The following is a 72,089-nucleotide window of genomic DNA, read 5'->3' as shown; positions in this document are numbered from 1 at the left end:
AGTTACGGCGGTGAGAAATGCGCTCGATGAAATGGGGAACCGGACATTTCGGTGCGGAGATATCGGCACGCGATCATTTCGGTATGTGGTCGCTTCGGCACCGGGCTTTTCAGTACCAGGATTTTTGATGCACGGCTATTTTGGTATGCCGCTGAGCTTGTCCCACTGACGTTGCCTCTGTGAAGTCCCCAAAATGAAATTAAAATTATGTTCGTATATTTTGTAGACTTCATAAAATCCCCAAAACAATTCATTTATTGTTCGTCTTATATATCGAAATATAAAGATGATATCTGTAATTTAAAAAAAAAAAAAATATGTTTAAAACGTCACACATGCTACAATATCAAAGACCGAACTCGTTGACCATTGACAACCTGCCACGCGTTTGATTTTAGAAGGTCGTACCTCTGGAGCGGGAACAAATGTGGGACCCACGAGCGTCCTTAGTCACCGTTTTTCCGTATTGTACAAGTTGCTGTATTTTTCTTATTTGTGTCCCTAGTCCCGCAAAGATGATGTCCTTCGCATGGGAGAAAAGCGCCTGATTGAATTTCAGTATTATAATTATTATTAGGTGAAGTCGGTGTAGTATGTGTAATTACTCTAAATTGCAGTTTGTTTTTCTTTTTTACAGAACGAACGTGAAAGTTTGAGACATTTCTGATTGGACTTCTCGGTCCCAAGAAACAAAAATTCGATCCTCATATCAAAATTAGTGATAGAATACAACGTTCCTTCCATTAAGCCTTTGTGCAGCTAATCTCCTCAATTGGTGAGCTTTTGTCCGATGATTGTGCGTTGACGCTTATCGCGACGATTAGTTTCGCATGCTTCGACCACCAAAGCGATTGCTGTCGCAGTGAACCATGTAATAAGCAACAAGTGGGTAATATTAATAATTATTACAATATTTTTTAAGGTTGGCCTCCGTCGTTTCTGCCTTTCCTGGTCGCGTGGCATGCAGCAATCGCACCGATACGCGCCCAGGGCCCGTTTGCTCGAAGCTGGTTAACTAACCGCGGTTAACCGGATTTCCCTACGAGGGGGAATTTTAGGTCATGTGACCGGCAGAGCGAGGACGGCGGGGAAACATGGCGGTGCCCCGGTGAGTGAGCGCCGCACGCTTTGGAACTAATACGTCGTTGTAGCTGTAATATCGGGCGCGTTTGTCAACAATGAATGATGCAGGAGGCTTTCGATTTGCCTTACCTCACTTAAAATGCAAAGCTTGGGCAATCACCTTGCCGCATTTTTCAGATAGTCTTTCGATTCTGGCAATTCCTAAGCCTAAGTGAACGCGATAGTTGTCGGCATGGCAACGTCTTTGAAAAGTGGATTGCATTGACTCAATCGGCCGGGTACTGATAGCACACAAAAGCAGACAGCGTCCTTTTGCTAAATTTACCAAGCACCGTGGTGCATGCTACGATACTCCGTTTCACCTTATGTTGTACCGCAGAGAAGGCTAGAAGCGCGAGCTCATAGCATCAGGAGCTGCTCTCAACGCAAGCGAGCTTGTACCGCCGAGATGTGCCGTAGAGCAAGGAGCTCGCGCTTTTAGCCTTTCCTGCGGTACATCATGAGGTGAAATAGAGTAGAGTGTAGTTACACTCGCTGCGCGTGCTGGTGTCTGCAGTAGTAAGTATTCTGAAGCAAAAAGCCTACAACAAATTTTGCCGTGCACGCGCGTTCGTCAAATATTTATTATGATTATTTACTTCGAATATTCTATGAGTGGAAGGCCAGCGCGCGGATCGTTGAATTACACTTCCAGTGCTCTCTTCGATGGTAGGGTAATTTACTAATAGGTCAATTTTCACTGGAGCCGAATTAGAGGTCTTTCAATTTATGACGGTGTTATAAACAGTTCTTTGATGCTGGCCAACCATACTGCCGGCGTAACGGCCGCCTTTCACTGCTCACTTGTTTCTCATCGTTTCTAGGACTGAACTTCGTCGTCCACTTTCGAACTTGGAAGGAAATTTTAACGAGGCTTGTCTTAACTTCAGACAGCCAAATATTTCGAAATTTTCAAAAGAAGGGTTAAATTAGTTTTACCTTACCGATTACCTGTACCACGAGCAATAAAAATTGTTTCTTGAGCTCAAATGTATGCCGCGCTGTGTCGCGAAAACACGGTAGCGCGCATTTTTGGGTCCCCCCATTTAGGGAACCTCTTCACGGAAGCCACTTATATTCGCCACAGCCAGGAGGTGACACTAGCTACCACCCCAATAATAAAATAGGGAGCTATCGCTCATCCAGCCCTCGTCAAACTTGGCTAGGTACTTTTAGGTACCTAGTAGGGAAGGGCGGTTAACTTTTAACCGCGGTTAAAGTTAACCAGCTTCGAGCAAACGGGCCCAGCTAGCATACCAAGGCTGCGATCGAATTTCAACTGGTTCTAACTCTGTCACAGAGCCGCTGCGACAGTGCGACCGTTATATATTTATATGCGTACATTACAAGTGCACATATGACCACGGCATCAGGAGGTCAGCCCCTCGCTCGGTCTTCCCAAATTCCATAAAGCTAAAGTTACGAGTGAACATACGAAGAACCCGACTTTTATCATTTTGAATAACCCTGGTATGATTCACTATCGGACCCTTGCCAATTCTAAGAGCTGCATTTGTCATCCTCTCTATTTTGAAAAGAAGGTCTCACTGTTGACCCCCACTGTCACCGGCAATCTACACACCCAACCCTAATCAACTCTTTTCGACAGTTCGACAAACGGGGACTTTCGCCCCATTCTTCATTCTGCGAATCGGGACGAATAGACCCTTTCCGAAATTCAGTCTGGCCACTTTGATCGCTATCATCATCTGTGGAAAGGCATCCCTATTGGAAAAACTTACAAGAAACAAACCTGCTGCTTGTACAGTTCGGGTATGACACCACTATAATTTCTTGTTATTATGCATGCAGCTAGTTTGGTTTGGCGTTCTGCATAACTGGAGATACCGGCACCGCTATGGCTCCGGGTCTGTCTATACTGGCAGCCAGTTTGCTTGCCGATATGATTCGGTGCGCTGGTATGATTTTGCGTCCGATGACGTAGGCGACCGCCATCTTTCCAACAAAAAACGCTTATACCACACGACCACCGTTATAACCAAACCATACATGCAGAAAGACGACCGCCATCTTCCACCAAAATGTCCATCTTTTACCACCGCTATCTTTACATACACCATATATGTCGAAAAAGAACATAAGTCGCGTTTACATGAATGTGACTTAGTCGCATTGAATCCAGTTGCCGCATTCAAAATGCGGTCATGTAAACGGCATAATGCGCAAAGCGCATCGCATTAAAGTCGCTAGACAGAGGTGGATCGAGATGTCGAGTGCACATTCATTCAGCCCACGTAAACGGAGATCGCATCGCATTTTGGAACGGGGAGGATTATCGCAAGGCGCTCGCTGCGGGAGCGAGTGAACAGCTGAGAACATGGCGGCGGCCAATCTCGTCGGTGGCGCGGAGAGCGGTCCCGCAATTTTTTTCTCGAGAACAAACTCAAGCTTTTATTGTGATCATAACTAAGCGGATTATAGGGGAGCTGCTCGGTGTGGGCGGCCCCGTCCAAACCTTTGCGAAGTACGACTTGTGCGTGCGAAGGGGTCACAAAGACATCGGTGCAAGCACGAACGACACCGAGAGCCCCGAGCACTGTTGAGCACTGCATGGTAGCGCAGAACGAGCAGCTCCTACCTCGGTGCCGTTCCTGGCTGCGCAAGAGCCTCTCGGACTCGGGGTCCGGTCGCGATCGGCGAGTTCTGGCGCGGCGAAACGCGGAGGCTTCCTCAAAGCGTGCGCACACACGTCGCCTCTCGTTCAGAGTGAACCGGCGGCCCGGCCTGGAGTCCTAAACGCCTTGGTTTCGATGCTTCTTCCGTCTCGCAACTTCTTCCACAGCACCGAAGTCAGCGGTCACCATCTTTACGGTCACTCAATGCGTCGAAAGGCCTCCACGTGCGATGCACCGGAAAACGTGGTGCGGCTGGTGCCGGAACGGAACTGCGTAACTTCGAGCATTGAGTCAGCGTGCACGGCAACAAACCGATCGTGACACCAAGCCGCGGAGGCATCGTCGGTCGACAGCGACAAACGGCCTGTTGCTCGTATCGTGGGCCGTGACTCGTACTCGGCCAACTCGGCGTCTTTTCGTGGCCCCTCGCGTCGTCGCAACCAGCCGCAAACCCGGCGTCGGAGAAAAGCGAAACCGAAACGTAAAGCTCCCGCCCAGTGGCTTCCGCTGTCGCGCCTTTTCTAACTTCCCGGCTTCCACGCTTCCGGTGCTTCCGGTCGTCGCGGAGATGGCGACGCAGTGGTTTTGGCGGTTTTGGCGTCGCTGGCTCGTTCTGCGTTTTGGGGGACAGATGTTTTACGGTCCGTTTACTGCGTCTCTGGCTCTCAACTCGACGGCGCCTCTCATAGTTCAACCAGGCGTGGTCAACCTGGGTCAGGCCGGCTCGACTCGTCCGATCGCCGGACCGCAGGCGACTTCCCAGTTCGGCCGTGAGGCCTAGGATCCGAAGACGTCTGTCTCCGTGAAGCAGTAAGCGAATCTCGTCCCGTTTTCGTTCTAATTTTAAATTACGTTAGGTGCGCTACAGTGTACGCATGCGTGCCAAGTGTTCGTAACAATTTTGAACTAGAATAATTGTGCTTCATTCCGGTTTGTCATTTACGGAAAATATAAATCGAGCAATGAACGAGGAGCCATGCTTGAAAACGATGTATGTACAATGTTAACTTCTACCTCGGCGGCTTTAAAGAAAGTCAAGACTGGTTACGGTTGGATGCGAGGCTGGTCCCAATGCAATGTTAAGCACTTAGAGCGCCTTTCTGAACGGCATGTAAGCAATGTAGCTATCAACGAGACGAGCGACGGCGAGAAGCTACGAGTGCCGGCGCCGAGCGACGAAGATTTCTCACTCCCGCTGCTTGCGCCGCTCGGTTCTTGGGCTTCTAGAAAACGTCGCTCATCGCCTTGGTCGCTCGCACCAATCGCTTTCATAATGTGTGTATCGTCGCGCGGCCGTGTTTATTCAAATATAAGTCGAGCTTTTTTTTTTCCTTTTTTTTTTCGGAAATTGTGACTAAAGAATTCCGACACCTGCATTCGCGACCAAATTTTGCAACCCTACCGGAAGCATGAAGCTATCGAGTCACCGAGCCGGCGTTGCCGTAGAGCCGCGCCGCTTCTTGTTTCAAAAAGCTTTTGGTAACCGAAATGGCTCGCCGCCCGCGGTGGCCCGTGCCGCTCCTCGGGCGTCGGATTTCGACATCACGCCTCTAGCGTTCCCCTTGCTGGGCAACGGGGAAGGAGAGGAACGCGATGCGCCACGCACTTTACCCTCTATCCTTGCAAACGCGCACAAAAAAAAAAGAAGAAAAAAAGAAAAAAAGTTACTTTTGTTAGTTGCTTGAGGCGGCTCGGCTCGCGTGTTGCTCATGGCAACACGGCGGCTTTGCTTGCGTCTTTGTAGTTTGTCTTCCGTCGCTTCGCACCTTCTTTCGTTTCCTGTCGTCATTTTACAACGGTGTTAGTGAAGTATTGCTGCGAATATGCGAGGATGTCTACCCAGCTGAAGAAGCTTCGGACGACGATGACATGTCCAGAAGTTGTGACGGTGATGAAGTTTTTAGCATCGCCCCGTGATTTAGCTGAGAGTGATGTAAATAAAGGTTTGTTTCTTTCTTTTGCCCAAAATTTTCCCTGTTCTTAAAAATAATTAAAAAAAAAGTCGACCTATATTTGAATTTTTTTTTTATTATTCTCTATGGACCCAGTAAATAGGGTTCGACCTATTTTCGAGTAAATACGGTAACTTTAATTTTTATTTTGGTTTACGTCGGACGCAACTCGAATGCTTGACAGTTACGTTGGGCGTAACTCTTAATTTTTATTTCGGGTTCCGTCGGACGTAACGTTAGACACTCCTTTACACTTAAGGAAAATAGGGGCTGCTGGTTCATCATATAAACCAACCATTTGTGTTTAATTAAAATGGATCACTGACCTCAAAAAAAAAAAGATACTGCTATCCTAGAGTTTATGCTATAGGAATGTAGCGCTTCAGATAAATTTGTTAATTTTTACTTTTAGTCCCTGCCCCCTCCAGATACCACATCTGGCCTAAAGCAGTGTTCCGGATCTCCTTTCAAGACCTCAGGCGGGTCGTCATTCAATCCATGAGTCGGCGGCGTCTCATGGGCGTGTTGCTGTTGCTTACTGGATGGTGCTACCGAGGGAAAAGTGGTCATGCTTGGGAAAGGCAAGTATGGCCGCCGTAAGTATCCATATTGTCTTTACCTTTGCTCGAATCCACTTTTAAGAAATGCACAGTTCGCATGTGTGCATCTCTCAATGTTTCCACAGTCGGCTGTGTTTTTTTTTTTTTAGTGCTCCAACTCTGCTAGCGCTAGTTTCTCTAGATCATGCAAATGGGATGCAACACTAAACCACATATGCTCTCGCAACAAACAGTGCTGTGCAGAAGCACAGTGGAATTTACTCTAGCTTTATAATGCAGCACAAAATAGTTGACTCCAAGTATAGCCACTTTTGTGACTCCGTTTAACCAAAAGCTCTGCCGAAACAAACTTGCCGCCTTATAGGTAGTGCAAAAGAACCTCGCGTGCCTAACCTGGAGAAGGGCATTTTTTCTATAGGTCAATTTTTTCTTAAACCAATACCTTCAGCCTCCTTGAAATGTTAGCATCATGTGACACACGGAAGAACAGTAAACTCTTTAATGTTGGCGAACCTTTAATTTTCGCGGCCTTTAATTTTGCAGAATTCAGTGGCTGCGATTATGTGCTCTGTGACCGATTCGAGAAGGAATAGGGGCCACGAAGATAAGGGGGTTTTACTGTACATCGGAGGAAAGAGGAAGTCACTTTTGTTTGTATGCAAGAGTAAAACCAACAACAACAATTATGGTGTCGACACTTTGTGAGCCTATCTGTGTCTATTGAATGATATCAATTTTGTTTTAGTTCGTTAAACATTGTTGCCTGTACACTGTGGGATGTCGTCTTCAACACGAGCAGTGGTTTTCCCTGAAGCAGGCAGCATGGACGCGTGCCGCAGCGCAACATAGTTCATTTGGAGGTGGTACCGCAGGTTGAAGGATGGTTGGCACAATATGGGGGAATCACAATTCAATGTTCTACCTCGGGCGTAGACAAGATTTGCTCATTCTAAATCATTTTGTCTAAAAATCGGGGATTTGCGATGAATGTACCCGCATGGTTGCAAGGGCCAGACAAGCCTTGTGAGCGCTTCGTTTTCTAGCGTCTCAGTCCTGAACCCACTCACGCACCACATGTGTAGATGTTCCAATACATGGGACCACTTATTTGGAAAATGGTGAATGGCAACTGTTATCTTTATCAGACTTCTGTATTATGGTCAAAGTTGGACTGCATATTTGCAATACTTTTTCTCACTTAAAAATATGTCATACTAAAATATGTAGAATAGCCGATGACAAAAAGAGAATGGCTGGGCGTTCTCCAGCACGTGCTCGTGCTTTTCACCCCACTTTGGACAGATGTGCTCGCTCCAGGCTCATGAGGCGCTGAAACGTCATCGAAGGTAGCAGACGGGCTGGTGGTGGAACAACGGAGACTTCTCCCTGCCTTCCTCATGCTGTCACTGAGCGTGTACCTCTATACTCTAACTTAGGTTAACCTGCACAGAGCTGAGGAGAATAGGCTTGGCGAGTGCCCTTACTGCATATGCATTTGTACAGCTGAGGCACTTTCTGAATCAAGAACATTGTGTATCTTACCTTCAAAAACATCATTTTGGGGGTGCAAAAGGAATTGTAAGGCAGATCTTTGTTTGTATTGTCCTATTACGCATCGCAGGCACGTAGCCAGGGGGAGGCTTATGAGGCCCGGCCCCCCCCCCCCGATATCTTCCATTTTGCATGGGTCCTCCTCTCCCCCCCTCCCCCTCATACAGCATTTTGTTATGAGTGGGCCCCCCCTGAAACAAAATCCTGGCTACGTGCCTGACGCATCGACTCCAACTTAATGCGGAGTCGACCCACCTTGTTGATAAATTTAATGCCTGCCAGGTAATTTGTTTTGCATTCAGTTAATATATCAGTATTCAGTTAGGTATCCCAAGTCATTAGTCGTTGAGATGCAGTCTCTCTGTAAGTCAGTCATGTTTAACATTCATAAAACTGCTTGTCAAATAATGGCACTGTCGAGGACATGTACTCGGCTCGAGCAATCGCTGTCCACAACCTGGTTGTGTGGATACGGGCAGCAAACATCCCGGTTGAAACGTCCTTCCTCGCAATGTAGCTCAAGACTAGGTCAGGGCCCCACTCACAAACGTCTATACTTTGCATCTCTTTAAGCTGGACCACTTTTGACACTACAAGCCATTGCAGCAAAAACAATGTGACACATGATTATAAGCTCGACGTACCATGGCGTCCAACTTGAAATTCACATGGCTTGCAGCTTCTGCCGTGGTTAACTTTAAAGTGAGATAGTTTGGAATAATGCTCTCGGTTTTTAGTGTTGCCCGGCACGGTTAACAATTTGGTGATATAGTGCTGCATTGAAAAATCTGCATTCGTGACTGTATCACCTTATGAATGCATACTAGCTATTAAACTCTCCATTCTGCAGAGAAATGAAATGCACTTTGCTTCCAATTGCAGCTACTTCTGGAACTTCATGGTATGAAGCACCTTATGGCTGCAAGCTCTGACCGATCTTGTTCTCTGGTCTGCTCAGGCCCATTGCAGGGAGTCACTCCGAGAGCCTCACCAGAGGTTCCTGCCCGTGGTCGTTCTAAATTTTTTTTCTTGTAGGTATGCATCCTTTCTGTCTTTCCCTAATGTACTCGGGCGTTTTCTTTTCATTGTCGCAGATTTGCCTCAAAATTGGTTCAGCACAGAAATGGATGCTGTACAACTGTATCCCGCATATTTTGTTCAAGATAACTTTTCTTTACGAAAGTTAGATTTTTTTTATAAAGGTTAGTCTTTTTTGTTTTTATTTACAAATTTATTTGAGTTTTCATGGGCAACACTAAGACGTTATGCCAAGGGCAAGGACAAGTTCACTGCTCTAACTTGTTCTCAACTGATTGCAAGAAATTTTGTTAATGTCGTGAAACCTCTTTCCAGCACTTGCTTTGCAGCATGGAAACCAATTATACATGGGGCATACTCTTTTTTAGACTGCTTGCTCATTCTGCAGGTCTGCCTTCTATAGATGTCGTCCTACTGGAGAGCAGGCGAATTCGATTGTTGGTTTTGCCATTGCTTTTTTTTAGCCGTTGTCTTAATAGTTCTTGTAAATTTAAAATTTTTCCTAAAAAGCAAGTCGGCAAGAATATCTAGTTTGACTAGTTAGCTGAAAATAATGATCTAGTACCCTTTAGTCAGTAAAATAGATAGTGTATGCCGCTGTTAGTTTCAAGTAGGGATGCACGCTTTTTAGGCATTTTGCGCAGAGTGCTACCCATTTTTATTGGTTAGCCTCTTGGTGCGCCAACTAAACTCTTTCTATCCAGACACCTGCCCTTTGCTTTTGTTTGGCAGGCTCTGGCAATAAAATAATATAGTGTTATTCCTCGGTGGCTTAAAAACCTAAAGAAAGAAGTTTCTCCATGTTTAAACGCAAAGTTTTATAAAGGCAAAAATAAATTAAGCCAGTAGCAGACGACACATAGCCTCAACAGTGCTCCGCGCCAACAGCGTTGCGTCAAAATAGCGGTCGTCTCCTTTTTGTTGCCTTCTCTCTCCCTCCTTCGGCACTCTCCTCCCTTTCCTCCTTTCCGCCACCTTTGTCACCACACCCACTGGCTAAACTCTCCCACTATACGGCTCTGCATTGCAATAGTAGTTTTTTTTATAGTCTTTAGAGTTAAATGTGAATATTTGACAGAAATCTCCCAGGTTGGGGTGAAAGAGGGTTAAATGAATGCATTTGATCATTCGCCTTAATTCAGTACCCATCATTTCAAGGCCTGTGTGGCCTTGTCCTGGGGTGTGTCTATGGCTGTGGCTGTGAAGGAGCAGTTTTTTAATAGGTACAAGTACAAAGTATAAAAGCAAAAGGATCTATGTGCTGATCACGAAAGAATATGCTAGCCATTCTAATGTAGCTCTGCCAAGTACTTGATTGTGATTTGTTTTTATTTCCAGCTACTTGGTTGCCTCAAGATCTGGGAATCCTAGTGGCCACAAGCTTGGACTCAACCTTCTTCTGTGGTCCGGCCAGGACCATGGGGGAGGTAATCCCAGCAACAAGAGCATCACAGTATCTCCCTGCTTGTGACTTTCGATTAGCATCACGACAAGGGAGTCCTCATGCCACCAAGTGTTAGGTATGCTATTCGAAATAAGCATTCTTACCTATTCTTGAAGTGAAACAGCAAAAGCACTGCTAAGCCTAAAATGCAAAAAACATTCAAATCTCGGGTTGGATGGAGTTCCAATTACAAAAAGGCATCTGCAGACATGATTCACATGTGAACTTAAAGCCCACGGATGTAGGTTCGACGGAGTCACAGAAATAACTTCCCGCAGATGGCTTCGCTAGTGCTATACCCAAACAAATTCTTAAAATAATCATTGTGTTACGTTGGTGTCATCAATCTTATGTACCTACCCCACCCAGCAGTTGGGAGATTTGAAATATAAAAAAATGGGAACTTGCACATTGTCAGCTCTGCAAAGATAATATATTGATCCGAGCATAGCACGTTCAACTTAAGAAAGCAATTCAGTGCAGGCCTAGTTTTAAGGTTCACATATTTGTTACTGCCCTTCATAATGAAATAAAAACTGCTGAAGTTGTGGCCCACTACAGGCTTTCTATTAGTGTTAAAAAGTGTTATGGCAGTTTAAACAGCTCGCTCCAAATATTTTCTTGAAATGCATAGGTTTATGGAAATTATTATGTGGATGTTTGCAGACAGTCATGGTGAGACCAATCTTTAGTGCCAAGTGTTCCACTTATTCAGAGTTGGTTGAGTCTGTAAATATTGTAGGTCGCAAATTAAATTTTTATGGTATGCAATGGGCACAATCATCCGTAATGACTAGCTCTACCTAGGGGAACTTTATACGTTTACTGCGGCAAGATGGTTTCGCAAAACTAAGTATTTAGTTTATTCAGCTCCTGCACTAACCTTCTCTCTAGAAACTTTTTATATTCTTAACGATGCTGAGTTAGGATTCTGGGAGTAGTTTTTCTAGAACTACGCTAGACATTTCCACTTCATAATTTTTCTCGCCAAGCATTCGAGAGAGCCAAACCCTGTAATATACGGATGGAACTCGCAGAATGATGCGACTGGCAGTTTGAAACATTCGGCACTATAACAGTAATAATGCCATGTCACTTGCCTATGTAATGCTCATTTTCGCAGATCAAACTGCTTTTTCCGTCTGCACTCATTTTTAGTGGACTCATTCAGCGAACTCGCACCCGAGACTGCAGCGCTGGGTTCTGCGAAGTAATTTGAATGAATATAGATGCAACAGGTTTCTTTGAGTGCGCGTCTAACACGTATTCTTCACATTGAATCTGCTACTGTATTTATGACCGTGTCCTTAAATGTATCCACATTCCAGCTTATTTTTATTTTGACGTTTGAGTTTTCTTCAGTACTTTTCTCAACATCTGTGCTTGTTGAGCCGTACTCAAGACCATACATCTTGTCTTTCCCTATTACATTAATATATAAAACTGTTAATGCCGAGTGAGAACTCAAAGTACCGAATCTGTCATGCGAGTTAAATAAGAACCAATAGAAAGCTCTACAAAGGAAGTTTTGTTAAAGGAGGCTGTATAAGCATTAAAATAGCACATGCCATGCTAAAAAAAAAAATACAAATTCTTGTTAGGTAGGCAAGGATGACACTGCTGTGCTGTTTCTGATGTGTCGCAAAAAAAAATCAGTGCCATACAGTGTTCCTTATGGAAGTACAAACTGTCGAATTCAAAGCCCAGAAGTTTTATTCAAGAATGTTTCTCAATACAAATGTATTTAGAGATCTGAGCCACTGACTCATACATGACTATGTGGCGAACATTCATTTTCATGTGCATTATAGTTTACAAGGTCTAGTCTGCATTGATTTATTGCATTCATGCTGAAACTGGGAGGGGTTCTTTGGGTATGAATAAAGATATAAACATTTCTTGAAATCAAAACATTTGAGAACGGACAAAAGGAAGGATCTAAGAACCTGATCTTAGATTCTCTTTTCTTTTTCTTATCTCTAATTTTCACTTTATTTCACCTGATGCATTTAGTTTCTTTAGCGCAGCTCTTAGCACCCCTTTCCGCGCTTTGCGGCGTCGCTGTCGGCGTAACCGCCCAACTAAACTTGGCAGGAAATTGAATTAATGTTGCGGTCATGTGACGTTAATATTTCCGCTAGGTCTAGCTGAGAAACTGAATTTTTTATGGATTACATGACACGGTCGTGCGACGTCATTTTCCCCGCTACTTTTAGCAGGAAAACTGCATTTGTGTTGAGGTCATGTGACATCAATTTCCGCGCTAAATTTAGTGGAAAACTGCAAATTTTCCCGCTAAAATCGGAAATTTCCCGCTAAATGGGAGGGAGCAGAAGAGTAGGAGGGTTAGGGGGTGGGGGGTCATACCCTCCCATCCTCCTGTTCAAGATCTGTGCTCTAATTTCACATTACAGAGAATTGTAAACGTCTCATATTTCATCTCATGTTTATTCAACTTTTATATTGCAGGTGCGCTTGCAGCACAAATCTGGGTTGTGCTGATCCTCTACGCACAAGTTAGGAACTCCTGAGTGGCAAGAGTGGGAGTTTGGCCTGACAGCTCAAGGGACACCATTGTTCAGTATTGAATTTTTAATTATCTTCTTTTGAGCAAAGTTAAGCTTTGCTGCATGCAGGTCTTCTAAAAATAAATACCTGCAACCAATTTTACCACGTCACGACATTTTGCCTCTGCCCTTAGTGCTCCTGGTGAGCCTCGGATAAGAGCATTCTGGTGTGCAAACATCATGCTTGTTTGAAACCACTCACTGATGTAGAGACTCGCTGACATCCAGCATTCCAATGAAACGCTGGATGTCCACAAGTCTCTCTTGAACAATGCAAGCGGGAAAGGAACCATACAATCGTATCGTATTCGGGGACATTCTAGAGAGTGTTTATTTGTATGTTTTTCAGATATTTTTAAAAAAGCCGTAAAAGCTACATTTACGCGGTCTGTGCACGTGAGTTGCGTGTCTAAGGGGGAACAGGACCTTGGGCGCAGAGATGAGCTCTGATAAGGAACTGAAACCTAGAAACTCGTCCAAATAAAGCGTTTTTACAGAACGCGTAAAAGGCTACCCCTGCATTATATCCGTCTAAAAAGAGTTGATTTTGTGGTTTTCAATGACTCAGCAAGTTTCTAATTGAAACCATATTTTCATTTTCACTAGTTAAAAAGTTAATTAACAAATTGTATTTAATTATCTGACTGATCGTTACGATTAGGTCCCTGCACTACGTACGCCTGGCCGTATAACTCGCCTGGACAAACCGCATTGATTTAGCTTTCACGACCTTTCTAAACATATATGTAAAGCTTAAAACTAAATCGCCCTGTACAACAGTGAAAAGGCGAAACCAGCATGTTGGAGCCATATGGCTCCACCGTGCTGGTATCGCCTTTTGGCTGGTATAGGTTGTCCCATATTATGTTATGCATGTATGGTTCCACATTTTCCGCCATATTCCACTACGGTGATATAGGGTGTCCCATAATACGACACGCTTGTATGGTTCCGCCTACCTGTATCGTTCTGCTCTAATCCACTATACTGGATCCGCCGATTCGCTTGTATAGGATGTCCCATATTACGGTTACGCTTGTATGAACCTTTTCCGTCATCTTTCCATCATCGAACTTTTCCAACAGGTATCTGTGCCATACCAATGGGGCCTTCTAGTGACTCATAAAGGAAGACGTTGAAGATGCTTCTAATCGGATGATGCGAAGCCTGTACGTTCGGGGGATCAGTACGACGCGACGTAGGAACGAAACACAAGAGCTACGTAAGCGTTTATTTCTAATAACTCAGATTCAGTCAATCTGCGTGCTGCACGCAATTGGGTTTAAGACATTTTGGCGTATAGAATTTTCCCAAGGAATCTGAGTGGGTTGGAGCTTTGTTCTGAATGCAGGTTCTTGGTCACCGTCAAACTGAAAATGATCGAGGAAGAACTCGCACTGAAGAATTCCTCACGTGCCGTTGACTTGCAAAAGTGACGGTGCCAATACAAGTTCATTTCCGCCATTGATATGGCAAAACCTAAACTGCTTTACTAACCAATAGATGGCACTGAATTTCGGAAAGGGTCTATTGTCCTCTTTCCAATTGTCCAGAGACCAATATAATTTCGACGAAGTTACCGGATTCGTGGTGCAATACGCTTACCCTACAAGAATAGAAAGCCACGTGGAACAATCTATTGTTATATTCACACATGATGCAGGCTATTAGTACATCCGGGTGTGAACCTTCTGCTGCACGCCGAGATGGATGCGTTCGCTTCCTTTATCAGCAGTCAAGCTCCCACCGACCAAGACGTCATGAACTACCTCGACAAAATGGCGAGCTTTGGAGTGCTTCCAGAAGCCAGTTAAACTACATGGGCTTCTGAAAACCACTATGCATGTCACATGCAAAAAAAAACAAATTAGCGTACTGTGTGATACTAGTATTATCGCACTACTCACTGACATACAAACGTATTGGTAGGGAATGGATGCGCATGTAAACTACAGACAACTGCAGCGTATAGTGAGTAGTTGTCTGTTCCAAAGATAAATGAAAAATAAAAGTTTCTCAAATTCACACAATTGTTCCGCATTCACTCAGGAATAGTCGGGTCACACCAGCCACCACCCCCATGCATTTACAGGCGCGTTAGATGTAGATTTTATTTTTAAAAAAAGATATCTATATTTTTTTTATTAGTGGGAAATTACGCTTGTGGAAACTCTTGATGCCTCGCAGCCACAGCTCCCAAAGCTCCTTTTAAAAAATTAAATATTGACTTTCCGCAAAGTCAGTGGCGCTGGCGGGCGGCCATGTTTTTGCGGTGAGGATCTCCGTATGTAACTCATCTATAGATCGAAACAGGCAGGGATGAGGACTGAACTAGAAATTCCTGGGTTCTGAAGCGCGGCTTTTATAGACGTCCCCCAATTGCGATCCATGAGAACACCCGTACATTGCATCCCTATTCTATTTCAAACTGGCTGACCTATGTCATCGGAATATTCCAAACATTTGAACGGTTAATATCAAAGGAGCGTTTGGCGTCGTACAATCGACACCTTTAACCGATTGGTATATATCTGCGCATAGGCACTCATCTAACTAACCATCAAGCCTTCCTATCGATAAAATTATAATATTTGTGTCTGCTCTATTTCTTTGTCGGTTCGTTGACGTCGGCTTTTGTGGCACGACATTTTAGTATGATGTAACTATAATGCCGGCAGGGACGCGGACTAAATATACACACAAGTCTGTACATTTAAGAGGGCAAATTATTCTAGCACGTGACAGGCGAGACGGAATGTCCAACGTGCCTGAATGTCCAACGAGACGAAAGATCCAACCGAGACGGAATGTCCAACGAGCCTAAATGTCCATCGAGACGAAAGATCCAACCGAGACGGAATGTCCAACGAGCCTGAATCTCCAAAGAGACAGAAGATCCAACCGAGACGGAATGTCCAACGAGCCTGAATGTCCAACGTGCCTGAATATCCATTATTGGATCTTTCGTCTCGTTGGACATTCAGGCTCGTTGGACATTCCGTCTCGTAATCCAAGGCCAGCATGCCGCTTGTTCAACCACTTTCTCCTTTTTCTTTGAAGTCCTCTTTTATCGTCTTCAACTGAGCATTCGAGAAACGTCGTTCGCTGTGGTAGCATTACCGGAATATTCTTCGGTAACTGACACTGTCAAATGTGAGTACAGGGGTGCTATGTTGCGCTTTTTGCACTCCCAGGAGACTTGGAAGAAGGAAGTGACGTCAACGACTAGAGCAAACGCAGATTGGATGCTGACAGAAGAAAACAAAATCAACATCCAATCTGCATTTGCTGCGTTGTTGACGTCACTTCCTTCTCCCTAGTCTCCCGGGAGTGCAAGCAGCGCAACATAGCCCTCCAATTACGCTATGTGACTAGTTCTGAGTCCTTCAGACCGTTTCATTTGCATAAAACGTTGTTTGCGATAAAAGTCAAAGTGAGACGACAAAGCATCGCCACGAGATCTTTAGAACAGCGTTTTTCCACATGAACCCGAAGCCCTGTCAAGATGTAGGCACATTTCATTCTGAATAAATCAGAAGGGGTTACATGCGCAAATTCAGTGAGTCCTACATCTAAAACTCTATGTCGTCATTATCCAACGTTGTAGACCAATGCCGTTATTGAGCGCTCGTGTTTGACACCGATAGGCACGCCTTTCAACAGCATTTGGTTTTCTTCGTACCTTTGCAATGCTCCTTTCAGCTGAAACGATGTATAGCAAAAGGGCATGTCGAAACTAAAGTTGTGCAGTATCTATATAAATCTCACGATGATATGCGGCAGTCTAATAAAATGTTAGGGAGCTCATGACTGATAAAGCACAGATTTTTTTTAAATGAGACCCCAGAAGAAATGCCCGTAAATCCGAATATAACTTTAACCTCCCGAGACAGGATTTAGTGAAGTTTCGAGCTCATGCCATTCGATGTCCAAATGTGACTTAAATTAGAAATGTATTGTCTGTTCTTCGCGTGATTTATGTGTAATTAGGAATATCCTTGCACGCATCTATATTAGAGAAATTCGGACCATATCCAGCCACGTCCTGAACAGTTAGAAGTCGGACGTTTCAAAACCGATTCGGGATTTTTATCAGGGGCGACTATTTACACGTGGAGAGCAGCAGCGTCTTTTCCATCTACAGTGTGTCGTTTGCTTCACTCACTTTTTCTTCTTCAAGTGCCCTAGTCCGCTGACATACGCCGATGATTAAGTGCATGTCGACCTATTGAGCCCAACCTACTGAAACGTCGGGCTCTTAAATGTTTGGGAATTGGTTGGTGAAGTTCTGCATTTCTCAAATGTTTCACCCAACAAAACAGAGTTAATTTCTGTGGAACGTTTTTCCGTTTAAGACATACCTCTCCATATATTTAGTTTTGTAGCAAGGGTTCGTGTATAGGTTTATTTAGAAGAATATCATTTATTATCTCTCTTTCTCGACATTTTAGGTATTTGCTTTCAGATCTTTATTGTGAGCACGCAGTCCTTCTTGGCATATCCCGTGACCCGATGTTTCACACTGCAAAACAGCGAACAAAAAAGCACTTTCCGCAGACTCAACATCTGGCGTATTTTCGAGTGTCCTCCTCCCGTGTCGGTCTCAAGCGGTTATGCGAACTTCATACAATCAAATTTATTGGCGACAATAAAAAATATATTTTATTACTGTTTGGACACCTGACGACATAAATAAAGGGCCGATCACCCTAAAGATATACATCATAAGTAGGTGTATCCCCAAATTATCTGAAATATGCTCTGCAAATGTTTTCTGGCGTTTTTTCCTCGATACGCATGTTTATAAGTAGTTTGAGAGACCCTTAACCATTTTTTTTCTATTCTGGAGCTTACCCAAATAACATAATAACTCGTATGTCTTCCTAAAGCCTATTATTCGTCTCACACATACAGTAGCTTGTTGCCTCTTTTATGGGAGGAGAAACAATCGTATATGTCTGTGGGCTGGACGAAAACAAAGTACAGAGTTGCGCGTGCGGAACTATGGAGATTGCGCATGCAGCGCTTCATAAAGTGACCAATTTAGTAGCTGTAATGTCGACTAGAGTATGAAATACCACTTTGTTCTATTTAACAAACGAATTAGCGAAGCTGATGCTGATTTGCAAATTGAATTGACCGGCATTTTGCAAGAACAAAGCTCAAACGCCAAGCTATGCCGAAAATGTTTCCTTCGGTACGCGCTATTTTAGGCGAGATCTGATCTGAGTACGAAGGGCATTCTTTTATCCATGATTATTCGCCTGCATAATGGGGCTGAGTGCATAAAATATTGGTCAGGAAAGCAAGTGTTGTGATTGTCGCTCAGTGTTTCTATAAAAGTTAGGCTAAAAGGGTTTGTCCTAAAACTCTTCTGACATTTTGAAAATAAAAATGCCTTTAGCTTAGTTGCGTCGTCATCATTTATATAGTTAAATGTATTTTGTAAACTAAATTTCAGGATATACCAGGTATTCTTGCGAAAAGTTTTAAAAACCCTAAGAATTAGGGCATTAAAAAAAAAACTGTCTTCGGGAACAAACTACCAGCCACGGCGAACGTCAGGAATTGCCCAAAACATAATTAGTCAGCTAATTAACTAACATCTGTTAATTAACTTTTTAAATAGTGTAAATAGATATACGGTTCCGATTAGAAAGTTGCAGAGCGTTATCGAAAACCACTAAATCAGTCATTTTCAGAAGTACTTTGAGCACGTGAGAAGAGTAGTAGCGCACAAAAGTTACCACTCGTGGAGCAGGTACAAAGCTAGCGGTTGCCGTTAGGCGCCCGCGCGTTTTTTCCGCCTCTAATCTAGCCCCAGCCTTGTACCTGCTCCACGAGTGGTAACTTTAGTGCGCTACTACTCTTCTCACGCGCTCAAAGTCTCTCTGAAAAAGGCTGATTTAGTGGTTTTCAATAACGCTCAGCAACTTTCTAATTGGAACCATATGTCTATTTCCTCTAACTAAAAAGTTAATTAACACATTTTAATTATTAGCTTGCTAATTAGTAGGTTTTTGGCAATTTCTGACGTCCGCCGTGGCTGGTAGTTTGTTCCCGAAGACAGTTTCTTTTTTTCTAAACGCCCTAATTTTTAGGATTTTTGAAAGTCTTCGCAAAACACCCGGTATATTGCGAGGACGTGCCCCTTTTATGATTTATGCACTGTAATTAATCCCTAAATTCATAAGCGCAGCAGGATTAGACTTTAAATACTGCGACGCAAAGTTGTAGCAATCAGGTGTGTTTTAGGTGACCTATCAGATTGATAATCTTTAGATTCAGGTAATGGTTATGAGATTGCGGTAAAGATAGATGTTGAGTCATATATGTTAATCTAGCTTTTCTTTTTCTGCTTCGTCAAAATACAATACCGCAATTTTAGTTCTAGTACCTGAAAATATTAGTCGATTCTACGAATGATAAAAAAGCTATACAGTTACTCGTTTCACTATTGAAATAGTGCCTATTGCCAAAGCAACGCGGAAAATATAATCTCGAATTCGCTCTTCAAAGCTATTCAAACCTCCTCCAAACGGTTCGAACCCTTTAATTTTGCTCCCCGGAACCGAACCGGAACTTAGCCAAAAGCCGAAAGCCCGAACCGTAACCGAATCGATAAAACATTGGTTCGACAATGTCGTTCGGGTTTCTTTGTCACTTTTGAGTAGTGTGCCCAATAAAACTTTTTTTTTTCAAACAATCATGCAGCCATTCTTAATCAAAAGTAACGAGTAAAGGGTAATGTAATTTGATAGGAGATTCCGTAAAATAATAACGACATTACACGTTATTCATTTGGGATTCTAATGAGTACGTTAGTAAAAGGACTAACCCGTTACCAGTAACGTCGTACTTTTAACGCGTTATTTCCAACACTAGTAAACACGCATAGATTTTTTTTTTTTTAATGACATGGAATGATTTTTTTAGCCTTCTAAGGCTAAAAACGCATATACTAAAGCCAACTTTCGGAGCTTCTCTTTTGGCGATTAAGATGCATATATCGATCTTTGAGCACTTATACAGGAAATACAACAAAAAAGGGGCGAAATTTGATTATGTGCGAAAGAGAAAATAATATATAAGAAAGGCATAAAAGAGCAACCGTTTTACTACCGTTGGCTCAAGTCATACAAATTTACTTTTTGAAGAAATTTGATAATGTATATAAATTGTTTTGTGAAAATGAACTAAACTATTATGATACCAGTTGTTAGCACATGTATAGGCTTAGAGGTATATAGCATTTAATAAACAAAATGTATATTCCGCCAGAAGATAAAAGGCTACAAATATGTCACGAAAAAGTGAAATATGTAATAATTGGCGTTGTAGAAAATCTAGGATACAATATGCCACAGGGGTTTAATTTAGAGGAAAAAAGAGCCATCCGGAATAATTTTACCGGGGAAATTGCTGTGAATGTTTTATTTTTTCCCCATTCATAATGTAGAAACGTCAGAGCACCACGGCATAGCGAATCGAAACGTTTAATCACGCGTACTGGTACAAGTATCAAGCAGCCTAAACGTAGCATTTTACCTTGCTCTATTTAAAAACATTGCTGGAAAAAAATAATAAAAAAAATGTTCAAAGGTGGTTGTGTTCGTGCATTGTACAATGGGGCTAAAATATTTTTTTTTCAGGCAAATCACTATGCGTACCTGACACGCGTGGTCGATTTAAAATAAAACCACCCATCAGTAGCGATAATAATTACATTATCATCACCCATATGTTATATATTAACGACATCTACACATTTTCATCGTGTTTGTCGAATAATAAAACACTAAAATTTAGTTTAGAGAATTAACATAGCCTAATGGCCATCCACCAGTGGAATTTGTCGACGGACCTAGGTCAAGCATACATGAAAATACTAAGTGGGATTGCTAGTTCTGCCCCCTTTTTTAGTTTTATGAATATCAATGGGCGTTTTCAGAATAATTTTAGTAAAGAAAAGCTATATGACTTTTTACTTTTAGAATATCGATATTATTAAAACAAGACTGTGCACTCACGTGTCATCAAATCAAAGGAAAAAAACCTACAGCGGACAAAAAAATTATCCGCAAGGTTCACTTTAAAAATGTCTATCTAGCTGATTTTAATATATAAATAGAAATGATAGGTTTTTTTTCCCAGATTATTTAATAATGACTATTTCGATAGTATTCACGCGAGATGTTGGCAACCACCTTAATTTAAAATATGCCCCCTCCCCACCCCACCACCCCCCCCACACACACACGGAGCAAAAAAATAAAGAAAACAAAAATCTTTTCCGCACACACAAAAAAATATCTGCCTTGGGGCCTTGACGTTAAATCCTACGCGGGGAGGGTTTGTTTTGTCTCCTAAGTACCCCGCAACTTAAAGACTCTCCCAGAAGCTCGTATACAGCCGCTATCTTTACTCAGAGCAGCACACTTTATACTTCGTGTGGAAACCAACCTTCCTGATGACACGAATCTCCAGTGTTTTCGTAACGCCATAGACCGGAAGCTCCGCGTCTCCTATCCGGCTTAATCCCTAATCTCTGTGTCGAAACTCTGTCACATCGAGTGTCCGCTGTCAGCCGCCGCTCGATGATGTCGAAAAAATAATCCGGTCTCGATGAAGTAGGTGCGTGACTCGCCGTAGTGACGAAGGGAATCGGGCTTGATCCCCCCTTTGAAGACGTCCCCCCCCCCCCTCCCCCCAATTAAAAAACAAAACAAAACGTCGGTCTGTTCGTCTGTGCATTAGTGAATTTTCCGCTAAGTTTAGATGGGGAATTGAAATCATGTGACCTGAATTGATATCACGTGACCTGAATACTGTACACATGGTCGCGTGATACGTAAATTCAGTTTATCCGCTAAATGTAGCTACAAAATTCAAGTGTTGTGAGCTAGAAACCAATGTAGTTTCGCCGCTAAATTTAGCAGAGCAATTGACGTCACGTCACTTATGCAATGGAACAATATAGCAGGAGACAAAATACTGAAATACACGGCTTTCCACTTAGTAGTAATGAAAATCTACTCAGTAAGGTAAATGAACTCGGAAAACAGCTACAGCCTGCTGATTTATGTCAAAACAAGACAGAATGCCTTCACCGGTTGCCCGCTATGCCAAGAAAAATCCCAGCTGTGCTTGTTCAATTCGTGTCGCCTATTACGCGGGATCAGTGGATGGAAAAAAGTGGTCACCTAAACCGAGACGAAACCACTGCGCATCTGCTTGGCAACTTGACACCGGAAACTAAGAAACTTCTTCGGATGATGAGGACGGAAGCTGAAGAGAAAAACTATCAGTACGCTTGGCAGAAGAACGGCAAGTTGTTTGTACGCAAAGCGCATGGGGAACAAGCAATCGCGATCCAGTGCAAAGATTACTTCGCAAAAATTATCTGAAAAAGTGCTGATAGTACGCTCTTGATTACCTACATCTATCCACCATGCCGGAATTGCAGGAAACTGGTTATTATGATACATATTCCTTTCACTCCATTGTGCATGACCCTACTTTTGTTCACAATGACAGTATGTGGGTCTTTCATGTAAACCCTAGAAGTGTGAGAAACAAATGACTTGAAACTGAGACGTGTTTGGGTACACTGGATCACAAATTTGATATATTGGCATATACAGAAGCATGGCTCCTGAGTAATCGTGATATACTCCATTTTACAGGATATAAATTTGAAAGTGAGTATAGAACAAACCGCAGGGGAGGGGGAGTTTCTCTTTGTCTTATGGATAATCTTCAGTATATGATCCTCTCTGAAGTTTCATACGTTAGTGAACATTATGAATCGGATCGTCGTGTAGTGTCTTGATACACTAATCGCTTCAATTTATCGCCCTTCGTCAGGTGAAATAAAAAGAGTTTGTCAATATTTTTGCGAGGTCCTTCATTACGCGTCATCTTTGGATATGCCAGTTATTATAGTAGTTAATTTAAACATTGATATGCTATCATCAAGCCCTACATGCCGACATTTCCGCGATATCATTGGATCTTTTGGCTGCGCAAATGTGATTCATTCACCAACCTGAATAACTCTAGAAAGTGAAACTCTGATCGACGTATGTATTACCAGCTATGACTCGACTGATATTTTTTTTGGAATTTCGACTTTTGATCTAATTGATCACGTTCCAATATTTAGTTTTTTTTTTTTTTTTCAGCGAGCCAAAAAAGAAAAGACACGCACTGAGGATACGCCCTTACTCCAGTGCAGATTTTGTATAGATACCCTAGCTACTTTTCGTTCTCTAGTTGAAGAAATAAGTTGGGATGGGTGTTTACAGTGAAGAAAACCTGAATTTATCCGATGACATATTTCTACGCAAAACAAAGAATAGCTATGACAGTGCATTTTTTCTACGTCTTGTAAGAAGGCGCAAAAGGTCTAGAAAACCATGGATCAGCCGTGAGCTTTATAAACGAATTACAGAACGAAATAAATTATTTGAAAATTTTATCCGATCAAAAACCCAGAAAATATTAATTGAATATAAACAACAACGAAATAAATTAAACGCAGATCTAAAGAAAGCACGGTTCAAAACAAGTTCATTGCCGTATCGCGTGACCCTAAGAAAAGTTGGAAGGAAATAGGAAGGCTTATTGGTAAATCGAACAACAAGATCCCCAATACTCTTAATTTTGAAGGTTATCAGTATAGCAATGCTTCATTAGCGGAAAAATTTAACTCTCATTTTTCGGGTTGCGGTGCTGCATTAGGAACAGCGGATTTGATGCATTACTTGGGCAGATATTTTTTCCCAGAATCTCAAGTTCTATCTTTTTGATACCATGCAACGAAAGTGAAATATTTGTCTTTCTGAGGTCCCTACGGAAGAATACTGCGGCAGGAGACGATGATATCAAAGCTGAACCAATCAAAGCTGTCGCAGATTTATTGTGTTCCCCTTTACGACATATATACAATAATGCTTTGGCTACAGGAACTTTTCGAGATGGCATGATGATCGCCAGAGTAGTTATCTGACACAAAGGTGGCATTCTTGATAACATTAACAATTACAGGCGCATATCTGTCCATCCAGTGTTTTCAAAGGTACTTGAACATGTGATAATAACTCGAATGAGTAAATTCCTTGGTGAACAACGTGTATTTGTAAAAGAACAATACAAATTTCAGAGGGACAAATCTACGGAAATGGCGCTTGTAAATATTAAAGAACCGTTGTGAAATAATTTTGAAATAAAAAATTCATTGCTGGAGTATTTCTTGACTTTAAAAATGTATTCGATTCAATAAAGCACGATATCCTGATTCCCAAACTTCATTTTTATGGAATCCGAGGTGTGGCGCTAGACCTGATCCGTAGCTATCTATCGAATAGAATGCAGTATACTTGTCTAAATGGCTACCGATCAATGCGTGAACTAATCACGTATGAGGTTCCGCAGGGGTCTACTCTGGAACCAATGCTCTTTATTATCTATATAAATGACATTGTAAACATCCCACAAACTCCGGATATAATCTTATATGCGTACGATACGAGCTTATTCTTTTCTGGTAAACATTTGCGGGACCTTGAAGCTGCGGCTAACATGTGGCTAAGGGAGCTGTGTTTCTGGCTGGGATCAAATCAGCTACAATTAAACGTGAGCAAAACCAAATATGTAATTTTTAAGCCACAAAATAAACTTGATGACTGTAATAGTATTTTCAAGTTCAAAAACAGTGCAATTAAACAAGTCTCCGTTTATAAATTTTTAAATGTTTTTTTTTAAGAAAACTTATCATGGACCCCCCCCCCCCCCTATAAATAAAATTCACGAGAACATCTCTCGATCCATTGGTATCTTATACAAAGTTAGATCTTTGATTCCAAATTGGTTAAAACTGCAATTGTATTACTCTTCATTGCATTCAAATCTTAATTACTGTTTATTAGTCCGGGGATCAACAACTAGGACAAACCTCGAAAGGCTTTTTATTATGCAAAAAAAAAAAAGAAAATACGCGGAGTAGATAATCTAAATTTCATGGGCCACAGTGCCCCGTACTTTTTGAAGAACAATTTGCTTAACGTTAACCAAATGTTTCATCTAAAACTTTCAATTTGCATAAGAAGCGACATAATTAACGAACAAACGACATTTTATGAGAGATTCCTTTGGAATAATACTCAATATGATTAAAGGCATGAATCCTATAGGATACCTCGGTTAAGAACAACCTATTGAAACCGGAAACTAGAATACAAGATACCTCAATTCCTAAACAAGCATCCATATGTTATGGGAATAATACGAAACAGTGCTTCACGTTGCAGCTTCAAATACGATTTAAAAAGGTATCTTCTGTCATGTTGTTCGGAATGAATTTGAACGTCAATTTGTCTTTAATAATAATGTGTATAGTATTATGAACAGGTCTATTTTAGCTACTGCATAAATTAGGACGAGCACCTCCTCGACCAGGGAAAACGTCCAGGAGCGTCGATGAGACGACCGTGCCGCCGATGAGGGGCACTGGTGGGTTCCGAAGACCCAAGGTAGCTGCCGGAATTACTTAGGATTAGAGGGCCTCTTGGGCTTGGTGCCTGAGCGGTAGCTGGTGTTCGCGGGAGCACGAGACGTGCGGAGTACGAATCGAGGCTGGTCGGGTAGCTGGTCGGGGAGCTCTCTGAAAACCTTGGACTCGAGCCTGGACGTCTGGGATAAGATAGCCGCCCTCCAGTTCCCTCTCGCGACGACGTGGAAGAGTAAGTCTTTCAGAAATGAGGTGCTGGTGTTCGGGGAGCATGCACCCCAGTAGAACCGATACAGGTGGAGATGGCGGATTTCGTGGACATCTCTTGTGGACATCTCTTCTGGTGTTCTGGGCGAGTTTGCGCAAGATGTCATAGGCCTGACGGACCGTTGCTCCGAGAATGGGGGGGGGGGGGGGGGGGGGGTTGCTCCACCGGAGGCAGTCTGACCACGTTGGTGGTTCTGGTAGAAATGATTCCTGTACGAGCCGTACCTCCGGCGGAAGCAGAGGGAGGGCTTCGGTGATGCTGGATGCGATCTCTTGGCACGTCTGTGGATGTTCGAGCTCACCGTGCTGACGTTCGAATCGCTCGTGTTCACATTTCTGCGACTGGGACTGCTGAGACTGCGGGCCTTGTGGGGCGAGACCGGCCTTGGCATTGACGATTGGAAGCAGGGCAGCGGCCAAGGTTGAGGTGAAGGAGGCAGAAATGGCTTTCCCCGTCTGTTGGACGAGGGCGGCTCCGTCATCGGCGGCCAAGTGCATTGGTGCTTTCGACGACAAGGTATCCTTTCCTTGGCTTTTTCTCTTGTTGTGCTAAGATGCGTGCCCATGCCGGCGGCTGCCAATAGATTCAAAAAGGGTCTCGGCACAAGAAGGAAAAGAAAAATCTCGGAAACCCTTCGTACGTTCCCTCGTTTCTTCTGTCGGTATCAGCCCGAGCATATGTATATACTGCAAACGACTTTTTTTTCGCGGGGCCAATATTTTGCGATTTAGGTTAAAGAAGAGGTTTTGTAATAATTCGCGGGTTATAATTTTCGCGAAGCGGTGGGCTTTCAATATAAATTCCAAGGTGTTTACAACTTACCGGAATTGTTCGCGGGGCCTATTTTTCGCAAATTATAGGTGAGCCGCGAAATTCGCGAAAATTAGGTCGTTTACAGTATATCTAAATATCATACAAAACGCCAACGTCAAACATCTGACATTTTTTTGTTTTTCTGTGTTGTTTCAAAATCGTCACTCGCGATACGTTTCAGAATAAATAAATACCAGCTAGGTTTTCTCTTCCGCCAGCTGCGCATGATGGTCAATTTACCACGTTTCTTTATGCTGGCTATTGCATGTCTGGAACATCGGCGGCTCTGATAGAACCCAGTGGGATGGACATCTGAGAATTCTAACTTATTAGCTAATACCCTGAATGCGACACGTACTGAATATATATGAAGCGATGTATGAAAGTGATAGATTTAGAAATAGGGACTTTTTTTTTATTATAAGCTCGACCACTGATTCCAACTAAATATTCCTAATATTCCTAATCCTGAAGTTGGATTGGACGGAAATGTATTACCAGATTCACCACTCGCCGACAGTAACTCTATCAAATGGCCACGACGTTTCAAGATCCCTTTTCCGTGTCAGACTTGAGTAAAACTAATTTTTTTTTTTTTTTTTATTTTTCGGTTACTATCGGTTGAAACCGGTTACCGGTAAATAATTTACGGTTACGGTTACGGTTTTTATAAATTTGAAATAACGGTTTCGTTTCGGTTCCGCTTCCTGAAAATAATTTGTTCCTAAACGGTTTTCGGTTTAGGCCACGGTTACGGTTTGAGTCGCTGCTTTCAGCTCAACTGGTCTCTTCCGGCAAAGTCCCACCACATGCCCTAGGTAACGCACTTCGCCTTTCGCCAGGTGGCATTTTTGGGTCTCACAGTTAGTCCGGCCTAACGCAATCGGCTGAAAATATCCCTAAAGTTTCTGAGGTGGTCTTCCTAAGTGGATGAGAAGATAACCACGTCGTTTAGATACGGGAGGTCGTATGTTGCAGCACCCCTCAACACTCGGTTCATTAATCTAGAAAAGCAACAGGGCGCATCTTTTAGTCCCACACTCAGCCCAGTCGGGCGAAACGTTCCGGAAGGAGTTACAAAAGCAGCATACTAGCTCGCCTTTTCGATGTTTGGGAGCTGCCAGTACCCACTAATTATGTCAACGATCGAGACGAACTGAGACCCACTTACTCGTCCCACCCTTTCCTCGACGTGGGGAATTGGGTACACATGGTCTTTAGTGATGGCGTTAAGTTTGCGATAATTGACACAGAATCGAGGGTCCTTCCCGGGTGCCTCCCCAAGGGTCACGGGCGAGGTAAACTCGCTCTCGTAAGAGACGATGACTCCCAACTTTAATATCCGCTCGATCTCAGCCTTTAGGATATCTTGCTGTCATGAAGCCATACGGTAAGGTCGGCATCTGATTAATGCACCAGATGTGAGCTCCTTGACATGCGTCACTACCGAGGTCTTCCCGGGAATCTCTGAAAATAGTCTCTGAAACTCTCCTAGCGATCGCCTCAAGTCCGTCACCTGCGAGGCGTCAAATGGTCTAGCTGTACCGCGAGCGCCATTACCTCTTCAAGTCAAACAGACCCGTCTGAGGGCTCTCAGGGCTCATTCACACTGGAAGCGGATCCGCGTTCGCAAAGCGGTTGCGAACGTGGTTGTATAAGGATTCAGTACAATTGCACGCGCACACGATGACATCAAATGCGCGTGCAATTGCACTGGATCTTTATACAACCGCTTTCGCAACCGCTTCGCGAACGCGGATCCGCTTCCAGTGTGAATGGGGGGTCAGAGTTGCGGAACTTCCAGCTCACCCTCGTTGGACACATTCAGCGTGATGTTTACCAACTGAGGGCTACTCACGTACTGTTTGCCCATTCTTTGGCAGTCATCGCACGCCCGCACTTTATTTAGGGCATCCCGGAAGCCACCCGGGGCAGTAAAACTAAGAAAGGAGCCGCCCTTGTATTTTTTTTCGCCGAAGTGGCCTAACCATCCCGCGCCATTACAAACCCGCAGCACGTCCGCTCAATACCCTTCGCGTACCACGAGCTGGTCAAATGTTCGACCGCGCCTGCCTCAGTAGTGACGATAGAGCACGCCATCTCGGACTGAAAGCTGACGTTCTTCCTTGCCACGCCCTCTTTGCTAGTCTTCCAGATTCTAGTTAGTCGGAGGTCACCCTTTTGCATGAGCGTTTCCCTCTTTATTGTCATGAGTTTCTGTAAGCTGTTTGAAAACGGAGGCACCAAAACTTCATCAGGCAAGGTTACATCCTCCTGATCGCCCACTTTCTCTTTCCTGGTTTCCTCGTCGGTCTGAGCTCGCAAGCTCTCCACCTTCGCTTCCCCCAGATCCTCTGTTAACGGCACCTTTTTTGGTGCAACATATGCCAGCTGCGTGGAAAGCTCACGAGCCTTGGACCGTGTCAGCGCCTGAACGAGCCCCTCCCCGATGCTTCTGCCCTGATCTCTCAATATTTTTTTCCGATCGGTTCGAAAAAAAATAAGTATATTGGGGCGGGGGAGGGGGGGGGGGGGCAGTTTGTCGTTTCGAACGGCCCGGAGATCAGGACATCAGTCACGGAAAGGCTCCCCTCCTCTACGACAGACCGAATCCAACTATACTTATTGCGATGGGCCTCCGTTACGAAATCGGTGTGGACCACATCAGTGGTCTCCCCAATGTCACGCAAAACTCAGTGTGATTTGCTGTTTACAGTCAAAGTATAAAGGTACGGGCCCAACAGCTCTTCGTTCTCTTCGCACTGGCTCACGCATGCAAAACAACCTTAGGTTTTCGGCACCCTGCAGCGTTGTGTCCCGTAAAGTGACAATCAAAACACCTGATCGGTTTTTTGCCTCAAATGCCTTTTTCCTGTCCCGATCCTCCCGTTCTTCGCCGCTGGCGCCCTTCTTTTCTTTCTGTCCACTTACTTTCGCCAGTATTCTGGCAAAACTTTTGCCGCTTCCAGTTTTTGAGCCTCTCCTCTAAGTCCTCCTTTTCAGGCTGCTTCCCCGCCCCCACTTTACCGCCCCTGCGCGAACTTACGCGTCCGCGGAGGTCGGCCGCTTTGTGGACGGAGTTCACTTCAGTCTTGTCTTGTACCCATGTACACATGGACACGGAAGGCGTCTTATAAAACAGCTCTAGCGCGACGGTTTCCAGCATGTTTGCCTTACTCTCGTACGAGACGTCCCCCTTCATCCGTTCGATCAGGTACCACCGGAACTCGTACGCAAATTCCGCGTAGCTGGTATCCGACCGTTTTGTCGTGTTTCGGAACTTTTGCTTGAAGGCTTTTGCCGACAAACGATATTTTTTTAAGCAGGCTGCTCTTGACTTTCACGTAAACGTCCGCGTCTTCGGCAGAGAGCCTGGCGATCACCTCGTGTGCTTCGCAAGGCAGCACGCTCAGTAAACCCCTGGGCTAGGGGTCTCGGCCGAAGTGAGCTTTTTCGTGCCCCATTTTGAAATAAACAAGATACAGGCCCATGTCCTGTTCAAATGTGTAGGTCTGAATCAGCTTGGTCATGTCATAAATATCATGTCGGCTTGCTACCGGATGTCCAAATCCTTCCGTCGTTTTCCTTAAAGGGGCGAAGCAACAATTTTTGTACTTTGCGCAAATACCGCTTAAAACGGATCCCTGACGTTAATGACCTATGAAACATGCGTTCGTTCTTCACCCCACGCAATAGAAGTTCCAGGAACAAATAAAGAAAAACAAGCACCGTTCACCCCGTCAACTCGCAGTCAGTACAAATGGCCACCTGATCTGGAGCCGATTATTTGCCGCCGATGTTGATCATAGCCACGCGCTGGGGTTGGCAAAGCACAGGACATGCGCTGAGTTCCAGACATTGTTATGGCTCGGCTATTGTCGTCGTTGCAGCGATTGGACACGGGCCACTACTTGAATGCATGTCGAGGCATCGATTGACACAATCCCATATCGAATGCGTACGCAGTCTTCGCGTCCACTGTGTGAGCAGCATTTGAATATTGTCACCGCAAAGCTCGATGACGCACTCCCGGGGATCGTACTGCTGCCACTGTCCCCACAGCTCCGTCATCAAATTTCGCGAAGGAGCAAAAGATGGCTTTGAAACGAGAGACTGAAAGAAAAGCTCCGCTTTCGTCCTTTGAATTCCGCCGCGAAGAAGACGCTTCTTGGTCAGTGGTGTTGCGTTCGAGTATTCTTGGGTCCCACAAGTGCGAGGAAGCTGAAGTAAAGTAAGAAATATTCCTACCCAATGTCGTTGCACAGCCCCTTTAACTCGTCCTCGAGCCGAAGGTTTTCGAGTTCCAACTTTGCTCGTGTTGCTTCCTCTTCCTTTCGCGCTTTCAATGTTTGGCCAAATCCGATCAATTTCATCCCCCGCCAAGTTTTCATTCCTGATAGCCTTAATAGTTTCCAACATTTTCATCGAGCCACTTGTCTCTAAGCCAAGCTCATCGCAAAGACTGAGTTACTCCGATATCAGCAAGCGTTCGAACTCCATGGCCGTAACTAATCTGGGTGAAATATCTCTCCCCTGCTACCTAAGGTAGACCCAAACGCCTCTGGAAGATTACATTTCTATCTTACAAACTTGCGGCAGAGAAGCAATGCAGGCACTTACCAGATTTTGAAGTTTACAGTCCGTGTGTCTACCAGCACTGCCTCTCATCAGGAATCATTGCTCTTAATCCCACCGGCTGCCAACCAGTTAACACGAACCCAGGGTCGTTCTCGTTGTCGGGCTCCGCAGGAGCCAGGCGCTGACCAGGACATCGGGAATATTGGCCTCAAAAGCAGGGTGAATTGTTGACAGGAGTTTAATTTACATTTGTACAGGAAGCCTAACAAAGCAGGAAGGCCCCTCTCGCAGAACTTCGCTTCTTTTATAGGCACGCCCCTCCCTCGAGTCGGCTCTGTAGGCTCCTCCCTCCCACGCACAAGCCCTGCCCCAACCACACACACACGACGGAGATGAAAGAATGTCAAAAGTAGCTTGTCCGGCTTCTTGGTCCGAGCACGAAGCAGCGACCGTGGACCGGGATGAGGAATTAGGAAAGGCTGGCTGGGCGGCTCGCTCGGTGGTCTCCAAGGTTGGGAACAGGTAAGAACGAACGTTCCCGTTTGCAGGCTTCAGAAAGGGAAGAATTCATCCCGGAATCGGCTTGTCTGACTCGCTGATCTGACAGCGAATGGTTCACCATGGAGAAGAGATTTGGTCGAAGTGGTCGGTTCATTATAGCCGGTTTAACCTTTGTCACCGGGACGTCCACTTTCAACCCGGAGGCCGGGTTTGAATGTGGACACCGATACGGCGCTACGGTCTCAGCGAGAAGCTTCTGAAACGTTATTTTGCACCCTAAACGATTTCGAACCCTACAAGATCATCCAACGCCTCGGCGATGTGAACTACGAAGTTCGTTCCGACGGAACGCGCCCATCTGCAAGACGCCAGCCACTACACAAGGTGGTTCGCGTCGTCCGGCTCAACCCGTATTACGAACGATAGTACTTTGGACACTAGTCAAAAGGTGCACTGGGAACTGTGGCTCGCGATTCTGCTGTACTTTTGTTGTGGATTTGTGTTTTTTGTTTTGTGTTGCATCTGGACGATGTGCTTTTTTAATGGCGGGAAAAAATCCCGCGCGCAGCTGACCAAGTAGTGAGCGCGCTCGTGGCCTAACGGTTATCGCGCTTGCCTTCCGCGCAGAATGCCAAAGTTCGATGCCTCGCGACGGGTACAGAGTTTTTTTTACTTTGTAATTCGAGTTACATTCAAGAGCCGTGTTGACTGCTTCGAGGTTAGAATGTTCTACGCGCCGAACCTTGTATATCCATTGTTACAGAAGCCTACACGTGTCAAACAGGGGCTCCGTGTGCCAATTCTTACGCTAGCGGCGGATTCTGCCGCTTCGCCCACATCGACTCTCGCCTACAACACTTGTTCTTTTAACTCTTTGCTTTGTCACAAGTTCGCCTTTAATAAACCCTTAGATTCTTCACCGAATACTGTCTCGTCACTTAACCAGTGACATCTGAAGTCCCGCCATTTGGGCAGAAGGGCTTGTAGACACACGGGGAGCATTGTTCCATGTTTGTGGTCAGTACTCGGCATGCATTTGGTGGTAGAAGTTTTTAATACTCGCTAGTTTCGGAGTGTTGACCTCTATTTATGTTCTTTTCCAGTCTGAGCAAGATTTCAAATTGACAAGAGACCATTTCATGGGAACAGGTGGCTCTCATACTCAGCGATATGGCGATAGATTATTCAGGTGAAAGCGCCTCAGGAATACGGGTACAAGAAAGACAAGAAACCAGAGGACACCTACTTACAACTGAAGATTTTAGTGAAAACGAGATTATCGATAGACGCTATCACCCTCCCCGCATAAAAAGGCGATTCCTTCTCGGTAATTTGCACCGACGGTGCACTTACGCAGGTTCCCTTTCCTGGCATCATTATATACAGCCAGCAAGTGTTCCTAAACGAGTTTTTGGGGCATCGAACGCAATAAAGAGCACGCCCATCAAAGGGCGGCAGAGAAAACGCGCAGGGAGGGCACGATGACGAGGCAGCAAAGCGCGCACCGTCATTGGTTGAGGGACTTGAGGCATAGCCTCCTCTATACTCACAAAGCCTGGCAGGTCGACGACGGAGCCATAGTGTGCCCGGTCGCAAATTTGAAGCGCGAGGATCTGGTAGCACAGAACGTTTCTGGGGGACCTGGTTGCCATTGTACAGCTTTTGCAGCAGCGAGGACGCGAAATATAGTTTTCAAACCCGATGAGAAAAGAAGCGGTAGCGCGAGGAACGCAAGGAGCGCGGGTGGACATTCCATCGCTCGGAAGAAGTGTGTTTCGGCGTCTCGCCGCAGCGAGGCGCCCGTCTCGTGACTCCCCTCTAATCCGTTGTCTGTCACTCCACCTTTTCAATTTCAGTGGCAGCGCGTCATGGCGATCTTCCAACACTTGTCAGTATAAAGAAGGATATGGTTGAGGTCGGGGGTAAGCAAAAGCACGTGGGTCTGTTTCGGGAGTAAACAAATCGCCAGGTGCGCAAGTAGCAGACGAACTTGCACTCCATATTGTACGGTTCGAATAGCTCTCCTTTTTGTTTTTAAGTTTTCCAAGATTTTTCGTTACCTGCAGGTTTGGTGCGGGCGTTCGCATTTTAAACTGAACAGCAAACGTGCCCGAGGAAGAATTTGTGATCGATAAAATGTGTACACGCGCTCTGTCGTTAATGCCCCTTCTGCCCATATTTTACCTTTCTGCATGTCTTTGATTTCTTGTAGGTCACTGACATGGTACAGTCAATGAAGCTCGTAGCGGGTTGTTTTTCACATGGTGTTTCGCTTTTTGTTTTGTTATTGATTTTTGCTACTTAAAACAATAGCGTTTCTAATATGATATTGTAGTTAACGTAATAAGGCAGGCGAGCTGGCTAAAGTAAGCAGTGTGTGTATTGTTTTTTGTTTTTTCTTGTGTGTGTTCCACATCTTGATGGATATCGTGGGTAGGTTCGGTATAAAGTGATATTCAAGACTGGTGTCAGCTTAGACAGGCTGACGTCGTTGTTTCGAGGACAACTATGGTGTCAGAAAAGACACAAAGATGCTTTAGTTGACTGCCACGAAAGCGTTGTTCATGGTGTTCTGATTATAGGTGGTTGTTCATATGTAGGTTTAATGAAACGTTGCGTGAAGGATCGGTTCAGTGAGCACAAGAGAGCAGTAAAAAAACTTTAAGCCTTTCAACTCTGGTGAAGAAGAAAAAGCAGCGGAGCTGTAGCTTCTCTTCTTGGCGGTGGCTTTCCATGCCAGCGATCTGCTCTTCTTTCGCAATAGAATCTGAAGAGCTCGACGCAGTGGAATTTTAGGCGATAGCAGCCTCGCGGAAACATTCGCGCTGCTGCGCACATCGCCGCTCGTTCCGTTCCCGCTCTTATTCCTCCGAAGAAATGTTGCCGCTATTAAGGAGTCACGGCAGCGACCAGTTGTCTGGTTGCCGAGGCTGGGAAGGTTGCCACGATCTATGAGCGACGGCGGCAAGCAGACAACCGGCAAACACAACTCTGGACGACGGCGGCAACCAGAGTGTTCTGTCGGCCATGGGAGTCGACATTTGTTTGGTGCCGGACACGATCCAGGGGAAACTAGCCCTTAACAGCTCCGCTGTAAAAATAATTAGCCTAACCTCCAAATGGCTAAACATCTCGCAGAGTATGGAAATATGCGACATAGGGGGAGAGAACAACCGTGTTATTCAAAGAAAACAATTGTCTGGAAAGAGTCCTCAAGGACTCTTTTCAGACAATTAGGATAGCTTCTGTTCGAAAGTGTATAACCCAGCCGTCAATGGCACATGATGGTGTAACACTGAAGGTTTTGCGGATTTGACGGCTGCAAGCGTTCGAAAGGTTTTGTGGGTGGATGGAAGTGGCCTCGGTCATCGCGTTGTTCTGAACTACTGGAAAGGTGGACGTATGTGTACTGAGGGCGTGGCCCTTCCTTTCTTTGAACGCTTTGACCGTCTTTTGTAGTCGTGAGTAAATTGGTGCGAACCTTCGGGCCGTGAACAAGTGGCAGGTGGTGTGACGGATTTCAAAGTTTCGTGAATAAAAGTTTGTAGCTGTGTTTGAGACGTCTTTTGTTTTCCCCTCTTTGTAGCCTCCTTCTTGGGTTTTCGAAATGTGTATGATATTATAATCTGAACATGTCACAAATGTAAAAGAAAAATTAATGAAAAAAACGTATTTTGTTCCGAAGTGTATTCGAACCGGCAATACTCCATGCCAAAACAATGATAATATGATGCATAAGACAGCTTGACCATTAGAATGTGCTCATCCATCACATGAAAAAGGTCTGTTGACATAGGCTTCATGGTGTAATTAGTCTCATCATTTTTATTTGGTACGTTCTTTCCTTGCACTAAAATTGCACGTGACTCACACGGATATAAATTATTTCATCTATATTTCTAGACTGCTTGAGCTTTGCTATGAGCAGGACGACAATTTCGGGATTGAAGCAGGGACAGATCAGTTCAAGAAGGGGCAGAAGCGGGAACACAACTCTCGCGCTGGTTGTAATTCTTATAATTCTAGCTTTTGATGCTAGAAGAAAAATCCTGCGCATGCGCAAAACACTTCTTAAGAAAAGTTTTTACAGAGGACTCGACATAAGGCATAGGTTAGAAGTGTTTCGCATTTACATGGGTTGCTGATATATCTCAGGTCTTCCACTGTTTCGGATTCCTCTTGTTTCAGATTTAAATAAAAGATTTTCTCCCATATAATTTGTGCTGTAACATGGCAGCCAAACACAAAACACACACTTGCATTGGAATTTCTTTCTGCCGCACTGTTAAGTGGGACCTTTTATAAGGGACTTTCAGTATCACTTGATATGAGTATTTTCTGCACAATAAGTGACCCGTGCCATGTGTGCAACTGGTATCAAAGATGTTGATTTGTCCTGTTTCAACTGATATGTGTCATGCGACGATTTGTTTGGCAGGCGCTGTATGTGGGGACTTGCCTTCTGTTTCGCATCATCGACCTGGTTAAGAAGCTAAGCTGTTATCTGTCTGGGTCGGATGGGCGAAGCGACTGATGAAAACTCGCCTTCCTGGAGACACACAACCGCTTTCATCCGGTCTGCTCTGCTCTTTCTGGTGATGTACCGAGCAGTAGCTCCCCGGCGATTGACGATAAGCTACTTAACGGCAGCAATTTTGTATCTCCCCTTCTCTATTTCATTGGGTGAAAGATAGAGGTGTCATAGCGGTTTCACCTGTCAGATCTGCGTTCACGTGGCACAGGCCGGACCGGCCTGCGGCAGGCACTTTTCGGGACGCCGGTCACGGCAGCCCAGGCTATCGTCCCACGGGTCAAAAATGGACGGTCTCAAATGCCTGCATCCAGCCGGCGCCGGGAACTTTTTGGGACACTGGTCTCATCATGCCGGGCCAACGCCCCACGGGGCGAAAATGACCTGTCTCAAATTCCAGAATCCTGCCGGTCCCGGGAACTCATCGGCGTGGAACTTTCCGGGGTCCTCGGGAACTCGGTGGGAGACCGGTGTGGGCGTGCAAAGATATGGTACTAGGAGCCTGATGCCGGGACCCCGGTGAGTTCACGGCACTGGCCGGATCCAGACAGATGGGTCGGCCCATTTCTACCACGTAAGGCGTCGTCGGCCCCGCAGTAAAAGACCATACCGGCAGACCGAGACTGCCCCGGATATAACCCGGTCTGTTGTGCTACTTGGGTTAGGGTGACCACCATCCTGCTAGCGAAATGCGAGATACGCGGGGCAAGGAGGGGGGGGGGGGGTATAGAGGATACTTATGAACACGCACACCACGAACCGAAACCCTGTTAACACATTTAATATCCTGTGCTGTTTATACAACTGCAAATTGTATTGCATCAAATAAGCTAAAATACTTTTGACTCCCAGTGATATATCTTTTTGTGCCAAATATGTTACTAAATGTGCCGAATTGGAAAGCATAAAAATCAACTCCAGCAGCACTCAATGCATCAAATGAAATTAAAAACAGTAAATCTTTTTCGAGTTATTGTTTCTTGTCCACGCTTACTTTTATAAAAATGGTCCTACGCAAATTTTTAGCAATATCTTCTTTTTCTTTTTGCCTTACGTGGCTTTCTTCACTAAAAAAAGAAATCCACAGCAACCCTTTTTCGTCACAACAGCGATATGAAAATAATTGCTATAAACGAGCAATTTTCTTTTACAATATTTTGCCACCAAGGGGAGAGGCACAACGGCGCATGCTCGTCGGGCCTCCCGCAGAAAGGCGATCGCTTCCCGCAATGCTTGGATAAAAAATGGCGTACCATTGCGATTCACACGATTACCAGGGACCTCTGCGCTTCCCCGTTGTTCGGCAGCACCATGAGTTGCAGAGTGAATTTCACTACAGTGTGAAATACGGGACATTTTGAAGATTTGGGAATTTCTCGCGGGACGCGGGACACGAGCCTTCAATGCGGGACAGTCCAGCGAGTCGCGGGACGGGTGGTCACCTTAACTTGGGTGTAGGCTCCGCTAAAGCCCTCCCACACGGAGCCAAATGCGGGTTTAACAACGGCAGTATTGTACAACATATTCGCGTTTTGGCTCTATGCTATTTTATTATCTTTGAATCTTAATATTTGATGTATAAATATAGTTAGTGCCCGTTTGATTTCGACATTAGTGAAATACGCATTTGACGGCACCCAGGCAACACAGAAAGGCGTGAATTTGAGCCATTTTTCACAGCGCAATGACATTCACGGTGACAAGTAGGCCTAGCCGTCACCTCTCCATTGCAGTCTTCAGTAGCTTAAATTTCTCAAGGAACTTTATTAACCCGATAATATTTTCCGCACCGCGAAGAGGTATAGCTACACATCTCTGGTAACATTCGAACGCGTTTTCATTTTTATGTAGTTTGGGGCAGTCATGGGCACGTTACTGCTAAAATGTAACAGTGTTACAGTTACAGTTACTCAGGTAAAAAAAGTAACCCTGTTACGGTTACAGTTACAAAATTGAAAGAATAACTTGTTACAGTTACAGTCACTTCTCTAAAGTAACGCCGTTACTTCGTCGTTACTTTACGAAGAAACATGAGAAAACATTCAAAATGGACGTTCTTTTATATGCCTTTAAGTTAGCATAGATTTCTTATAAGACATTGTGTTGTTCACGGTAGTGAATCTGATTATTTTGAGAAACTAAGATTTTCTTAATAATATATATTAATATATTTGGTTCTTCCTGTTTCAATTTTACTATGAATAGCTCAGATCATAATTTAATTAAGGCAGTATCCGAGTAAATCCACTACATGATGAAGAATTGGAGTCTTTTGGTTGGAAAAATTACAGGGGACTTCAGTCTTTCAAAATTTTAGCGTAGCAGATAGCTGGTCTGTAAAGAACTTTAAAATAAGAGCGACCACCATAAGGTATACACGAGCACAGCGGTACGCGTCCAGATCTTGTGTATATCCAATCATGGTGCCAGTTTACAATCGGTCAAATCTAATTTAGAATTTTTTTTATAAGGTGACATTGGACTGAAGCAATATAAATCGTGCAAATGGGAAGTCAATAATAATGTCCTACCTTGCAATCAGCATCGTAGATGTCTTCTTATGCCACTCTAATCCACTCGTCGGTCAAATCGTTTTCTACTGCGTGCCCACAATCTTTCATGAAACACGAAGCTTTTCTTGAAAACTTGGAGAGCAATGTTGCGGCTACATTCCTCCGTCAAAAGAAGCACTGATCGAGGTACAAACGACCACTGCGCGTGGAATTCCAAACGGCTGTTGCTTAATTCCCTCCGTCGCTCCCTAACCAGATCGAACTTGCTTCTCTATCTCATCACCCGGAAAGCCCACGACTTGAATATGTATAAGTCAACTGATGCCAAGTGCCCCTGGTCCCAGCTAAGGGCGATCTTTCAATTACAAAAACACACAAACAAACAAGCAGAACGACACAGACGTTTCGAGCCGATACTCTTTCTCAAGCGAAAGGAAGAAGGGAGAAGTGTGTGACGGGAGGCAAAGCCGGTAATTGAATTGTAAAAAAAAAAAAAAAAAAAGAGGAAGGGAGAGAAAACGGGCCTGAAGTCGAGACCCCGCAAGAGTGCATCTGGGAGGTGGACGATTCAAATTAGAGGGGAAGGAAACGTATGCTTGGCGGCAAGAAGACGCCCGTAAGCCTGCGGGCGTTTGGGGTGACCATCACCAAAAACTGTCCTGTGCAAAAAGTACTCGCTCCCTCCGCGGGACGAAGAAAAGAGAAATGCTTTAAAGATGCCGCGCTTTGCTACATCTCCGTGCGCTGTGAGCATACATGGCTGGTACGGACACAAACGTCCCCATCCTCCCATTTGGCGGGACAAGCTTGGCTGTGCAGTGTCAAAAAAAATTAGTTTCTTTCTATTTTTATTTTTTTCCCCTCCTGCTCCAGACATTTCCTGCAGCAGTTTTTTTCCGTGCCCTTCCTGCACCAGGGCTTGGGACTCTCTCACGAGTTGCAAGGCGATTTGGTGGTCGTGTTCCCATAAATCTGAGAAGTAACTGTAACGACGTTACTTTTTAAAGTTACTCTCGAAAAATAGTAACTCTGTTACAGTTACAAGTTATTTCCACTAAGCAGTAACGCGTTACAGTTACAAGTTACTGAAAAAAGTAACTAGTTACCGGTAACGCGTTACTAGTAACTAGTTACTGCCCAAGGCTGGTTTGGGGGCATCTTCACAGATTGTGCAGATTAATTTTTGTTCCTAATATTGTGCTATTACAACCACATTTCGCGTATATACTTTAGAATATGTAGAATACAGATATCTAGATTCGGTAAAAAATGTATATTTTTGTTTTCTATTTAGGAAAAAATTAAGGAAAGCTTTTTATCCTCTTGAATTTTTAGTTTGCTACTCTTAAATATTTTAAATGAAATAAACGTTGCAAACTTTATTTTTGTTGTTCGTTGCATTCAGTGTTTTAATATGAGCGATTTAGTCTATTTTACTACGCTTTTAATTCTGTTGGCATGCCTCACGTGTGCACAAAACCAGTATTTTTCTGCGTGATCATTGCATTCAGAACCTAAAAAAAAAACAAGCAATATAATATCTAACACCAGAGTTATAAGAAAAAGATTAGGCATCATAAAGTGTAAAAAAAATAATTTCGATATTGGAAGCTATAAACAAAAATTATTTCCCCTGGTGCATGTTCCCTCAAGATGCTTGTTACAGCTGACAAAGGTACAGCCCAAAAGTTGAGAACGGCCGGTCTGTCGTCTGCTCTTGTTACCGGGGGCGTACACTTTCCATTTTTTATCCCTCCGATCCCGTTGAAATGCCCACATGTATGGTGATGGCGCAATATATTCGAACAAAGTGGTGCCTCACGGAGAGCACACACTGAAAAACTCTATAGGCCGGCACACTGTTTAAAAACAACTCCGGGTTTGTGCTCACAATGTGTGGCACTGTTGGTGCGGACATACCAGATCACCGTGAAGGGCAGTTCCTACGCATGTGCTGTGACGACAGCAGGCCTACCGCAGCTGTGTGGCATAAGAGCCCCACTTTGGTGTATGAATGCTTTTCAGCTGCTAAGCATGAGCGCGGCCCTAACTGACCTTCGCCTTTTGTTTACTTCCACTTGGTTCGCTTCATTTCATTATTGTTGTACTGCGACAGCGTATTGACCTTTTTGGACACCGTAGGCTTCCTGTCCCGAGCGTAGTGTTTGTGTAAGTTCGTGATTATCGATTCCAGTGGCTGAGCATTCCGGGAAGACAACTGCATGTCAGTCACGGCGTCCCTATGTTGACGCGCGTGAAAAGGTCCTGTAGAACACAAAGCCTACTTACAGTTTTCTCAGACGCAATCACCATTGAATCTACGAGTCCTCGCCTAGATAGTGTCAGTGTTGCCACCAGCACGCCTCGCAGAGTCAAACGACCAGCGCGGCGCTATGACATGGCGACGCCTGACAAACGTGTGTGCCACTCTGCTGCGTACTCTCATCAAGATCAGCGTTTTTTCCCGCTTGAAGTGGGTTGGGGATTTACTAACGATGACGTCATACGCACGCGTACTCTTCTAAGTAGTATTGGCTGGAAACTGAGCCTTTGAAAGCGACGCGCATATTTCGTTATCCTGTCTAGGACTATGCAGAGCGCAAGTTTCTCTGCGTCTTGCACAGGGGTTGCGATGATGTCAGAACGCCGAGCTCTTATTGGCTGAATAACAAAGCAATGGGTATAATTCAAAGCATTTATCATTAATGTCTACCCGCTATCCTTTCAATCAAAGCCAATCAGAGCTCGGCGTGGTAGTGTTGTCACCCCAATCTCTGCGCAACAAGTAGACGGCTTGCTCTTCTCATAGCAAAGCGCTTTCAAAAGGCCCTAAACATCTGTCGGCGCACGTAAGCTTCGGTGAAGCAGCGCGAAAGCCCGTGATTCCTTAAATATTATAATACGACACGATTTGGTACTACTCAACAATTTCAGTCCTTGTTAAATAACAATTTATTTTCTAACTAGGCAAGAAGACGCCCGGAATTGATGACAGATCACAAGGCACTTTATTAGGAGGGTTTTGCGCTTAAGCAACATAGAATGTATAATCGGACAGTTATTATTTGCACGTCAATCTTCTGAGGTAGGTAATGTAGTGCACATATTGAGAGATATTATAGAAATACGCCAACGCATTGAATATAGCAATTTAAAAAAAAGAGAGTATAAGGGAATCATGGCTATAGCTGGGCATCTTCCCGACGACATAGTGCTTTTGAGGGTTCGTTGTGCTTCTTTTCGAAGCGGTACACTTTTCAATGTTCTGCCCGTTGCCTTAGTTCACAACAATTTTGGTCTGATTATTGATTACTAAAGAGTTTGGACGACGATAGTGCCCCACAATTCATGAATATACTGAGTGTTCCGCTTTAAGCTTACATATTTTCTTAAAGAAAAAGCCGTGAAACATACATTTATGTGGTTTGTGCAGGTGAGTCATACAGCGAGGGAGAATGTATTAATTACCGTAATAAAACTAGAATGTATTAATTACCGTTTTAACAATAAAAACAAACACATGGTTCTAATTAAAAGGATGCTGAGCGTCACGAAAAACAACTAAATCAGCCGATATTCAAGATACTGCGAGCACGTGGGAAGCAAGGTAAAGGGCTTAGGGCATCACCTGGCTGTTTTTGTTCTAGTATGGCGGAGCCCTCTTGCAGCAGGAGGAAAGCAAGGTACGATAACGTGACCGCAAGATTTTTCCATCTCTTAGAGCACAAGCTAGAGCCACTAAATGAGGCTTGAGGTATCGGCACTCCGTTCTACGATCTTCTAATTGGTGCCGCCATCTTGCTGCTCAGCACAGAGCAGACGAAACCGTTGATCGTCACATTTCCACAATGCGACTTTATCAGCTTGAGGTACGATGTTAGGAAGCTCAGGTGAAACTGTCTTACTCTTTCGCGAACTGATTTAGCATCTCTGGAGGAGGAAAATGTGTTTCCTGCGATTTCAAATAAAGCTTCAGATAATTGGCCGCCTGGATTTTAAGCATCAAGGTAACTGAAGCGTTGTTACTCTGAAGCGTAGCTTATTTCTTGGCTCTAGCCCCAGCTTTCTGCCTGTTGCACCGGTGTTACATTTGGCGCACTACTTCTCTTCCCGCTCGCTAAACGTCTTACTAATAATTACTGAATTAGTGGTTTTCGATGGTGTTCAGAAAGTGTATAATGGAAGCAATATGTCTATTTTCACTAATTTAGAAGTTAATGAACACTGTTTAGTTAATTATTCGACTTATCGTAACGATTATCCGTCTGTATTAGGTTCTCTTGCGTTATAAGTCACCTGTAGAAACCACATCATAGTACGTTGCAACTCAAGAAGAGCAGGAAAAAGAGCCCTTCCCTCTCAACGTTACCACAGCAAAAGCTGGAGTCCGCTCTCCTTCTTTCCAGCATTTTGTCTTATAATGTGGAAAGGGGGGAGGACCCCTTCTTCTGCTGTTCTTGAGTTACAACAAACTGTAGCGTACCTTGCACTGTATTTTTTTAAAGAAATCTGTTAAACTTAAACAGACACGCCCTGTATGTTTCAGGTTTCAATTTACCGCATCTTGACTCCCTAGCTTTGCTCTTTGCGTATTTGCAGTCTGTAACGTTAAAGTTTTATTAAAGTTTTAGCGCAGAGACGATCAAAACAACGCTGTCTTCAACTTTCAACATATTGTGTGCTTATTTGAAGCCGGTGGTCTCTTCGGAAGACCGATAGGGGGAAGGGCAAGAGTAAGAAGAGGCGGAAAGAATTTAGTAAACCAGATGCGAGCAAGAGAAACACTGACACCCCCAAAATTTTTAGAATTTAATTGCCAGTCTATGTGATATGGTATCAGGCAGCTACCCAATCAATATTTTGCTGCAGAGTCACATGCATTTTGAATCAAGCAAACAAAAAAATTAAATGCTCGGGAACCGAAACCGACACATGAGCACTCAGATTCATGGCCGACTTGCGTACCGAAAAGGAGGCGGGATCGTTAAGCTGTGAAGGTGTAGAGGGTTGCCGGAAGTTACGTGGCTAAAGCTCCCGACCCAGTTTTTTTCTGTCCCTCCGCGTCTCCGGCGCGTGACGCGGACGACAATGACGATGAAGACAGCGACGTTGCGTCTTGCGATTTTTTGGCACTTATATCCTTTCCTCTCGCTGTTCTGTGATGAAGATCGGTTGGCCGGTGCCACGAATGACAGGTCCGAAGTAGTGGTCCCAAGTCCGTCGCAATGTTGGTCCGTCACGTGCCGTCATTGCTTTGCTCAGCCAGCGGTACGTCGCCATATTGAGAATGACGTAATACATGTACTTCCTTTGATCTGTTCAGCCTTTTCAAATCGAAGTTTTTGCAGCATCTTGGCAGACCCAAAAAGGACGTTTACAACACGTGTAACGCCGAATTAGAGCGCAGCTCTCGAGGAGGAGGAGGAAAGGGTACTGAGGGGAGGGTATACCCTTCCTCCTCCTCATCTCCTTCTCCCCTAATCCCTCCTCCATTTCCTCCCTTTTTCCTCCCCTCTTCCCCCTCCTCCACCCTTCTGCTCTCCCTCCCCTCCTCCTCCCCTTCCCCTCCCCCTCGTTTTTCCTCCTCCTCCTCCCCACACGGTGCATTATGGGACATTTTCCATAATTGCGACGCCAACGGCGACGGCGACGCCGCTTAAGCCGGAAACGGGCGCCTAAGAGCTGTGCTCTAAAAACTACGTTTATCCTTGTCTAGTTTTATTAGCTAATTGTCTCAGATTACCTGCGACTTTGAATATATTTGGTACGCTATAGTTTGAACGGAACGTGACCACAGAAAAGTGAGGGAGCGCCCCTGGAACAGGCTGATACTCGACCGGCCTTTTTCGGGTCGAAAGAAAAGGAATTTGGTGAAGCAAATTGTGTTCTGGCTAGTTAGGCTCTCACTAGTCATGTTGAAATAAAAACCTCGACGGGCATAAATACCCTGTCGGTATCCCTTTCAGAAGACAATTTCTAGGTCCTAAGATTAGAAGGCTGACTTCTCTGCCTTAAATTTTCTAACAATGTTATATGACGAGGGAGCGCACAAATACCATCTATCGTGTGGACGTGGAACTCTTGGAATTATCATACACTTTAAATTATTTTTTTTCGCACATCATTCTTTTTATTCCACCAATGTTTGAAATGTTGTAGACATTTTTTTTCATAAATCAAGCCTACAATACATTTCACATTTACCACAAAGCCTTCTTTTTATTGAAAGGGAGAATAAGGGCAAGCTCATAGATTCGAGGTTCCGCGGTGATTTTGATGAGTGCCTGGAGCTTCCTTTCATTTCACCGACCACCGTTAAGGGTTAAGACATTTCTTGAGTGTTGCTAATTGGGTACCATAAGCACTGGAAAAAGAGGCAATCTTTTTTGCAAGTTTCGGAATATTGGCACCATGAATCTCGCGGCGATTGTGAAAACCGATTTAATGCTCTTGGCGGAAGAGCTCCGTATTAAAGTGGCCAAGGACATGAGCAAGCCCAAGATAATCATCTTCATCGAAACGTGCGTTGCATTAGCGGACGAAATTTCTGAGTGCTAAAATGAAGTGCAGAGAAGACGAACAGAAAAAGAAAACGCCGCGCTGCTTGAAAAGAACCCTGCCACGCTCGAGAAAAAAAAAATTAGCTAGAAACGTTTCAATGTAAATTGAATTCTTTAGAGATCATTGTTATGGATGATAACAGTTGGATCAAGGTAGTCATTAGAAGCGTTTTGCAGCCCTTTCGTGTCAGAGTAGACATAGGCCTCTGTTTGGTAAATTCTTAACACGTTTGCACTAAAATGGGTTTTGTAGAGTCGAGCTTGCCTCACAAACTCTTAATTTTACTGCCAGCGGAGGTGGCCAAAGTCTTGGCGAGACTAAATCCCCCAGCAAGTAACTACTACACGCCTGTTAAAGGGCACCTCCGCTCGATTCCGAGAAATTTAGGCTTACATGTGTGGGTCGCTCTACTATACTGCTGCCCAATCGGTCCCTGCCTGGTCCGCCCTCCCAAGAGGTCAAACGAGCAAGGATTGATTCAAATCGTTTTACTGTTCGGCGTCTTGGTCCTGGGCCTGGCAGTCGCTGTCGTTGTCCTGACCGTGCCTGGCGGAATCCTCGTGCACTCTCTCACGCGCACCGGGCCGCCGGCCACCGCTTCTGCCCCCTCGCGCGCCGTCGTCCTCCTCGGCTTTCCACACTCCCCCCCCCCCCCCCCCCTCAAGGCCCGGTCTTCGGGGGGGGCCTGGGTGCTCACTGGTTTTGGCCGAGGAGTTGTTCCACCTCGGCCATGATGGCGTCGTCGGAAGTCGAGGGGGACGGAGGGGGCTGGTGGACGACACTGGCCCGATGGCCTGGCCCGCAGGATGTGGTGGCGGCCGGTGTTGTGGGGGCCATCGTGGTGGCGGGTTCGATGGCGGCGGCAGCGGGAGCCGGTGCGGCGGCACGGTTTTCGGGAGGCCGGGCAGGCTGGACGGAGGGCAAGGCAGCGGGAGCCAGGAGGTCCGGGCGGCTTGCCCTCAGGGTCTGGACCTCTGCCGCCAGGTTGTCCGGGAGGGGCTGTGCCTCCAGCAGGTCAGAATGGAGTCGACCTGCTTCGTGGGTTTCCAGATGTATTATCGGGACCCCGCACAGCCAGCAGGTGCCAGGCGCTCAAAAGACCCGTGGCGCCACCGGCTGCGTGTTGCCACGGAACGGGAGTGGGACTTCGTGATCGGGCTGGCCAGGCGTTGGTCTGGGTTGATGCTTCCAACGCCGGCGGGAGACGAAATGGACCGCCCCTCCTTCCTCCCACTCCGTCCACGTGGCCACGATGTGGCAGGGGGGCCGACTCCAGGCAGGTCCCCCGGTCGTAGACGGACCCGCTCCGTGGTGCGGGGGCTCCGTCGCGGACGGCCCTGCCTGGTGCCGCGATGTTGCTACGGACGGCCCTGCCCCGTACCGCGCAGGCCTGCCGGCTGTCGGGCTCGCGGTACCTGCGGAGCCCGGGCGGCGCTGGCCCGCTCCGCCGTTCGGCCATCCCCGGTGTTGACGCCTCCCTGGGCGGCCGCCCCGAGGGTTTGGTCGACCGGACCACTGGGGTCCAGCCGCCCCGGGGCCTGGCCCGTCCGGTTGGCCTCCTGGGTATGGACCCCTGGGGCGGTTTCTCCAAGGAGGCATCCTGTGTAGAAAGAACACTGTCAGACACCAGAAAATCCTCACTTTCTGAGGCCGAATGTGTCGGCGGCGGTAGTTTTCATTGACTATGTTCCCCATCGCGACGGTAATACCCCTTCAAGTCCGCGATGTGAACTGGACCCGACTCCTCATTTGTATCACACCAAGTGAGTTTATAAGTAAGCCGTGACATTCGCGTCTTTACCTCATAGGGCCCTTCCCATCTATGGGCAAGCGACGCGGCAAAACCGCTAGCTGCGTTACTCAGAGGGTGGGTTCTTCTCAGGGCCAAGTCACCAACCTTGAATTCCAAGTGCCTATGACTCCTGTCATACTGCGCCGCTTGCTCGATCCTTGCGGCATCAAGATTCTCTCTAGCATCGTGCAGCGCCCCAGACAAGCGGTTCGTTAGCTGTTCCGCGTACCTAGCGAGCGGGCGTCCTGGTGTTCCTTGGTTGCTCCGTAACTCGTCCTCCAGCGGAGACGGGATCTCTTTACCCAGGTTCAGAAACGCTGGCGTGAAACCAGTCTATCTGTTCACGGTATTCCGGATGGCAAAACCCTTCTCAGCGATGTGCTCATCCCAGTCTCGGTGTCTCTCCGTTAGCGCAATCTGCATGCTTTTGATATTCTGATTCACACGCCCAGTGATATTGGCTTGGGGATGGTACGGTGTTGTCCTGTTGTGCTTTATGTTCAGCGCCAAGCAGGAGTCCCGGAACACTTTACTAGTAAAATAACTAGCGTTATCACTAATGAGACACCTCGGTGTGCCGAAGCGTAGGAAAGTATCCAGTAACTTTTCCCAGATCCGCTCTGAAACCAGCTTCCTCAGTGGGTACAGCTCTGCCCACTTTGAGAAATGATCGGTAATAACCAAGAGGTACTGGTTTCCCCGCGGACTTCTCGGCAGTGGGCCGATGATGTCGCAAACGACGATCTCCCACGGGTAGTCACTCTCCACCGACTGCATCAAGCCCGGAGGCTTGCCCCCTGTGGGCTTCGCTTTCTGGCAGGCTGGACAGCTGCGGGCGTATCGGAGTGTGTCTTGCCTCATCCCCGGCCAGGTCGCGGCGCGGAATAACTTATGAAAAGTCTTGCTGCCACTGCCATGACCTGCCACAGCCGAGTCGTGAAAGTACCCGATAAACCTCTTCCGTAGCTTCCTGGGAAATTGAATCACCACCCTGAAGGGAGGCTCATTACCCTCCCCTTCATCGATCGTTGGGATGTAGCGAAGCAATAAGCCGTCTTCGCCCAGCAGATATGAATCAAATTGATCATTAACTCGACCGCCAGCCTTCCCGGTGTCAATCGCAATTTCAGCCAGTTTACCCATCACCCGCTGGCAAAAACCATCTGCTTTCTGGGCCTCGACAAGCTCTTCCTTGCTGACCACTTCACCCCAAGCGACGATCCTTTGCTCTTTCGTGCCGCGCGCTAAGGCTGCTACGAGAGCCGGTTGCTTTGCCTCCTCCCAACCGTCCGTGAGGGACCTCACCCCTGCATCCGGAGGCATTCTCCTCTTCTTCCCGCGCTTCTCGTTACACTCTGGTGGCGTCACCTCCTCCCAACCACCATCCTGGGGCGCCCGAGAGAGCGCGTCCGCTACCTTGTTGGTCGATCCCTTTCGGTACTCAACTGTGTACGAGTAGTGCTGCAAGGTTAGTACCCAGCGGGCCAGTCTCCCCGCGGGCTCTTTTAGCCTCTGAATCCAGGTAAGTGCTGCGTGATCAGTCTGAATAACGAAAGTCGTACCATCTAAATAGAGGTCGAACTTCCTCAGAGCAAACATGACGGCCAACCCCTCCTTTTCCGTCACGCTGCAGTTGCGTTCCGACGGTGTGAGCGTTCGACTAGCGAATGCCACAGGGCGTAACTCTCCATCGTGCTCCTGTAGCAATACTGCTCCGACACCGTAGCCGCTCGCATCTGTCTGCACAACAAAATGCCGATTAAGATCTGGTAACCGAAGGCTAGCGGTGCTTGCTATTGCCCTCGCGAGAGAAGAGAAGGCAGCACCATGCTCTGAACCCCAGACCCACCTTGAGCCTTTCCGGAGCAACAGATTCAAAGGCCGCGCTAGCTCCGCGCACATCGGGATGAACTGCCGGTAAAAGCCAACCATCCCCAGAAACCTTTGAAGGCTCTTTACATCATGCGGTGGTGGATAATCGAGAATGGCCCTAAATTTCTCATCGTTCGGCTTCAAGGTACCATTGTCTACGACAAAGCCTAAAAGATTTACCCTTGAGGCGGCCAGTTGCCCCTTTTTTTGGATTAATTGTTAGACTGGCCTCACTCATTCGCCTTAAGGCGATCTCGAGATGAGTTAGGTGCTGTTTGAACGACCTGGAGAATACCACAACGTCATCCATGTAGGCCATGTCGAAGTTAAATTTCGTGTCGCCCAGCACGATGTCCATGAGCCGTTGGAAACTCGACGGCGAGTTCGACAACCCAAACGGAAGACGCGTAAACTCAAATAACCCCCTGTAACAGGTGAACGCCGTCTTTTGGACATCGTCTGGCGCCACCTGGATCTGGAGAAAGCCCCTGCTACAATCCAGCGTGGTGAAAACCCTCGCGCCTCCAAGCGAATATATTATAGACTCAATAGAGGGAAAAGGTTACGCGTCCCTTCTAGTGACCTCATTAAGTCTTCGGTAATCAACGGAAAGGCGCGCGGTGCCGTCTTTCTTTGGCTCCAAAACTACTGGAAACGCCCAGGGACTCTGCGATAGCCGCACCGCCCCTGCGTCCAGCATCTCCTCGAGAGCCGCGTCTAGGAGGGCCCGTTTATGTACGCTTAGTGGTCTAGGATTACACCCCCACGGCCTGGCCTCTCCTGTATCTCTCCTATGTTGTAAAACAGTCGTAAGGCCCGGTCTCTCGGTAAACATAGCTGCGTGTTGGGACAAGGCGTTCGCTAGCATCCGCCGTTGGTCGGCGGGCCCATCCAAAGACGCAATTATCATTTCGACGTTCCCGGGCACGACTCGCGCAGCTAATACCTGCTCCTGGTGTGACGCAGCGAGTGAACATTCCATCCCCTGCACCAGAGATGATGGGGCAACAAAGGGAATAAGAGGAGAAAACGCACTATAACGATACCCGTTGTTCCTCAAGTCTAGGATTATGCCCTCACGACAGACGAAGTCCTGCCCCAAAATAACAGGAATTGACATACCGGGCAAGTAAACGACACGTTGCCTCCTTCGCCTGCCGTCAAGGCCAAGGTGAAGGCGCATCGCCCCTTGCGCTTCCGCCAATCCTGTCGCTAAACGCAGCGGAGTTACAAGTTCCCCCGCGCAAAGGTTCCTGTTACGGCAGTCCTCGTACACATATCGCCAATTAGAGAAAGGGTAGAACCCGTATCAATTAGTGGCGGATATTCTCTACCACCGATCTCTACACGCACGTACGGGCCCTTCTCAGGTGTCGTGCTCTGAGCCCAACACGCCGACGGGGCCATCGCCACGCGGTCGCTGGCCAAAATTTCAGCCCTGTTGGCACACTGATACTGGGCCTCGGCAGCGGCCGGCAACCTCGACTTAGAGGACCTGATTAGTGGCGCCGGCCTCTGGCGTTTCCCTGGGAACCCTGAGAACCAGAGGCTACCCACGTGCAATGCCGCCTGATGTGCCCAAGACGGTGACAGTTGTAACACCTGACTTGTGGCCGGTCGTTACGCGCAACCTGTCTATCGTTACCCTCACGCGACACTTCATCTGTGGCAAACCGCGATGAGTCATGATTCCCGCGACTGTCATGACCAGTCGCGCCTCTGCGGTGGTTGACCACTGCGCCAACCCTGCGGGTCTGCACTCGGGCCGAGTTTGCGTTGGCTGCCCTGCGCCTTTGCTCGTAAGCGAAGGGGTCCAATGCCCGGGGCGTTATAGTTACCCCGTGACCGCGCTCCGCTACGGCCGTATACGCTGTCCGCGACTCGATGTGAGTGTCTGCGGCGCGTCCTGCTCACGCGCATCTTGGCTCTAGGGACTCCTCGGCCCTCGGAGGGGGGCGGTACTGCAGCTCAGCGAGCAAGCCCACTTGGACAGTTCGCGCCTCTCTGGCAAGTGCCTCCAGATCCGCGAAATTCCGTCCGGGCAGATAGGCTTTGAATCTAGGGTGACATTGCCGTATCGCTCTAGCTACCTTCTCTGCGTCAGACGCGGATGGTTCGGCCCTCGAGTAGAGCTCCTGGAGCGCGCGAACGTACTCCACGAGGCTCTCGTCAGTGCTGAGTGCGATTAGCTAGTTCGTCCCTAATCCGCATCTCGTAATCAGGGGGCGAAAATTCCTCCCTAAACCACGTCCGGAAGTCCGCCATCGATAGAAACGGTCGTTGCAACCGTCTCCAGCGCGACGCGTCGTCCGTTAACGCGATTGGCACGATCTGCAACAAGGCCGTTTCGTCTGATGCTCCCAACGCGGCTACATACGCGTCCAAGTCCTGTAAGAAATCGTGGACCGATTTCCCGTCGGAATATCCCGCGTAGGTCGGCGTTGGTACGGACAACCGCGGTCGGGGCAGAGACGTAGGCGCGGCACTCGCGACTCCTGGAGCCGTCGCGATTTGTCGCGAAAACGTCTCCATCATCGCCGTCATGGCGCGCATAAACTCGCCGATGTCTGCCGCGCCTCCAGCTGGAGCTGGTGGTAAAATCCCAGCATCTGGAGATGCTCGCGTACTAGAGCCTTCTCCGGCCCCCGCAGCGTCAGTCGGTTCCTGAGTTCCACTCTCAGACGAGTCGTCCTCGTCCCTATTGGGGGTCGACCTCATCTTGGGGGGCATCGTTAGCGTTTACCCTTCTACACCACGCTGAACGCTCAATATATCTCTGTGACTCCCCGGGACGAACAGAACAAGCAGCAGACGAATCGAGCCCCACGTTGGGCGCCAGTTGTGTGGGTCGCTCTACTATACTGCTGCCCAATCGGTCCCTGCCTGGTCCGCCCTCCCAAGAAGTCACACGAGCAAGGATTGATTCAAATTTTTTTACTGTTCGGCGTCTTGGTTCTGGGCCTGGCAGTCGCTGTTGCTGTCCTGACCGTGCCTGGCGGAATCCTCGTGCACTCTCTCACGCGCACCGGGCCCCCGGCCACCGCTCCTGCCCCCTCGCGCGCCGTCGTCCTCCTCGGCTTCCCACACATGTGATTCCATTTCACAAAGCACTACTAAACATCTCTACGTCCTCGGATTCGCGATATGTGGAATATTATTTGCGTAATCTTAATTTCAACATCAGCTGATACCGAAACCGAAACTTCGGTTGCGTCAGGCAACATTGGTCTCGTGCCGGCATAGTCATGGCCACGTCACGTCGAACCACGTGGTCTTGTGACGTTCGTGGGGGCGAGGGACCGGACACGCGACGCGGGCAGGTCGCTTCGCATGGCGTGGACGGTGACGGCCCGGGGGAGAGTGGGAGGGGAAGAAGACGAAAGAGGAGAGGGGCAGCGGGGAAAACGAAACCGATAAGCGCGCAGGGCAGCGCAAACTATACTCCGCGACGACTTGGCAATGCAGTGGAACGTACGTCCCGCGTCCTTTCTCCCATTTTGAGTGTACGAAGGCTCTCCTCCTTTCCCCAGAAATGGGAGAGGAGGAGAGCCTTCGTACACTCAAAATGGGAGAGAGGACGCGGGACGTACCTTCCACTGCATTGCCAAGAAAAATTGTCGCGGAGTATAGCGCATCCGCGTTACGGTGATGACGTAGACGCAGTTCAGCCAACACCGGGAGGAGAAAGTCATGACGTCATCGTTCAATTTCGCTGTGAGAAGTAAAAACAAACAAAACGTGTGAATGACGTAGTCATGGCTCTGACGTAGTGGCTCTACGTTGGCCGCTCCAACTCCGTCGCATTGACTGCGCTGACAATTGCTTTCCACGTCGCACGCTGGAGATGGCAGATTTCGGCGACTTGGCTGATTTGAAAGTTTGCTGGCCAGTTTATTAAATATATAGACAAAGTTAGATCGTAATATTTGACATGGGGTCTTCCTATACGATACTGAAGAGGGCTACATAGTTTTCTAAGTATCGAAAATGAAGTGGAGTTGCCCTTTAAGTCTTGTGTTAGAGACTCGGTGTTGACGAGTCAACACATCAAGGGTGTTGACTCGTTTCAGCTTGTCAACGGGAGATGTTGATGCGTAGAAACGTTGATTCCGCTTGTGGCCAGGTATATCTTCAATGCGGTAGGTGTCATTAGAAAGTCGCATCGACTTCCGCTACAAGTGCGACTTTTTGTTCTTTTTTTTTCTTTCTCGAGCCTCCGCTGTTGCTCACGGAAGGTTTGTTGTCGTAGCCGCCGTCGTTGTTTCGGTGCTGGTGTTCGTACTGCGGTGAGGTCGTTTCCTTGGTTGTCTTCTTGCCCACGCATTTTCGCTGTGCACCCGCTTGCGGCTGCTCTTGCCTCCTTTCTGCTTGTTCGGTGGTGCCCCCCGATTTCTTTCGGATTGTCTACTCTGATGTTGAGACTCGTCAGGATCGTCGTAGGAAATGATGCAGGGCGTAACCCGATTGCCCCTCTTTTTCATGTGACAATGGTGACCAAATTGGCCTTGGCCTGCGCAGCTGTAGCAGTAGCATTCCTTAACTGGCCGCGTCTTGAAAGGTGCTAGCACGATGGGACCGTCCTTTGTTGTAAGGCGGTATCTCCTCGACCGATTAGGGCAAAGCAGATGTCCTGTTCGTACATCTTCCGCTTTCGTCGGTTCCAGGAGATCCGTTGTCCTTCATTTGATGGCGGTTTCAGACATTTCTAAACACCAGGAGCCTCTGGCTGCTACATCACCTTTTGAGATATTAAGGTCGGAACTGGATATGTTCAAAATAGGCAAAACCGCATCGCCATCTTCTGTGACGTTGATTACACAAGCAGGTAAACAGCGTTCCTTGTCTTCTTGCATCCGCAACTGTGCGTCAACAAAGATCGCCTTGGCATTCTTTTCTGCCCTTGAACCGGTTGCCGCATCGGATCGATGGGACACTTCCCCGACGGCGGTGAGTCGGTCGTCTAAACGTTTGAGGCATTCCAGCAAAGCCTCCGGTGTCGGGAACTTGACAACGCTCGGACTTCAAACGAGAGATCCGTCATTGATGCCGGTTATGACATAATCCACGATCTGATCTTCAGAAAGTTGACAGAGTCGAGCTAGGCTGACTTTTTCATGAAAGTACTGCTCGACGGTTTCGTTTGCCAATTTCCGTCTCGCTTCCATCTCTTGGTACCGGCGCTGTAAGCATATGACGGGTGGAAAAGCTTTCTTCAGCTCCGCCTTCCATTCAAGTCACAAGCGCTGGACACTGACGAGGCCGTCGTACCATCTTTTAGCGATTCCTTCCAGTTTTTTCAGCGCAAAACACGACGTCTGTCGCTCGTTCTATGAGTATATCACAGATAGCTCGTCGACTTTTCTTATCCAATGTTCGATGGTCTGCGCTGGATTCGTCACGGGGTTGAACACTGGTACCAGCTTACCAGAGTCTGTCGGTGGTCTTGCGTCATTCGTGGGCTGAGCTGTGGAACGTAGCAGGTCTGCCAACCCCGTGATCGCTCCTCGCGCGGCGGCTTGTACGGCCTCCTGCACAAGAGATTTAAGTCCTGGAAGGTCGCCTGTCGGTACATTTAATCCAGTCTGAATTGCCGGAGGGACGATCGATGGGCTCGTCACCGGCGTTCCTTGCCCTTGATTACCGGTGTCGGAGAGTTCAGGATTTCCAGCTGCCACACTACCTTGGCTTGTGGTCACGCCATTGCTACCGCCAAGGCCTGTGCTCCCTGCTCCAGTAGTAACGGTGACTGGAAGTCGGGGAGGGCCCCCTGCCGCAGTCTGTCGGGTCCGGTTCCGTTCGCTGCGCCGCTGACCTTCCTCGTTCGCTTCAGCCATGTCGAGGTTTCGTTTGGCACCGCTGTGCAAAGTCGTAGCCGCAGGATTCGATCCGAAGTGGGCCGTGGTCGCTGGCTATCCCACTTCTGATATGTTAGAGCCTCGACATGGGAAACGGGGGACCAGTGAAGGTTTAAAAGGGAGCGTTTAATACACGTCCAACGGATACACCTGCCCAGCAAAAAGAACGGTGCGCCACGCGGGTGGTGGCGCGAGCTTCGGGTCAGTCGTCTTCTTTTTCGAGGGATCTAACACTGCATGGTTAGGTAGCTCAGGTTGTCGCTTGAGGCTTTTCGATTAAATTTCTGCAAGAGAAAGAAGCAGTCAGACGAATGCTACTCGGAGTTCGCTTATTCGCTTACATGTTTTTTTTTTTTTTTTTGTTTTTTAAGTTGGTTTCCTGGAGTCGATATGTATGGAAACCAGGGATGGGCAGTATTTCAAATACGAGTATTTGAAATACGTATTTCAAATACTTTGTGTATTTTGCATTTGTATTTAATTACAAATTGGTAATGTATTTGACGTGTGTATTTAAGTACTAAAACGTGTATATTTCAAATATAATTGTAATTAAATACAATTTTGTGGGCGAAAATATATCCCTCAAATTTGTTATCACTGTCAAGAGCAGGAAGAAAACTACGTTCTGCACCGAATGCAGTGTCTCTCAATCAAGCAGAAGCGTTTTGTGACTTTGTGATTACGGTGCTAATCCAGGACAAGAATAGTGACGAAATCGACGTTCACAGGCAGACTGGCTAAATGAGTGCCTGTGATAACTTCTGATGCTTTCCAGCCTCATTTCAATCCATATTTTTGCCTGGAGCATTCTGAGTGCGTGGGTCGTCCAGATTTTCGTAACTTGTGTGAGTAGCAACAATGAAAAATTCTCTAGCAGGTGCTGCGCGTCTTGGTCGTCTCGGTTCTTTGTTGGTCTATACCAAACTGTAATCGACAAAAAAATCTGCTTGAAGCTCTGTACTTTTTCACTTATTACGTCCAAGCTGATTACATTGTTTGTGATTATATTTCTATTACATTACTAGAGCCTCGCACACTAACTCCCGAGTGTGCGATGCAAAATTAAATTGAGATACCCAGAAACCCGTTGCAGGTGCCCTGAGGTCGCTGACGCAAATTTTGAGGAATGTATTTGGAAAAGTATTTGGAGGAGACCAAATACATTTAGTTGTATTTGTATGTTGTACTTAAATGCTTTTTGGGAAATGTAATTAGATTTGCAATCAAATACATTTTTGACAAAGTATTTTGTATTTGTATTTCGATACATATTTACCTGTATTTTGCCCATCCCTGATGAAAACCATAAAAAAGTGCGAGAGCAAATTGCGCTGGAGATGTTTTTCTATTCTATAGAAGTAGTGGATTCAGGATAGTCGACAAGTGAAATCGTAATAAATAAATAAATAAATATGTATTTATTTATTTATTTATTTACAATACTGCGGACCATTCGGTCTACGCAGGAGAGGCAACATAAAAACGCATAAAAAAATTCATAATCATGGCAAAAGCGTCCGCAGGCAATTCCGAGTGCCTGTGCATAGTTTATACATGCAGTACTAAATTTAAAAGAAAAAAAAACAAAAAACAGTCATTTCGACTTTGAACAGCTCGGGGCTGCAACAACTCACAAATTCTTCTGGCAGAGCGCTTCGGTCAATAATTGTTCTGCAAAAAAAAACAAAAAAAGAATATTTGAACATTTTTTTAGAATAGCAGACACTGTTGGCAAAGTTCCTTTAAAACGCCTCCTGTTGTGGAACGCGTTCTCAGAAAAAGTGAATTTTTCATTATCCCGCCTTTTTATGCCAAATATGGGAAGCGTCAACGCTCGTTTTTTTTTGGTACCTGATGGTTTTAATGGTTTGCTGGACACGTTTTTGGGATAACAACGAGGCATATGTTAAAAAAAAACTATAAAAGCAATATCTAACGTGAAATCGACATTTAGCAAATTACTTCCAATGCTAGTTCCCATTCGTATTTTTTATTTCCATTCGTCCTCTCTCTCTAAACAAAGAATATCAACTTTCATATGTTATTTTGATCTCACGCTAGATGATTTTGATATATATATATATATTAATCTTGTGTTTCCCTTTTGGTCCTTCTGTCCAATATGAACGAGCGAATACAGTACATCGTGTTTGTTGCTAGTTATTTACAAGTTAATGTTTTGTTGCCTGATGGTATTTATGTAGTTTGCGACTTTTGTTTTATCACACGAAATAACTAGACACCTCCGGTACATAATTTCTTTATTTTCCCTCTTTGACTTAAGTGGAATTTTCTGTATGTACTTCGTTTCAAAAATACGAAAACTATTACCAACGCGCTCCATCCAAGTTTACTGCACTATGTAAGTGATTATTATGCGCGATTGTGAATCTATCTGGGCTGGTGTTTTCATATAATTTTTCGAGTAAAAAACTAAAAAGTACTCATCCTTTTTTTTTGGCCAAACGTTTGCAGCAATCTCTTTTGAGTGTGGAACGATCCCAATAGAGTGGAAAACTGTGAAGGGAATTCCACTGCATAAGTCCGGTAACAAGCTTTCTCCATTACATTATTGACCCTATTCACTGACAAATATTTCCTGTGAAATAATGGAGCACATAATGTACTCCCATATTTTTAATTACCTAGAATCAAAATCATTTTTCGCCCCTGCTCAACATAGTTACCGTTACTCATTTTTTTGTGAAACGCAGCTGTTTCATTTCACCCATTCTTTGCATGCTGTACTCGACAAAAACCATCAGGCTGACTGTATTTTTCTCGATTTTCTAAAGTATTCGACAAGGTTAATCATAAGTTACTAATGCTTAAACTTTCTTCATTAAACCTAGATTCTAATTTGTTAACCTGGCTGGAATGCTTTCTTAGCAACCACTCGCAGTATGTAACTCTAAATGGCAATAATTCATTCCTGACTAATGTGGTTTTGGGCGTGCCCCAAGGTGCAGTGTAGGCCAGCTTCTTTTTCTAATATTCATTATTGATTTACCAAATTGTGTTTTTTTCTTCATGCATTTATACACAGATCACTGTGTAATTTATCGGGAAGTTCATGATGATGATGACAAACGCCTTTTTGTAATCCTATTTAAATAATATTACTCTTTCGTGCAAAAAATGGCGTATGGAACTACAGTCAAACCCGTATGTAACGAACAGCAGGAAACGCTGCGATCAGTTCGATATAGCAAGTAGTTTGATATAGCAAAAAAAAACATTTACATCGAACTTCCGCGATGAGTTCGTTGTAAGGCGAAGAGCCTTCTCTTTCTTTCTCATCTCTTCAGTTCCGCCTTGTAACACGGCACTGAAAAGATTTATTCTTTTTTTTTTTTTTTGGCATGCGCGTGCAGAGTTTGTGCGCTTTGGGGTGAAAAGATTTTTTTTCCTCTGCGTGCGTGCAGTGTTTTTTTTTTTTTTTTTTTTTTAACTTCTCCCCTGCTAAAATACTGATTCGCTCAATTTTGTTCGCAACTTGAGCTTTTGGAATTTTTTTTCTTTCATACTTCTTTTTCGGGGAAGGGACAGGCTAGCAGACGATTGTCTGCGCGTTTTTGGAAGCCTTCCCGGAGGGGTAAAGTTTGATATAGACAATATGTAGTTCGTTATAAAACATACCTTTTACATGCATTTTCATTTAAATTTTTCGTGAGTTCAATATCAAAAATAATTTCCTGTACTTGAGTTCGTTCTAAACGGGCTTCCTGTATACCCTAACAAATGCAAACTAATGCGGGTTCCCTGGCAAGACTCGCGCCTTTCAGCATATACACTAAACGACATTCAACTTGAATCTGTAAACTCGTACCGTTATCTCGGTGTTACTATATCCTCGACTTTAACCTGGAAACCTTATATCAATATAATAATCGCCAACGCTAACCACATGTTAGGATACCTACGACGAAACTTCAGAACGGCCCCAGTTAGCTTAAAACTTCTTCTTTGTAACACTCTTGTACGGCCAAAATTTCAATGAGCAGTCTCTATTTGGGATCCTAATTACGCCTTTCTACATAAAGCTCTCGAACTAGTTCAAAATAACGCCGTTCGTTTTATTCTGTCTGATAATAATCGAACAACCAGCGTATCATCAATGAAGTCCAGTTTTTTGTTACCCTCTTTGTCATTGCGTAGAAAGTTTTTCGACTTTGCCTGTTTCATAAAGTGTATCATCAGTCTCTGCGAGACCATTTCTTTGGATTGCCTAACTATTACTCTTTCCGTCTGGACCATCAAGACAAAGTTGGATCAGCACCTTGCCAAACAAACACTTTTTGTAACGTGAGCTACACTGGCCGAGGTTGGGCAGTTTCGCGTGGCTCACATAATGAGCCGTGCTCCGTGCTGCGCAAGCGCGAGGAGTAGTAACGTCACACGGCGCACAAGCTGTTGCGTCATAGTCGCAGCAGACGCACTGGCGCCGCCGCGTGCCCAGCTGTCCGCCTCCGCTGCGCAGTAGCCAAGTCTACGCTCCACCGAAGCCACTTGATAGCTCCTCTCATTTTGTGCGCATACGGTCACGCTACGTATAACCTGGCATAGCCGAGCTAAGCCACCGCAATTTTTTTAAGTTATTTATCCCAAATACACCAAACCACTGGAACCACCTTCCAGCAGATGTCGCCAACTATACCCGATTATTTTCTTTTTCGCCAACCTTTGTTTATATTTCTGTTTGATGAGCCGACACGAGTCATTTAATTTTGTTTATTTTGTTCGTAACAGATGTTGCTTACAGGTTTTGACAATCGCGGTGTATTTTTGATATTCGAATTTCTTGCCGCATGTCTTTTGTTTCGTCATTTTGTTTTACTTTGGTTTGCTTTGCCCCTCTCCTCTACAATTCTTCGGCAATTGAGAGTATGTAGACCCGCCGGCAATATGAAGGTGAACACCTTACCTGGTTTCTTCCCTGTTTTACGGCTCCCTAAAGCCATATTAACTCAACGTCTCAAAGGGTCCCCGCAGGGGGCACCTGTGAAAGCAGGTGTTTGGAGAGTGGCGTCTCCACGGACCCCGAGCTCCGCAGGGGACGCCTGCACCTTAGGTGCTAGGTGCTTGGTGAGTAGCGTCACCACGGACCCTAGCCACTTTGGCGACACCACAGACCCTGAGTAAAAGTGGCTAAGACACACCCACGTCTGGCTGTGCGTGGCGAGCCCGTGTCCAGGGAAAAGGGCATCCTGGTGGTTGAGCTGAGCCCGGGGTATGTTTGGACCCTTCGGGGCCCCCCGGGCGAGGCAACACACCACTTTGGCCCCTGCTTCCTGTAGACGGGTGTCCTGGCTTGGCCCGACCAGGATGATTCAGTCAGTCGACACATCTTCTACTATCCCCTCTTACCTTTCTCTTTTCTCTGGTCTTCTTTTATTCCTTCTCACCTTCTTTGGCGGCAAGGGCTAACCTTGGGTGGCGATAGACCCCTTGTCCGGATCCACACTAGGTTATAGTGCCTGCGCAGCACTGGTAGTGTAATGTTGTCAGCAAAGCCATATTTGTTATGGCACATTGCCTACCCCCGTGTTGGGCTCCGTGGTGGGTGGTGCACCCGGGGCACCGAAATTCTCTCCCATCTTTATGGGTACTGAACAAAAAACCTTTCTTGATCGGCACCCCAAAAGGGGCCGCACCGAAGTACATACGATTAATCCTACTAGATTTGCAGAAAAATTTCCAAGATTCTTAGTGATGCACACTGAAAGTGAGAAACCTTTGGCGAAACTGTCACCATTCCTTGTTTCCAAAACACTTGAGTCCATTGTTGGAAAGAACTTCTCTGCCAAAAAAATGACATCCGGAGATCTGCTCGTTCAGATTAAAACCAGTGAACAAAGCACAGCACTCCTATCACTAAATTCAGTTTCTGACTATAAAGTGACAGTCACTCCCCACCGTACATTGAATACAGTAAAAGGTGTGATTTCTGAAGATGACCTCCTCGAAAGTACAGAAGATGAACTCGTAGATGGCCTCAGTGACCAAGTAGTTGTCGCTGCAAAGCGAATCTCCCTCCGTCGAGAGGGGCAAGAGATCAAAACAAAACATATCATTTTGACTTTCCAGTTGAGCAAAGTTCCCGAGTCAATCAAGGCTGGGTACTTGAACTGTAGAGTACGGCCATATGTGCCGAACCCCAGGAGATGTTTCCATTGCCAGAGGTTCGGCCATAGTGCCCAGAGCTGCAGGGGCAAGACCACGTGCGCCAAGTGCGGTCAGAACGATCCCCCGTCGGACAACTGCGCAAACCCACCACACTGCGTCAACTGCGGCGAACCACACGCCGCTTACTCCCGTTCTTGTAAAAAATGGAAAGAAGAAAAGGAAGTAATTACCCTCAAAGTAAAAGAAAACATCTCATTTCCTGAGACCAGGAAGCGACTTTCTTTTCTACAGAAAGGATCCTTCGCTACGGTAACACGCACAGGGGGCATGTTACCGAAAACCTCGGTGGGAACCCAGGTTTGTCCCAAAGACCTGGCAGCCCCACCGACACCCCCTGCCCCCCCCCCAAGGTCGGCTCCACGACCACGTTCGTCGTTGGAGCCAAAAGGTTCACAGTGCCTGAATGGTGCTGCCACGCCTCTCTTAAAGGAGGCAATGGACACCATGGCACCAAAGGAGGTATCCCCTCCAAACGCATCAGGGTGGTGCCTCTCGCACCACCCTCAGTCCCTAAAGAGGGTCCGTCTCAGACCACCTCCTCTAAAAAGCTGGAGCGGACACCCTCGTCGTCTGCTCGCTCTTCAGGCCGAGGCAGGGCTTTGCCCACTCCCGCCTCGACCAGCTCTCGAAAGCCTGGCCAGCTGGACGAGGCATACTCGACCGCAAGCCAGCAGTCAGTAGATGAAATGATGGATGAGAGCATGCCACCCTCTGACGACGACCTGGTCCCTTCAGGTGCTGAGTCATCAGTACCTTTTCAGGTCGTAGAAAAGAAAAAGAAAAATAAACTTCCTAGAATTTTGCCCCCAAAGGGATCGTAGTCCCTTTAGAAATGAATCATAAGCAAGTGTCCACTTAGTTATCTTGCGGTGTCCTAAAGGCCAGTTATAATGTTAATTTTAATTTCCTATTTTAATCTTCACCATGTCTCTGTTTTTACAGTGGAACTGTCGTGGGCTTTTTTGTAATTATGATCATGTCACTTTTTTATTAGACGAACACCGCCCTGCTGCCCTCTGTCTGCAGGAGACGCATCTTAAAGAAACTAGGTCAAATGTACTCCGCCATTATCAAGTGTTTAGACAAGATAGGTTGCACTCCTCTGTGGCGTCTGGTGGTGTTGCTGTAGTTGTCCAGCTCACAACCCCATCTGCCGAAGTGGCTCTCTACACCACTCCCGAGGCTGTCGCTGCCCGAATACTGCTAGACCGGGTAATTACTGTTTGTTCAGTGTACATATCACCGGGATACCAGCTGCAGTACGAAGAGCTAGAGGATCTTGTTAGTCAGCTCCCAGCTCCATACTTAATCTTAGGCGATTTTAATGCACACAACACTATCTGGGGGAGTGGTAAACTGGATGCTAGAGGAGCACTTGTTGAACGTTTTCTTCTTTCCACGGGACTGTGCTTACTTACCACTAAAGAAGCCACACACTTTAGTTCAGCGACCAGGACTTTTACCTCCATCGACCTTTCTATCTGCCATCCTTCACTATACTCGCTGTTTTCATGGAGGGTCATTCCAAACCCATATGGAAGTGACCATTTTCCAATTATTTTAGAGTTTAACAGTCCTCCTGCTGGTCTTTAAACGCGTACCCCTCGTTGGAAGTTTGAGAGGGCTGACTGGGCAACATTTAGGAGCTCTTCAGTTTTAGCGTGTTCATCACTTCATGATCTTTCCATCGATGATGTCACTCTGCATATCACTCGACACATATTACAGGCCGCAATCATCGCCATTCCCATGACGTCCTCGCATCTCCCAAAAAGGCCGAAGGCGTGGTGGAATAAAGACTGCCGCCAGGCAAAAAAGGAACAAAATCGTGCATGGGGTATCTTTAGGCATTACCCTACTCAAAGTAATCTGATTGGTTTTAAAAGAAAAAGGGCCCAGGCAAGGTTTATTCGAAGGCAAGCCAAGCGGCAAAGCTTTAGAGGATATGCCTCTTCAATCAATAGCAGTGCATCTATAAAGGAAGTTTGGGATCGCGTGCATAAAATTGAGGGTTCCTACGGCGCTTTCTCTTTCCCACTCTTGTGCCGGGATGGAATATGTCCTGCAAGCCTTGACGAACAGGCTGACATTCTTGGTGAGCACTTCGAATTTGTTTCTAGTTCCGAACACTATACGCAATCATTTAGGCGGCATAAGCTATATGCAGAAAAAAGATTGTGCCTACGACCGGTGGTTTGTAAGCGCCTTATAACTCTCTTTTCATGCTGCACGAACTGCAGATGGCTTTCGATTCATCCGGACAGACTGCCCCTGGGCCGGACGGTATCCACTATCAAATGCTTCAGCACCTTCATCCATCTACTGTAGAGCTCATCTTGTACCTTTTCAACCGAGTTTGGGTCGAGGGTCTTTTCCCATTGTCCTGGAAGGCTGCCGTCATTATCCCCCTTTTAAAGCCAGGAAAAGATCCTGCCTGCGCCTCCAGCTTCAGGCCTATAGTACTAACTAGCTGTCTTTTGAAGACATTAGAAAGGATGATCAACAGAAGGCTGATGTTTTATTTGGAGAGTAATAATCTTCTTGACAGGTACCAATGTGGCTTTCGTTCAGGACGATCCACGGTCGACCACCTAGTTCGCTTTGAGACTGTTGTGCGAGAGGCATTTGTAAATAAGCAGCATTGTGTCTCTGTCTTTTTTTACCTGGAAAGGGCATTTGATACAACCTGGCGCCATGGCATGCTGCAGGATCTGTTCAGCTTAGGTGTACAGGGCCGAATGTTAAGTGGCATTCAGAGTTGTCTCCAAAACCGGACTTTTCGCGTGAAGCTTGGGACAACTTTTTCTAGAGAATTTACGCAGCAAAATGGAGTACATCAAGGTGGTGTACTTGGCGTCACTCTTTTTATTGTGAAGATGAACTCAATTGTCCGTGCAATAGCTCCAACTGTTCAGTACTCACTGTACGTCGATGATCTGCAGATTTCTGTATCGTCTTGTAATCCATCCATATGTGAACGTCGGCTCCAGCTCACAATCAACAACTTGGTCAAATGGGCTGATGTCAACGGTTTTAAATTTTCTCCTGAGAAGACCGTCTTTGTGAGTTTCTCACGTCGCCGCGGAGTTTTGCACGAACCTTCTTTGACTATGTATGATGTTCCTATCCCAGTGAAAACTGAACACAAGTTTTTAGGTCTTATATTTGATTCCAAATTGACTTTTGTTCCGCATGTCAAGAGCCTGAAGATGAAATGTTTTAAATCGCTTAATATACTTAAGGTCCTGTCGCATGTGTCCTGGGGTGCTGACCGTCTTTGTCTCTTGCGTATCTATCGGTCGGTCGTTCGATCCCGACTTGATTACGGTTGTATCGTGTATGGTTCTGCCCGGACATCGGTTCTCAAAATGCTGGACCCTGTTCATCATCAAGGGTTGCGGCTTGCTACCGGTGCTTTTCGCACATCTCCTGTTCTCTGTCTATACGCAGAAGCAAACGAGCTCTCTCTGGAGAAAAGAAGATCTGAACTGGGCTTCACATATTTTATGCGAATTTGATCGGTTCCTAACCATCCAACCTTACACTGTATGGAACGAATACGCTACGAGCGAACCTTCAGTAACAAGCCTTCAGTTGTTCCACCTCTTGCCATGAGGGTTCGCAATTCTGCGGAGTCTGTAGGACTGGACGTGTTGCCTCCAGTTGTACAATGTTTGAGTTCGGCAGCCCCTTGGGACCTAGTTCCCATTCAGTGCGAACTGGAGCTAATGAAATTCAACAAAAAAGACACTCCTCGCGAAGTCCTGAGACAAGAATTCCTTGAACTCCAAGCACAGTATCACGACTTTATAAGTTTTTACACTGATGGTTGTAAAACTGATTCCTCTGTGGGCTGCGCAGTGATCGGGCCTGGGGTGCAGCTTGTCCGGAGAATAAATGACAGTGCCTTGTTTTACGGCAGAGCTCTATGGCTTACTCCTCGCCACAGATAAGATCCTCAAACAAAAGCTTCACTAGTCAATTTTTTATACGGACTCACTTAGTGGTTTACGAGCTCTTGCCAGAGTGGGAAATGATCGCAATCCACTTGTAATAGAAATAAGGAACACGCTAATTTCAGCCGCAAAACGGAAGAATAAAATAATACTATACTAGGTTCCTTCACATGTCGGAATTGCCGGAAATGAGGATGCTGACAGAGCAGCAAGTACTGCTAAGGATCGAGAAGTCGACCTGTGGAAAATACCTTACAGAGAGTATAGGCATGTTCTGAAATTTTCCATAAGACGCAAGTGGCAAGAGGAAGGAGACCGAGAAATAAACAATAAGTTGCACGCAGTAAAACCACTACTTCAGGAATGGGAGGGTGCACGACACCGCGAGCGTTTTTATGAGGTGGTTTTGTGCCGACTGCGAATTGGTCATACCCGTCTTACCCATGGGCATCTTTTGCGTGGGGAGGATGCTCCGGAGTGTGAACACTGCTGCATTCCGTTAAGCATCCTACATATCTTACTTGTATGCCCTTTGTATGACCAAGAACGCCACAGACACTTTGCTAAGGTTTACCAAGAGCATACACCCTTACATCTCGCCCTTTTACTCAGCGATGAGCCGTTGATTCCACACAAGTGTGTTTTCAACTTTCTTAAGGATATAAGACTCTTGGACCAGCTATAATTTTAATAGTTAATCGCATTCATTGCCACATCTTAAGCGCTTGTACTTTCATGATCACTGTTTTATTAAATTACAAGCTACTATAGCTCTTTCTTCTCTTCCACCTTGATTCAGCAATAGTCCTAGTTGTTGGCGCATTATAGTCTTGGTCGCTGCTGCGCCATTAAACCCCAATCAATCAATCAATCAATCAGTCTCAAATGGTACGTGGCTTGGGTCTAAACTTTGCGTACTAGCCCTCTTCTGGAACGGAGCTTGTTTCAATACTTGCAGGAGCTTTAAAATCCAAGAAGAGGGCAGTTCACCTTCATATCGCTTACGGGTGTACAATAAATAAATAAATCAGTATGATGTGTCATTACGCCATTGGCAGGTTCTGTCCTACAAGTCGCTATTGTCTCCTGACGGACACTCATTCGTGTGTATTGTTTCGAATTATGCGGAATAATAATAATAATAATAATTAATAGTATTACTATTATTTTATTATTAAAGTCAAGACACTTGTGACAGGGTGCAAATTGTTGTTTTTCTTAGTTTAGCATATATATATATATATATATATATATATATATATATATATATATATATATATCGCTCAACCTGTATGTGTTTGTCGGTTTTCTGATTTTATTTTCCTCACGAATAATTAACTGAGTCATTCATAACATTTCTTAAAACCAAATGATACCTACAAACGGTAAACTTGGGTTGTCGCTAGCGTTCCGGTTCCGTAGATGCTCCAGCATTCTACACTCAAACTTCCTTGTTTCCAGGCTTAAATATTACTGACATTCACGTATTTTGTCGATCCTTCAAACGACGCGGACAACAAAAGTAAATATATCAGAAGAAACGTTTTTGCCCTTATGAAACACCTCAACGTATATCTTCTCAGGTTGGCTTTATAAAAAGGCTCATGGAGATAATTTCTCGCTTCGCAATCTTAAATTTGAGCGAGTACAAAATCAAAGATCTCACCGCCAGTTTCATTGCGCCACCGCGGCGGCATCACGCATGCGTGGGACGCTTAGTGAAATCGATATACTGGTACTCCAATAGCCTTCTCTATAGTGACATAGCCTGGCAAATCGCCACGAGACGCGGCCGCCGAAATTGAAAGCGTAAAGCGGCAGACAATGGATGACAGGAGAGCCAGGTGACGGGCGCCCTGCTGCGGGGAGACGCCGAAATATCCTTTTCCCGTACAATGGAATGTCCGCTCGTGCTCCTCGCAGTCCTCGCGCTACCAATTCTTTTCTCGTCGGGTTCGAAAACCATGATTTGGGTCCTCGCCGCTGCAAAAGCTGTCAGCTGACGACCAGGTTTCCCGAGAAATGATATGTGCTACGAGATCCTCGCGCTTTAGGTTTGCGACCGGGCACCCTATGGATCCGTTGTCGAACTGCCAGGCCTTGTGAGTATAGAGAAGGCTATGGCACACCACACGTTGGCGTGTACTGCTGTTTCCTTTGAGTTGATATTTATTTCAGTTTGGACAGAGCGATTAAAATGTTTGAATCTCCGTTTAGCCCTTAGCAAAAATCGGGTAAAACCCCCAAATAGATCTTATTCGGAGCGCAAGTTCGTCTGATTCTTTTGCGGGGGCTATGGCTATGTACATCGGAACGCCGAGCTCTGTTTCGTATGTTTACGTTTCGTATGTTATGTTTGTTCGTATATATCTCAACCGTTTCGGATGCTTCGAATGACTGTCTCGTCATTACCCCAGCTAAGGTGGTATACCTAGCTAAGGTTATTCTACACTGGCTATTATTCTACACTGGCTATATTATTCTACACGAATAACCTAGCTAAGGTTATTCTACACCGCAACATAATCAGCGATTATGTTGCGGCACTAAGAAAGCTCGCCGTCGATTGCAACTTTGGAGTTCCGACAACCGCAACAGCCAGCACCAGCGCCAGCACCAGCACCAGTGCGAGCGGCGATGAGCCGGTCACCGCATCGTCCACAACAATGCTACCACTGGAGGTGATGCTACGGGATAGGTTCGTATGTGGGATTGCGGACGAACACCTTCAGCAAAGACTATTTGCAGAGCCGGACCTAACATTCCAGAAGGCGTATGATTTCGCATTGAGAGCAGAGAGTGCTGCAAGACAGCAAAAAGACGTCAAAGCTCAAAAGACCACCATTAACGCCGTAACCAAGGGTCAAAAATCAACAGTACGTGAAAACCGGAACCTAGGCAAGCAAAAGAAACAGGACTTCGTATCAAGTGAACAACGATGCCATCGCTGTCACGAACAACACGTCGCAGCTACATGCAGATTCCGCACGGCACGCTGCAATTTTTGCCGAAGGACCGGACACATCGAAAGGGCGTGTTATCAGAAGACTGAAACAAATCAACGGCGGCGATCAACACACGCGGTTAGTCATGATGAGTCAACACCTTCGAGTGATGACGAGGATACCCAAAACTTATACGAGCTGAACAGCGTAAATTATACCACGTCGGTGAAGAAGTTCATGGTCTCACTCAAAGTCGAAGGACGACCCATGGAGTTCGAAGTGGACACCGGAGCTGCGTGTTCCATCATCAGTGAAGACACATACAGGAAAACCTGGCCTAAGAATGCCTTTTCACTGAACAAAGAACATATCACGCTCCGACCATGGGCAGGAAAACAACTACAAGTTCTCGGGTCGGCAGAAGTGCGCGTCCGACACAAGTCAAAAGACTATCTGCTCCCGCTAATCGTGGCCTCAGGTTCGGGCTGCAATCTGCTTGGGAGAAACTGGTTCCCGGCACTCAATATCAGAGTCAGCGGGATATACCAGCTTGACCAGGGCAAGACCCTTCATGACGTGTTACTGACACACGAGGAAGTTTTTGATCCAGAGATAAACGGGCACAAGGGCCACGCGGTACATCTGGAGCTGAAGGAAGACGCGACACCGCGCTTTTTAAAGGCTCGACCGGTTCCTTTCGCAATGCGAACCGCAGTGGAGGCAGAACTGCGGATGCTCCAAAACCAAGGCATAATCGAGCCGACGCAGCACTCCGACTGGGCAACACCGGTGGTGATCGTACGAAAGAAGGACGGCACTATACGGATGTGTGGAGACTATAGGAGCACGGTGAACGCGGCGGCAAAACCAACGGTGTATCCAATGCCAACGGTAACGGACCTTCTGGCAAGTGTGCAGGGAGGCACCATATTTTCGACGCTGGATCTCACTCAGGCATATCAACAGCTCCACGTGACAGCAGAGACAGCAGATGTGCTCACCATTAACACTATCAAGGGACTATACAGGGTTAAACGAATGCCTTTTGGAATTTCGGCTGCACCAGCGATTTTCCAACGCTACATGGAGACAATCCTGGCAGGACTACCCGGCGTGGGAGTCTACTTGGATGATGTTATTATCAGCGGAACCACAAAAACAGAGCACCTTGAGCGTCTCGAGGCAGTTTTGAGCAGGTTGGTGAACGCCGGGCTTCGCATAAAAAGGTCAAAGTGCCATTTCGGTGTCGAAGAAGTGAAGTTTCTGGGACACAAGATAAATGCAACGGGAGTACACACAACAGAAGAAAAACTGAGAGCAATCAAAGAGATGCCGGAACCGACCAGCCGGGCCATGCTTCAGTCTTTTCTAGGACTCCTGGCATTTTATGACCGCTTCATTCAGAACCGAGCATCAATAGCCAAGGTGCTGTACATGCTACTTGAGAAAGACGCTCCATGGCAGTGGGGTGCACGACATCAGCAGGCGTTTCTACAACTGAAAGAAGCCATCGCGGAACGTACAGTTCTAGCACATTATGACGACAATAAGCCGCTGGTATTGTCGTGTGACGCATCACCATACGGCATCGGTGCGGTACTGGCGCACCTAGACAAAGACGGAAACGAGTCTCCCGTAGCTTTCATTTCTAGAACATTGGGAAAGGCCGAGGAAAACTACTCCCAGTTGGACAAGGAGGGTTTAGCTATAGTTTACGCTACAAGCAGGTTCCACCGCTACATTTCCGGTCGACATGTTACCATCACAACGGATCATCAACCACTACTGGGGATTCTAGGTCCACAAACTCCGGTTCCGCCCATTCTTTCGCCACGCATGAAAAGGTGGTGCGTTAAGCTCACGGCCTATAACTACGATCTAGTCTACCGACCAGGAAAACAAAATCAGAATGCAGACGCTTTGAGCAGACTACCTTTACCGGCAAGCGACGACGAGCCACAGCCTCCCGGAGATGTGCTCATGCTGGAAGCGTTGACCAGGCCACCGATTACTGTCGAGAAACTAGCAGACAAGACAAAAGAAGACGCTATTCTTTCCCGTGTGTACGACGCAGTTCAGAGTGGAAATTTCAGGAGCCTTAAGGAAGACATCTTTCAACCATTCAGGAACAAGCACACTGAACTAGCGACACAGCGAGGATGTTTGATATGGGGATCACGTGTGGTGATACCAGCGTCTCTGCGGCCTGAGTCCTTGAGTCTTGTACACTCAGGACATCGTGGAATCGTGGCCATGAAAGCCTGTGCCAGAAGTTACATGTGGTGGCCAGGAATTGACAAAGATATTGAATTATGTGTGGCGGAATGTGCCCAATGTCAAACAAACCAGAAAACCAAGATAAAAGTACCGATGACAAATTGGGAACGACCATCAACAGCCTGGGATACACTTCACATGGACTTTGCGGGTCCAGTGGAAGGGAAAGTATTTCTGGTCGTTGTAGACGCATACACCAAGTGGCTGGAGGTGCGAGTAGTTAGCAGCATGGCATCAAGCGCTGTAATCAAGGAGCTGCGGGGATTATTCGCCACATTTGGAGTGCCAAAGAAGGTTTGTTCAGACAACGGGGCTGCGTTCATCTCAGAAGAAATTGCGACGTTTTACCGCATGAACAACATCATCGCAGTCACGAGCGCACCTTACCACCCGGCAACCAACGGGCAGGCTGAGCGGATGGTACAGGAGCTCAAACAAGCTGTATCTAAAAAAGGAAGGGAAGACCTCTCGTGCGTGTTGTCACGTTTCCTATTCAAGCAACACACGACAGTGCACGCAACAACGGGCAAGACTCCTGCGTGGATGATGTACGGCCGAGAATTGCCTTCTGCACTGGATCGACTCAAGTCATCCCTCTTCAAGCAGTTGCCGGAAGAAAACAGCGATATCCACAAATTTACTCCTGGACAACCCGTGTGGATTCGACAGTTCCCGAACGAGCGAAAGTGGATGCCGGGGTCCATCGCACGCCGCGCCGGACCACGATCCTGGATGATTGACACAGAGCGGGGTCAAGTCAGACGACATCTAAGCCATATTCGACATCGCGCTCCGGATTCGAGCTGCTGGGAGACACAGCCGCCACCACCAGTTTGGGACATGTGCTTACACGATCGCCGGGGCACACATTCGGGCGCGAATGGTTCAGAACAAACAACTAAACAGCACAGCACAGACGACGACGTTCGCCCATTACCAACAGTGGGATCTGCCTTGTCAACCGCGACGCGGGTGAGCTCCCGGGCGCGTCGACCACCGGACAGATACGGTGCCCACGTCTAAGGAGGAAGGGGTGTGATGTATCTACCGACACACGGCCGGCGGGCAAGTCTGCGAGCGCTGCGCACGAGCGCGTGGGTTTGTCTCGAGAGCTGGCTGCGCTCTCGTGAGACATATAAAAAGCAATCTCAACCGTTTCGGATGCTTCGAATGACTGTCTCGTCATTACCCCAGCTAAGGTCGTATACCTAGCTAAGGTTATTCTACAGAGTCTGATTCAAGGAAGGTGGGCATACCTCAAGGCAGCTTGGTTTGAGGTCTACGTACTATCTTTCAATCAAGGTCAATCAGAGCTGGGCGTTATGACGTCATCAGGACCCCCGCAAAAGAAGCAGACGAACTTGCGCTCTGCATTATGTAAATTATGATTGCAACTTTCTTGCAAACGTTGATTACTTTCACAGCATGTTTAGTATTTCTAATTCCAGTAAAACACTGAAGATCGTCCTTCTGGAGTGCTCAGTGGCCTAATCGAACACCTAGATGGGCTCACCTTCCCGCACTGTAAAAATGTCACAATTTTCATGCACCAAAGTTCTTTCTATTTTCACAGCAAATATTTGAATGTTTATTGAGTTAATCGAGAATTACCGTAGTGCTGTCAGTAGTGAGCATCCCAGGCTGGTATCCCTCCCGACTGAGAAAACGACTTGAGAAAATCTTGACGAACATTGAGACAACACTCATCGTATGCAAAACAGGAGCAATCAGCTGAGATGTCTAGGCTGTTTTGCCTAATGGGCAGTAGCTTATTTAGTAAAAATATTTAAACTAAAGGCGACGTATAGTTGACTTACATTATTTCCAGCTCTGAATGTTGGAATGTTTTGTTATCAGCCGACAAAAATCTCCCTGGAGTCGTGTTTATTCTGCCGCCAGGTATTCCTTCTTTAACGTCCCTCTCTACAATATGCTTGAAAATTGCGCTTGGCACAAACTTGAGATAACTTGCTAAAGAATACGCAGAGGTTTCAGCCGGAGGCGTGAAGCACTCACGGCCAGAGCACGTTGTATACCTCATTGCGGCAGCGCTATGA

General features: G+C 46.1%; 1 protein-coding gene across 1 annotated transcript; it reads left to right on the top strand.

The window, feature by feature from the left end:
• Window positions 1–44,996: 44,996 nt before the first annotated feature.
• Window positions 44,997–71,055, top strand: LOC115316347 (uncharacterized protein K02A2.6-like). The gene is made up of 2 exons (XM_040213589.3): window positions 44,997–45,106; window positions 70,311–71,055. The coding sequence occupies exons 1-2, from the start codon at window positions 44,997–44,999 to the stop codon at window positions 71,053–71,055; spliced, it is 855 nt and encodes a 284-aa protein (XP_040069523.3).
• Window positions 71,056–72,089: the final 1,034 nt, after the last annotated feature.

Source organism: Ixodes scapularis, unplaced genomic scaffold, assembly GCF_016920785.2.
Source record: "Ixodes scapularis isolate PalLabHiFi unplaced genomic scaffold, ASM1692078v2 PGA_scaffold0__279_contigs__length_252992795, whole genome shotgun sequence".
Lineage (NCBI taxonomy): Eukaryota > Metazoa > Arthropoda > Arachnida > Ixodida > Ixodidae > Ixodes > Ixodes scapularis.
The sequence above is the reverse complement of the archived record's forward strand: the minus strand, read 5'-3'. Positions and strand labels throughout refer to the sequence as shown.

What these genes read in the sequence shown, in the direction of transcription:
- LOC115316347 (XM_040213589.3), top strand. Translation starts at nt 44,997, where the DNA reads ATGAATCTCGCGGCGATTGTGAAAACCGATTTAATGCTCTTGGCGGAA. An exon ending in ATAATCATCTTCATCGAAAC is followed by an intron (nt 45,107 to 70,310) that starts GTGCGTTGCATT and finishes ATTCGCCACATT; the next exon opens with TGGAGTGCCAAAGAAGGTTT.